We start from the raw sequence: 72089 nt of genomic DNA, 5'->3' as shown, positions 1-72089 counted from the left end.
GAGAAATCATATTTATTTAATTAGTATTAGTCATAAATTAATTAGGAATTAATTTGGTGACTAAAAGAGATTAATTAAATAAAGGGGCATAAACTGTCAAATGTGTGATAGTTGAGTTTTGGGCTGGGAAACCTAATGGACTAAGGGAGGAACGAAATTATGATGAGGGATCATCATATTTTCGTCCAAGGGCCCTGTTCCAGAAGGTTCCTTGGGCTACTTGGTGGCTAAGGTATCCATTAGGGTTTAGACTGAAACCCTAGCAGCCTATAGTATAAATAGAGACCCTTGCATGCAATTTTCGGCCACTTGCTTCCCAAGAGAAACCCTAGGCCGAAAATTAGCATCCTCCTCTCTCTGAAAGTTGCCTTCTTGCTTGTGTGGTGTTTGTGATCCATTAGAGGAATTACAATTGTGATTCTAAGCTCAAGAGAAGAAGATTCAAGCTGCTATTTGAAGAGGTAAACATCTAGATCTGATGTTATATGTTAATTTGGTATTATGTATGCTAGAATAGGGTTGTAAGTCTTGGATTCATTGCATGTACAATAGAGAAACCTAGATCCAAGCATTAGGGTTTGTATGAGCACATAGGATTGTTCTTATGCATAAAACCCATCAGTGGTATCAGAGCCTTGATTGGTTTCTGTTGTATGTGATGCAATTGTCGAATTCTTGCTGAAAAACGATTTTCTTGCCTCTGCCCGAACCAACTCGGCGAGTCAGTATCTGGACTCGGCGAGTTTGCCCTACTCGGCGAGTTCAGATTGCTACTCGGCGAGTTTGGGACTCAGACAGAGGATATCTCGGGATTTCTTGCTTTTTTGGTGAAGAATAATTGCCTTATATGTTATAACTGATAAAATTCGAATTTTATTGTTATTGAAAGATTATCCTTGCCAAAACACAAGATAATTACCAATTGATTAGATAATAAATTCCTTATATGATTAAAATTGATTATTTGTATTAATTGGGTAACTTATCTTGCAAGAAATTGAATTAGGTCAAATATAGATAATCACTAAATTAATTGTTTGATTTATATTATTTGTTATTTGATCCCTTGTGTTTTGAAAAGTTCATAACTTGCCCTCAAGTTTTGAAATTTAATTTTTTTTTTGATTGAAAAGTTTAATTTTGAAAAAAAAAAATTTAAATTTCAACCCTTAGAATTTTACAAGTTTAAAATTCAATCTTATACTTTATCTATTACAAGATTAATATATATATATATATATATATATATATATATATATATATATATATATATATATATATATATATATATATATATATATATATAAGAATAAGCTAGTCTTATCGCTAGTAGGACTCATTCACGAAGCCAGTCTATAAGGTAGGTATAAGGTTGCTGCCTATTGTCACGCCCCCGAAAGCAGACGGCGGAAACGTCCGGGGGCTCGCGTGACTTAAATTGAATATCATCACAATGAATATACATGAATCATAACATAAACATCACCATGCATCAATACATTACAACTGATATTGTTTACATCCAGTACATTGTTTTAAATATTACACACTCATAACATAAAATGTTTGAGAGTTTTCAAAAACATAACGTCCTAACATTACTTGATATTACCCTTCCGCTTACCTGTTACCTGAGAATACAAGTTATTTTGGAAAACGTCAACATATGAAATGTTGGTGAGTTCATAAGCAATGTTGTGATAAAAATGATTTGTGTAGTTTGTAAAATCCAGAAAATCCGATATTTTCTGAAAAGACAATAGTTTATCAAAGTGTGAAGATCCATAAGTTGATGCATGAATGATTTCATAACGTGTATAAAAAGGGAGTTTTGTATTACAATTATTTAGATTACGAGCGAGTGTTGTTGAATTCCCCGAAAAACCCGATGTTTTCCGATGACGAAAGATATACTTGATTACTAATTTCTATACCGCCACAATGAATGATTTTTGATTACTCTTCCTTGATTACTCGGGTGGTGTTAGAGATTATCAATTCTAGTGAGTCGTTATAACTATGCCTGATAATGACTGGTTATAACTACCAACTACAAACGACCCTTAGAGGTGCCGTCCGTTATTACTCACTTAATCCAAACCACCTTGATTATTATTGATTAACGACCTGAGTCTGTTTACTTTGATTACTCACAAGCCTTAGCAACCGAGAGAAGAGGAGTATGAAGTCCTACCACTTTCGTGAGTTACTTTAGGCTGTCGGGGATGTGAAGAAGACGTTGGCCCATCTCGCATTTGATTACTTTGACCTTACTAGCAATACTAATGGACCACTAGGGCCCAATAGCACATAAAAGCCATTGAAGGTCCCTTTATACGGAATTGGGTCATAGGAGGCCCAATAACATATAATTGTTTTCCCTTGGGCCCCAAAGATCATGTTAATGGATTTGCAAGATCCAACAAGCATGATTTGAAACTTTCAAGCCCAAGTGTCGAATGTTTACTTGTCTTAGGTATCGCATAACTACTGGAGGGTTCGATTGAACGATTTGTTATTTTTGTATCGACTCGAGACCGAGCGATTTGTTTATAACGGTATTTGGAGTTATACGTGTATTTGTCTTTTGATTTTGTAAGCCGTAGATTAGTATTTTTGTCTCAATATTCTATAATTCAAATAAGTGGTTTAAAATAGTGGTTTGACCTTTTCAGCCCCTTTCTTTTTATAAATAACAATTTTAGTCCTTTATATAAAAGAAAAGTCATTTTAGGCCCTTAAAACATTTTCTTGACACTTTTGCATCATAGACTTGTTTAAATGATATTTTTAACTCAAGACTTATTCTTTGGCAGTTTCAGCCCTTCCAGAATAGTATTTTTCGGTTAAAACCCAAATTTTTGCAATTTTTACAATTTTAGCCCAAAATCTAAAAACTTTGCATTTTTTATCCTTTTTGGAATAGAAAAGCATTTTTAACCCTTGAAATAGTTTTGTTACACTTGTTATCCCCTGTTTTGAAGAATTTACCATTTCAGCCCCTTTAAATGTCATATTTTCGCAACTTTGGGCTTGTTGGGCCGAAAAGCCCAAAATTTAGCCCATTAAGCTAATATTTACATTTTAAGTCCTTTGGAGGTTATAATGTTCATAAAAACAATTATTGTAACTGTTTTGACTCTTTTGACCTTTAAGAAAACGTGATTTGGCAATTTTTAACCCAACTTTTGTATTTTTGACAATTTAAGCCCAAAAATGGGTTTTATGTTGAAATATGTTTATCACAATCTTGTAAGTTAGTATTCTTGACTTGTTTAGTGTAATATAACTTAGATCATGTTTTTTTTCCTTCTTAGGACATACATCTCGAGATTTCTTCCCTTTTTGTTTACATATTCAACACAAAAACACATAAAATCACATATACATGCATAAAATCATACATAGCATACACATACACATAGATCTACACATTTTACTTGTATTCTCCCCCATAAAGCTTATGAAAACCGAAAAGAGAGGGGTATGAAGCTCACCTTTTCTTGTTGTTTTCGATTTAGAAGGAAGAAGTGAAGAAGTTTCGATCCTAGCAAGCCTTCTTGGAAGATCTCGAACTTAGAGGTTTCTAAGATGGTGATCATGAGTTTGAATAGATTAGGAAGAGATTTTTGATATAAAAAAGAATCTAGATCATGGATCCAAGCATGAACTTACCTCAGATGATGATTTTTGTGGAATAATCTCCTTGAAAAGCTCCTAAATCTCGAAAATTTGATGAAGAATGAAGAGAGTTCTTATGTGTTTGAGAGAGATTTTTGAGAGTGTGTGTGTTTGAGTTGGTTTCGGCCGAGAGAAAAAGAGAGAGGAGAAAGAGAGAGAATTGAAAGGATGTTGCATGAGAACATGAGATGAATGCATGGAAGACCAACATATAATAATGAGGTGGCATGTGGAAGTCAACTCTTCCCTCCTTTGTGTAGTTGGGCCGAGAAGAGGAGAAAGAGAAAGGAAAATTTGGGCTTCTTGTGCTTAAGTCCATCTTATGGCCCAATTAGGTGATTTTTGACCCAAAATAAATCAAGGAATGATTTTTTTTATGATCTATTAGGGCTACATAAATTTGTTGTGGTCCAATAAGGCCCATTAAAGATAACCTAGTTCATTTTAGGCTTATAAGGCCCAAAGTATTATGTTTCATGTATATGGGTCCAATTAGGGTCCATTTGAGAGTTCTATGGTCATGATAGTTAAATTGGAAGCTTATTGGTCCATTAGGCCCAATAAGGAAATCCTAGTCCAAAATGGACTTAAACCGGGATTTCTAGGGCTTCCAATTCTTTGTTGACTATTTATAGTGCTTGTATAAAGTGTTTGATGGAAGTTTTGTTGTTATTGAATAAGCATCATGCATGCTTTCACATTGTTGGTTTACAATTGTTATCATTGTTGTTGTTACAAAGCATCAAAATTCCTAGTTGTGACACCTATAAAATGGCGCTTAATGGGTGTACACTCACACCTACCGCTTGCTTGACTGGTGGAGGGTCGTTAGCCGAACAGATAAGATATGGCACTTAATTCCTCATTATAAGTATGATGGAAATATTAAAGTAACTACATTGTTTTATAAATTCCCAATCTTAGTTACTTTAGGGTAAAATGTGAAAATGATGCTATTCCATGGAATTACACTTTGTACCCTTGTCAAACGTTAGTGGAGCGTGCGTGGCTAACCGGCACACTAATTTGGGATTGACATTGGTGACAAAGGGTGGCTCGATGTTTATCATAGATCCATGGAGCGTGCGTGGCTAACCGGCACATTGATTAGGTGATAGAGACATTGGGTGCACCATTTGGTCTTCACGTTCTTTTGAAAGCTAGATTTGAGAATGCGAGAACAGGTGAGGGTACTTCTGCTTCATTTGGTCTTCACGTTCCCATGTGAATTCCGGTCCGCGTGTCGCGTTCCATCGAACTTTCACAATCGGAATGCGACTCTGCTTAGTACGCTTCACCTCCCTGTCCATGATTTCGACTGGTTCCTCAGTGAACAGGAGATTCTCGTTGATTTCGACTTCTTTTAATGGAATGACGAGAGTCTCGTCGGATAAGCACTTTTTCAAATTGGAAACGTGGAACACGGGGTGTATACTGCTGAGCTCAGCGGGTAGCTGCAGTCTATAAGCCACTGGACCGATTCGGGCAAGAATCTCGAAGGGTCCAATGTATCGAGGGTTCAGTTTCCCTGCTTTCCAAAACGAATCACCCCTTTCCAAGGAGAGACTTTTAATAACACCCTATCCCCGACTCTAAATTCCAAGGGCTTTCGCCGTTTGTCAGCGTAGCTCTTTTATCTGTCCCGTGATGATTGCAGTCGGGCCCTGATCTGAATTATCTTCTCGGTCGTCTCGCGTATGATTTCCGGTCCCGTTAAGGCATTGTTTGACGTTTGTCCTCTTGCTAGCTGGTTGTCTCCTACCTCAGCCCAACACAACGGTGATCTATATTTACGTCCGTACAATGCTTCGAAAGGAGCGACTTTGATGCTCGAGTGATAGCTGTTGTTGTTGGATTAATGTCTAAGTCCATAACTATAATTGGTAAGACTTGACCCGACCCGACATGGTCCATTTGGGTTGCATGGCATCATGCATTTGGATAGACTATAATGAGAGAAATAACACTTAAGGTTGGTTAATATATTATAAGTTCTAATATATTAATAAGGTTATTTAATTAGTATTGATCAAGATTTAATTTGGAATTAATTAAGTGATCAAAAGGAGACTAATTAAATATATGGGTTGATTGTGTAAATAATTCATTCTTATATATGTGGGCTTGTGATCCAAGATTCCTTATGTTGGACTAAGTCCATGGGGTGACCCATGGATACTCCATGGAGGTTAAAATCCATGGAGCATAAGGAATGGGTAAAGTTATGAGTTACATGGTGTAACCCTAATAGCCACCATATAAAAGAATCCCATGGCTCAAGAAATCGAAAACTAATGTGTGAATATGAGGGCTAGACGATTTCAAGGAGTGTTCCATTTCTCTCAAGTCATTCCATGTGCATTTGGTGTTGTGTGAACCATTTGAGGTGTCACACTTGGGGCACTAGGCACTCAAGCTTCATGGAGACAAGCTACATCAAACAAAGGTATGTATTCTATCCATTTGATTACCCAAGTATCAAGTATTGTATGCTAGATAGGGTAATACCTTGGAAAGTTCATAATTGCATGTATAATAGAGAAAACATATATCCAAGGTATTTAGGGTTGCATGTACACTTAGGAGTGTTAGAATGCTCAAAACCCATCAGTTGTTATATGAGAACTCGATCAAAGGCAAGTGGGTATTCCACGATTTTCCAAAATCTATCACACACGCGCGAAGCATATCTTCTAGCGTTTGAATGATTCGCTCGCTTTGACCATCCGTTTGTGGGTGGTAGGCAGTGCTCATGTCAAGTTGTGTTCCCATAGCTTTCTGAAGCGATTGCCAAAAGCGTGACGTAAACCTACTATCTCTATCTGAGATGATAGATACGGGCACTCCGTGTAGTCTCACGATTTCTTTGATGTAGATTCTTGTCAGGCGCTCCATCTTGTATGATTCTTTTATTGGTAGGAAATGAGCGGATTTTGTTAATCTATCAACTATTACCCATATGGTATCCAAACCATCCGTCGACTTGGGTAGTTTGGTCACAAAATCCATGGTAATCCTTTCCCATTTCCACTCGGGAATTACTGGTTGCTGTAGTAATCCGGAGGGCTTCTGATATTCCACCTTTACTTTAGCACATGTGAGGCACTTGCTAACGTAAGTGGCAATCTCCGCCTTCATGTTAGGCCACCAATAATGTTGCTTACCATCCAAGTACATTTTGTCTGAACCCGGATGGATGGAGTATCGCGTCTTGTGGGTTTCGTTCATGACTACTTCTCTGAATCCCCTAAGTTTAGGGACCCAAATGCGGTTCATGAAGTAATTTGTTCCGTCTCCCTTCACTTCAAAGTTCTTCTCCATTCCACGCAACGCTTCGCTTGTTTTGTTTTCTGCCTTCATGGCATCGAGCTGGGCTGCCCTGATTTGAGAGGTTAGGTGGGATCGAATGGTTATGGAGAGAGTCTTCAAATGACGATTCGAGTATTCTTTCCGACTCAAGGCATCAGCTACCACGTTAGCCTTGCATGGGTGGTACTTGATTTCACACTCATAGTCGTTCAGCAGCTCAACCCATCTTCGTTGCCTCATGTTAAACTCCTTTTGGTTCAAAATGTGTTGGAGACTCTTGTGGTCGGTGAAGATGGTGCACTTAGTACCATAAAGGTAGTGCCTCCAAATCTTCAGGGCGAAGACCACTGCTCCCAGTTCCAGATCATGAGTGGTGTAATTTACCTCATGCGTCTTTAGTTGTCGGGACACGTAAGCTATCACATTTCCATGCTGCATGAGTACACAGCCTAAACCCTGATTTGACGCATCACAGTAACTATAAAGTCTTCTGTTCCTTCTGGTAGTGACAGCACCGGCGCACTGCAGAGTGCTTGTTTCAGGGTCCGGAATGCAGCTTCTTGCTTGTCCGTCCATTCTAAGGGTACGCCCTTTTGTGTAAGCGAGGTAAGTGGCTTTGCTGTTTTGGAGAAGTTTTGAATGAATCTCCTGTAGTAGCCTGCGAGGCCTAAAAATTAGAGAATTTCGGTAGGTGTTGTTGGGATCGCCCATCCTTCGATGGCTTAGATTTTAGAAGGATCCACATGAATTCCTTCCTAACTAACAACATGTCCCCAAAAGTTCACACAACGGAGCCAAAACTCGCACTTAGAGAGTTTTGCGTATAACTTTTCGGTTCGCAGGGTTTCCAGGATTTGTCGGAGATGTCGTCCGTGTTCTTCCTCGCTTCGAGAATAGACGAGGATGTCGTCGATGAAGACGATGACAAAGTTATCGAGGAACGGTCGGCAAATTCGATTCATTAGATCCATGAATGCGGCAGGAGCATTCGTTAGACCGAAGGCCATTACGACAAATTCATAATGTCCGTAACGAGTTCAGAAGGCGGTTTTAGGAATATCCTCCTCCCGGACTTTGAGCTGGTGGTATCCAGATAACAGATCTATCTTTGAGAAGTAACTAGCTCCTTGGAGCTGGTCAAATAGATCGTCGATTCGCGGAAGTGGATAACGGTTTTTGATGGTAAGCTTATTAAGTTCCCTGTAGTCGATACACATCCTGAAGGTACCGTCTTTCTTCTTGACAAAGAGAACCGGAGCTCCCCAAGGTGAGAAGCTGGGTCGGATGAATCCTTTGTCCAAAAGCTCGCTGAGTTGACTGGACAACTCTTGCATCTCCGCAGGAGCCAATCTGTAGGGTGATTTGGCGATGGGAGTAGCTCCTGGCACTAGATCAATTCGGAACTCGACTTGTCTTTCTGGGGGTATCCCCGGAAGATCCTCCGGAAAGACATCCGGGAAATCACAAGCCACAGGGATGTTTCGAATATTGATCTCTTCTTTGGACTTATCCACTATATGAGCTAAAAACGTCAAGTCCTTCTTTCGTAGGTACTTTTGTGCCTTAATGTACGAGATGAGACGAAGGTTCGTGTTGGGTTTGTCTCCGTAAATAACTAGGGTTTCGTGATTTGGGAGATGAAGGCGAACGGCCTTCTCGTTACACATAATTTCAGCATGGTGGGGGCTTAACCAATCCATGCCGATAATCACATCAAAACTCCTAATGGAAATAGGCATTAAGTTTATTTGAAAGACGTGATGATTTAAGGTCAGGGTACATCCGATGTAGATTTCCCCAGTGGATTCTGTTTTCCCATTAGCCATTTCCACCGTGAAGGTTTCATTAAGCTTCTGGGGTTGTTGTTTTAATAAGTGTTTGAATTTATTGCTCACAAAACTTCGTTCTGCCCCGGTATCAAATAGGATGCATGCATAAGTGTGGTTTAGGAGAAACGAACCGGTAACAACAGCGGGATCCTGAACCGCTTCTCCCTGACCCATAGCTAGCACCCTTCCTGTTCCTCCATTCCCAGGGTTGTTGGTATTGGGGCAGTTTCGACGGATATGCCCAGTCTTTCCACATCCATAACAGGTGGGGCTTGATCCTGTGTTATTGTCGCTATTGTTGGTGTTGTTGTTGTTGTTGTTGTTGCGGTTGTTGTTGTTCCCTTGTTGTTGGTTCTGTGGAGGATAGGTCCTGCAATACCTTGCTGTGTGACCCTTCCGATTGCAACTGGTGCATTGCATTTCCTTGCATTCGCCATTATGATGGAGACTGCACTTGTTGCATTTTGGGAGATTCCCAGAATACTTCCTAGGAGTGCTTGGATTAGCTGAGGTGGAGCATGTGGTGTGGAGGGTACTTGGGTGGTTGCAGCGTTGACTATCACTGTTTGTTTCTTCTTTGTCGACTCCGAGCCTTGTCGCCCTTTTCTCTTGTTGTTCTTTCCTTTCTTGTTGTCACTCTCCTTCTTGCCTTCACTTTCCGCTGGCTTCTCGCCCTTCTTGTTGTTGTGGTCGTATAGTTTCTTGGCCAACCTCTTGGCATTGTCGAAGGTTTCAGGATTTGCAGCGATTACATTTCCTTGAATTGGGGAGGTCAATCCCCAGATGAATCGTTCGATTTTCTTTCCTTCTGACGTAATCATGCCAGGGCACAACAATGACAGCTCGCTAAACCTTGATATGTATGCATCAATATCAGAGTTTCGGACGGTGATATCCCACACCTCTTGCTCCATTTTCTGAATTTCGCCACGAGGGCAGTACTCAGCCATTAGCATTTCCTTCAACTCCGTCCATGGCATAGCGTTGGCTACGGGGAGAGTCATGGCCTCTAAATGTCCATTCCACCAAGTGAGAGCTTGGTCAACGAATGTGCATGCGGCGAACTTCACTTTCACCTCCTCGGGACATTCACATATCTCGAATACCGATTCCACTTTTTCCATCCACCTCTTTAGGGTTATCATTCCACCCGTGCCATTAAAGGTTTGTGGCTTGGCGTTGGTGAAGTCCTTGTAGGAACATGTTCTGGTAGGTCCGTGATTTGTTCCATTGTTCGAACTCCCAGCCCCTTGTCCATTGACTCCACCATTGTTCCCTTGCTGGATTTGTGCCATGGTTGCAGTACCTGCAGCAGATACAGCTGCTTGGAATACAGCTGAGTTGACTTCAGGTGGGGTTGGTCCAGGGTTTCCACAGGTTGGTCGTTGGGGCATCTTTCTGTCATGGAACGGAAAGATGTTGAGTGCCTATGATTTTTGTGAGATTGTGGTCCTATAAACTAGGTGTATTGCATGAACTTAAGTGGTTTCACAAATTAGCATACAATCATGTATATATAGCACATAGCAGATCACGACATCACAATAGAACACATAAAACTTTTCATTAATATTATCCGAATTTTTGATACATGAAAATTTTGATCAGAAGAGCATACATAAGTGGTGCAAGTTCGGCAGCGTAACGGCTCTATGAGTAGTGTAATCACTTAAACATAGAGTCGATGGTACATAGCATAGATCACCTAAGCATAATACTAAAGATAGATATGACTAACCCTAGTCATGGTGGGATGCGCCAGGGGGTGGTGCTGAAGAAGTGGACGCTCCCTGAAGGTGAGCCACCTGTCGTTCCGCATCTCGGAGGCGAGTCTCCTATCTCACCTGCCTCATGTGGAACTCTCAGATAACCTCTCGCGTCTCCTGTTCTGCACGCTCAACTCTAGTCCGCATCTGGTGCATCTGATCAGCGGTGCTCTGCGCCAGGTCGCCAGTGTTCCGTAGTCGTCTCACCATGACCGGAAGTGCACGATCAGCTGGTCCTCCCTCCCTCAAGTCGTAGAACTCGCGTGACATGCCGAATGGAGGTCGCTGTCCCTGCTGTCTGCTCCATCTCCAAAGATCGATACCCCAGGGGGGTGTAGGGCCGGACGGGCCCATCCGGTGAGCGGACACCCTAGTCGGGTAAGGGGGGTTGATAACTTCATACTCTGTGTCCGAATCATAATCATTGTCAGGCTCTTCCTCGAAGTCCTCTCCGGCTTCTTCTTCTTCCAGGACCTCCACTGGCTCGACAGGTCCGCCCTCGACTTCCTCCTCAGGTTCCTCTTCAGACCCTTCCTCGGGGTCTTCTTCGGGTTCCTCCTCCAGCCATCCGTTATTTCCCTGGTTAGGGAAATACGGATCTCCGGGGTGATGGAAGTCGGCCATACTGTCTGCGAGAGTGTATAAATGTACTAATCATTACTTCTAAGATGTTTTTGTTACTATGTAATTTGAATATATGTTCTCTTCTTGGTAATAAGGGTATGTTTTTGGGTTTACTGACCATCGAGGTTTTTCCCGGAGCATGTGATAGTTGCACTTCGGAGAAATGTAGTTGATCAGGCTACATTCACCCCTTACTACAACCATGAACAGTCCCGACTTAACTGAGATGTCAGTGTTATCTTATTTGATTTGGTATCATATTCTTTCTCCTATATCACACAAGTAAAGATGTTTTATCGTTGTGTTTTATTTGTTTTGTTCAGAGTTGTTTTAGTCCCTCTTTGGTTTATAGTTGCATATCAACGTGTGGTTAGATATGCCAGTTCACTATAAACAGAGCTCTGATACCAACCTGTCACACCCCCGAAACCAGACGGCGGAAACGTCCGGGGGCTCGCGTGACTTAAATTGAATACCATCACAATGATTATACATGAATCATAACATAAACATCACCATGCATCAACACATTACAACTGATATTGTTTACATCCAGTACATTGTTTTAAATATTACACACTCATAACATAAATTGTTTGAGAGTTTTCAAAAACATAACGTCCTAACATTACTTGATATTACCCTTCCGCTTACCTGTTACCTGAGAATACAAGTTATTTTGGAAAACGTCAACATATGAAATGTTGGTGAGTTCATAAGCAATGTTGTGATAAAAATGATTTGTGTAGTTTGTAAAACCCAAAAAATCTGATATTTTCTGAAAAGACAATAGTTTATCAAAGTGTGAAGATCCATAAGTTGATGCATGAATGATTTCATAACGTGTATAAAAAGGGAGTTTTGTATTACAATTATTTAGATTACGAGCGAGTGTTGTTGAATTCCCCGAAAAACCCGATGTTTTCCGATGACGAAAGATATACTTGATTACTAATTTCTATACCGTTCTAATGGAATGACGAGAGTCTCGTCGGATAAGCACTTTTTCGAATTGGAAACGTGGAACACGGGGTGTACAGTGCTGAGCTCAGCGGGTAGCTGCAGTCTATAAGCCACTGGACCAATTCGGGCAAGAATCTCGAAGGGTCCAATGTATCGAGGGTTCAGTTTTCCCTGCTTTCCAAAACGAATCACCCCTTTCCAAGGAGAGACTTTTAATAACACCCTATCCCCGACTCTAAATTCCAAGGGCTTTCGCCGTTTGTCAGCGTAGCTCTTTTGTCTGTCTCGTGATGATTGCAGCCGGGCCCTGATCTGAATTATCTTCTCGGTCGTCTCGCGTATGATTTCCGGTCCCGTTAAGGCATTGTTTGACGTTTGTCCTCTTGCTAGCTGGGTGTCTCCTACCTCAGCCCAACACAACGGTGATCTATATTTACGTCCGTACAATGCTTCGAAAGGAGCGACTTTGATGCTCGAGTGATAGCTGTTGTTGTTGGATTAATGTCTAAGTCCATAACTATAATTGGTAAGACTTGACCCGACCCGGCATGGTCCATTTGGGTTGCATGGCATCATGCATTTGGATAGACTATAATGAGAGAAATAACACTTAAGGTTGGTTAATATATTATAAGTTCTAATATATTAATAAGGTTATTTAATTAGTATTGATCAAGAATTAATTTGGAATTAATTAAGTGATCAAAAGGAGACTAATTAAATATATGGGTTGATTGTGTAAATAATTCATTCTTATATATGTGGGCTTGTGATCCAAGATTCCTTATGTTGGACTAAGTCCATGGGGTGATCCATGGATACTCCATGGAGGTTAAAATCCATGGAGCATAAGGAATGGGTAAAGTTATGAGTTACATGGTGTAACCCTAATAGCCACCATATAAAAGAATCCCATGGCTCAAGAAATCGAAAACTAATGTGTGAATATGAGGGCTAGACGATTTCAAGGAGTGTTCCATTTCTCTCAAGTCATTCCATGTGCATTTGGTGTTGTGTGAACCATTTGAGGTGTCACACTTGGGGCACTAGGCACTCAAGCTTCATGGAGACAAGCTACATCAAACAAAGGTATGTATTCTATCCATTTGATTACCCAAGTATCAAGTATTGTATGCTAGATAGGGTAATACCTTGGAAAGTTCATAATTGCATGTATAATAGAGAAAACATATATCCAAGGTATTTAGGGTTGCATGTACACTTAGGAGTGTTAGAATGCTCAAAACCCATCAGTTGTTGTATGAGAACTCGATCAAAGGCAAGTGGGTATTCCACGATTTTCCAAAATCTATCACACACGCGCGAAGCATATCTTCTAGCGTTTGAATGATTCGCTCGCTTTGACCATCCGTTTGTGGGTGGTAGGCAGTGCTCATGTCAAGTTGTGTTCCCATAGCTTTCTGAAGCGATTTCCAAAAGCGTGATGTAAACCTACTATCTCTATCTGAGATGATAGATACGGGCACTCCGTGGAGTCTCACGATTTCTTTGATGTAGATTCTTGTCAGGCGCTCCATCTTGTATGATTCTTTTATTGGTAGGAAATGAGCGGATTTTGTTAAGCTATCAACTATTACCCATATGGTATCAAAACCATCCGTCGACTTGGGTAGTTTGGTCACAAAATCCATGGTAATCCTTTCCCATTTCCACTCGGGAATTACTGGTTGCTGTAGTAATCGAATTGTATTAGTTTAAAAGTTATGCTAATTACTTGAAAATTTTTTGATGTGAATTATCTTTGTTCATATGAGTTTATTAGATTAATAGAAAAGTTAATTGATTATGTGTTTTCAATCCATTTTAATCTAAGAGTTGATTCTAAAATGTGTTTTTGTAACTTGTCCTCAAGTTATATGAAAAGTCACATTTAAGTTTCATAAAACTCATAAAAAGTTGGCAATGGTTACAAAAATGAAGAGTCTTGTCCTCATTAAATGGTTTTATGACTCCATAACTTGTCCTCAAGTTATGGAGGTTCAAGAGTCACTTCATTAAATGATAAAATGTGTAACCTTAATTAGTTCCATAAGTTACAAAAATAAAGAAAAGTTACATTCTTTTATTAGTTTAAAGTCTTCCATAACTTGTGCTCAAGTTATGGAACTTGAAGAGTTTTTTTTAATTAAAACTACTTTAAACACATAAGTTATGGAATTAATTAGTTTTGAATATTTTCAAAACTTGCCCTCAAGTTTTGGAATTTGTAAAGTTTTCCCCATGAATACTTTAATTCCAAGTTAGCCCTTAGAATTTTAAAAGTTAAAATTCAACCCTTATACTTTATAGTATTATAAGTTAATAATAAATATATGTATAAGAGCAAGTCAGTCTTACCGTTAGTAGGCCTCATTCACGAAGCCGGTCTATAAGGGGGGTATAAGGTTACTGCCTATAAAATGGCAGTTTAATGGGTGTCCACTCTCACCCACCGCTTCCTTGACTGGTGGAGGGTCATTAGCCGAACGGGTAGGACAAGGACTATAATTCTCCCTTCATTAAAAGTATTAATGATAAATACTAAGTAACTAAACACTTATAAATTCCCAATCTTAGTTACTTAGGAAATGTGAATAAGGTGCTAATCCATGAAATTACACTTTGCACTTTGTTTAAACCGTTAGTGGAGCGTGTGTGGTTAACCGGCACACTAACCTGGATTTAACAAAGTAGGCAAAGGGTAACTTAATATTTATCATAGTATCGGTGGAGCTCGTGTGGTTAACCGGCACATCGATTGAGGGGAAAATATTAAGGGTACCAAGTATATTTGCATGGTTACTTCACACCTTGTTTTGTGATCCTCGGCATCCCAGTCACAAAACCTGAAGGGCACACTCGAGATTGAAACATGCCATTGAAAAGTTCAATGAATCTCAAAAGATCTAGGAGTTTCAAATCCAATTAAAAACCTAATTACATTATTTCGTTTTTCATGGTGGAAATTGGTAAATCGTCATTTACCTACCTTCAACTATTTTATAACTCGGATTACGACATCCCTCTTCCAGTTATAAATAGGTTGTTGGATCCTAGCCTTAATATTTCATATTGGGTGTTATATTAAGGACTTTAGATCAACTATCTTGAATATCTCCCAAAAGATGTCTAGTTCAGACATCTATGATCTTCCCAAATCTCTTGGAACTTTACTTCCTCCACCTCCTCCAATTATTCTCCCTAACCCACAAGTTCAAGGTCACTCAAGCCCTAATGGCAAGCAAGGTCTATGTGTGATCACATCTAAGAGATGAAGTCACATATTGACAAGCTGGGAGAGTTGGGTGTCAAAGTCTTGAGAAAGTTGGATGTTCAATCACTTTCTAAGTCGCATAGTGAGTTCCTTTGGGACTACTATGAAACAGACTATGACATGACCCTTAATGATCATATCTATTTGCTTGGTGCTGCTGAATCAGCAATGATTTGGAACGATAGTAAAGCAAATTTGATTAGAAGATCAACTTCCCAAAAACTTTATGGACAGTGACAATGGTGACACTGGAAATCCAGAAAAAGCATTCTCTTCCCAATGGAAAGGGATTGGCCATAGTCAACCCGGTTGACTAAATGGTAAAGAGAAAGGCTAAGTCTGAGATAGTCTCATTACCAAAGGGTTCATATGTTTATTTTGCCAAAGGAAGGGGCGTTGATTGCAAAGCTGCCAAATTTACCTAAGGATGTTAAAGTCAATAAGTTTGACTCTACATCAGGTAGAGCCCATTATCTAACTCTGTTAAGTTCTATTCTGAGATCCTCATTACATGATGTGACTGGGTCACATGTTGATGTTTTAAGAATCAAAGAATAGAGAGAAATATTAAAGGAAGTATATGTTGATTCTGATCGCGAAAGTGGATTTCGATCGCATCAGAATTTTGAGCAAGGAATAGATAACAACAATTTTCCATGTGGATTGTAAGGATAAGTTTTTCCGCAAAGTTTTAAAATAAAAGAAAATTGTTTAATTTTATTTATTTGAAGTGTCCTTACAATGGCATTTGTGGAAAATTGTTGCTTATATGATTCCACTGACAGCAATATTGGAAAATGGATTTGATTCTTTCATTTGTGGTAGTGTCTAAATTTACCAAATCAGGAAAGTTCCTCATCGCCCAAGTTTCAATTGGACCGAAACTTGGAATCATGCAAGTTGAATAGTATGATGAATGAGAACTTTCAAGCATTGGAAAATCAAGACTAATTACTTGTTCACATGGATGTGTGAGTCAAGTGAACGACTAAAGGGATCGAGTACACATTCTTGTGCACTGGTCATGTCCACCACAAAGCTCGTTAAGACTATTTGATTTACTAAAGTTTAGTAAATATGGTTATACTTACAAGTTTAAGTATAATTCTGAAACATTGGAAAAGTCTCAATGTATGGCAGAACGAATGAGAAGAATCAAATTAGGCAGAAAGATAAAAGTTTTCTCAAATCTGAAAGATGGGAGAGTACTTTAGTATCATGTTTTGTGATCATATTAATGATTTAAGAACCACATCACAATTGGTCTTCTAAGGACATCTTAGTGCATTCTTATGACTAAGAAGAGGAGTCATGAATTGTTGAAATGGTTAAATCAAGGAGATGAGTCATACTTCGTTTCAAAACAAGTCTTAGAGTCATACTCAAAGACTATAAGTTGAGTGGCATATCTTAAAGAAAAGTTTATAACACTTGTCAAATGTAAGAGTAAAAGTGTCCTACTCTTGTACATTTGAAGTTGGTAAGTTGTGATGTTTTGGATTAAACAAAGACCAACTAAGGCCAATTGTGTGAAGTGTTTGTCTTGATAAAGAATCTGCACTATCTCTTGAATATTTGGCAAGATAGTCTTATATGTCAAGAGGACAGTGGGCGTCTTAAAGATCCTAAAAAGAATTTCAAGAACTAATCAAGAATAAAACCTGAGGTTCTTCACTAGCACACGACTTGAGGTTTATAACCTATCATGTTGACATATTCTGTGCCCATTCCAGTTAAAGTTGGCTTTGCATAGGAGTTCTGAAAGTTCTCAATTGGTTGCATAACAACTTGGAAGCAATGGCAGGCCCTGTACTGCCAGGTGGCAAGAAGTTAAGATTGCATAAGTTCAGTCCATATAAGTTTGGATTTGTCATTATCCTTGTCTTGTGACTATGGTTTTGACGATTCACATGGATAAGAACACATACACCATAAAATCTAAGGGTCATAAGGTTTCTCTCCGATTCATGAAAATGATGGTGAGGAAACACTTCCACTAAGTAGATTTGAAGCAGATGGCAAAAGGTCTAAACAATTGAGACTATGATTACGACATCCCTTTTCATAGTTCTGAAATTGTTTAGACACACATGCATGCTATCTAAGGAAATGTGTATGATTTTGATAAAGTTTTATCAAAGCATCTCGTATCAGAAATCTGAACTTTGGTAAGAAAGTCAATAAAGTATTGATTTCTAGAAGTCCAGCTGATTTCTGAGTACATGTCAAAGCTAGTGGGAGCATAAGTGTTATGCTAATAATCATTATGTTAGTGGGAGCATGATAATTATTGTTAGTGTTGCAAGTTAGCAATGTTAATTATAGAAAACAAAAGTTTCAATTCGTGAGGCTGCAGGGATTGAAAAAGCTGTTTTGCTATAATTAAGGGAGAGGATATACTTCATTTCAGTTCTAAAGGCTTAGATTGAGACCTTAATCATCTTTAGTCAAGAATATATATATATGAATTTCATGTTGGATTGGTTCAACTTAAGGAAATTCTATATATTGCGTTCTGAAAATTCGATTATGATTACGGCATCCCTCTTCATAGTCAAATTTTGAAAAACATGGCAAATAAAAATATTGTAGCAAAAGACTGGTCTAGAATCATGTCTTTATGTGAGACATCATGAATCGTGTACCATTTGCTTTGGGTATAGGATCGATTGCATGTGCTATAATATTTTTCATTTCTAAATTTTTCCAAATGCCTAGAGGCATTAAGAAGGGAAAAGGTCTAGAATTGGATATGACTAAAATGATTAAGCAATTGTCGAGGACAATCTGAGGTTTACCAAAGATTGGTTGCTCAGGGACAGTTGGAAGTATAGTGCTAATTTTGGAAGGACCATATTGACATATTCTGAAAAGATGCATCTCTTATTCAGAAGTGATAGTCAAAATGAGAATATGGAGTTGTCTCCATAGGTGGAAGTTATCTGTGTAAGATTAGAAAACTTAATGCAAGAAGCATGTCCAAAGCAATGTACTTTGAATATGAGACTTAGTTTCCATGGAGTTGATCTCCATTGGAATACCTTATAATGACTGTTAACAAGTCTTTGTGACTTTGTACATATTCATTACAGGAGGGTCAGTGCATATAAGTTTAAAATCTAAACAGATTTCGATAAATGATAGGAATTTGAAATTCTCACATTTTTCGATAAGGATTTGGGAGTGTGAAATTAGAATCATTGAAATTATGTTCAATTGGTTTATTTCACAAAGTAAGGATCATAGACAAACATAGAGTGCATACTTGGTGTATGGCAAAGCTATTGTTTAAGAAAAACATAGTGTACATGCTTGGAGCATGGGACAACTAGTTTTTTTAATTCAAGTATAAAGTTGATAAAACCGAAACAATGAATAATGAGTAATCAGTATGGTGATAAATAAAAGTGTTTATTTATATTCATAGGGTTTGATACCATATTTGATTCATTTATTCTTGTGTTTCACTTTGCATGTTTTGACTTCCAGAATAACTAAGTCGCTCTTCCTGAATGATTAAGTTATTCAAACCATCCACAGTCGGTCATATGTTGGAAGTAGATATGAATCAAGACTGTCATGGGTTGGTTTGTAGAGGTCCAAGTTGGTGGACAAAGTGGTGCTACAACACTCGTGAGTGCTCATAAGTTCTGAGTATTGGATTCAACCCGCGCTCATTTGAATCACTTCATGGATTTTATCACGAGTGATCATGAGACGATAATATCTTATATTCTTCAAACCTAGAGATATGAGTTGTTACTATGAGTTGGTTGTACATTGATTGCACGAAAACGCATTCGGTAACTCGATGTTATCAAACGTGCCTTTGTGTATGATTCAACAAGTAGTAGAACAAGCCATATGAGTCGAAGTTTATCCATTCCTTTTACCTTCGTGATAAAAGCGATATATGTGGGCCCCTCGATGATTTAAAGATGATACATGTGAGTGCTTGGCCAAGCCAGGACTGATTTGATTTGTTCAATCAGTCAGTCATCATGAATCGGAAATCGGGAAACAACAAATGGACAGAGAAAATGATTGATAATCCATGTCTCAGTCCATATGATATCTAGAATGGAGGAATATATGATCCCTTATCTAATGGACAAGTCATTAACAAAGGTCAGAGTTCATCGACAAGGTCAGAGTTCGACAGAAGCTTTTGAGAGCTACGATTGCTGATCGGTTCCTGAAGTCATACACAATAATAGTTTTAGACTTATCCAAGTGGGAGACTGTTGGATTAATGTCTAAGTCCATAACTATAATTGGTAAGACTTGACCCGACCCGACATGGTCCATTTGGGTTGCATGGCATCATGCATTTGGATAGACTATAATGAGAGAAATAACACTTAAGGTTGGTTAATATATTATAAGTTCTAATATATTAATAAGGTTATTTAATTAGTATTGATCAAGATTTAATTTGGAATTAATTAAGTGATCAAAAGGAGACTAATTAAATATATGGGTTGATTGTGTAAATAATTCATTCTTATATATGTGGGCTTGTGATCCAAGATTCCTTATGTTGGACTAAGTCCATGGGGTGACCCATGGATACTCCATGGAGGTTAAAATCCATGGAGCATAAGGAATGGGTAAAGTTATGAGTTACATGGTGTAACCCTAATAGCCACCATATAAAAGAATCCCATGGCTCAAGAAATCGAAAACTAATGTGTGAATATGAGGGCTAGACGATTTCAAGGAGTGTTCCATTTCTCTCAAGTCATTCCATGTGCATTTGGTGTTGTGTGAACCATTTGAGGTGTCACACTTGGGGCACTAGGCACTCAAGCTTCATGGAGACAAGCTACATCAAACAAAGGTATGTATTCTATCCATTTGATTACCCAAGTATCAAGTATTGTATGCTAGATAGGGTAATACCTTGGAAAGTTCATAATTGCATGTATAATAGAGAAAACATATATCCAAGGTATTTAGGGTTGCATGTACACTTAGGAGTGTTAGAATGCTCAAAACCCATCAGTTGTTATATGAGAACTCGATCAAAGGCAAGTGGGTATTCCACGATTTTCCAAAATCTATCACACACGCGCGAAGCATATCTTCTAGCGTTTGAATGATTCGCTCGCTTTGACCATCCGTTTGTGGGTGGTAGGCAGTGCTCATGTCAAGTTGTGTTCCCATAGCTTTCTGAAGCGATTGCCAAAAGCGTGACGTAAACCTACTATCTCTATCTGAGATGATAGATACGGGCACTCCGTGTAGTCTCACGATTTCTTTGATGTAGATTCTTGTCAGGCGCTCCATCTTGTATGATTCTTTTATTGGTAGGAAATGAGCGGATTTTGTTAATCTATCAACTATTACCCATATGGTATCCAAACCATCCGTCGACTTGGGTAGTTTGGTCACAAAATCCATGGTAATCCTTTCCCATTTCCACTCGGGAATTACTGGTTGCTGTAGTAATCCGGAGGGCTTCTGATATTCCACCTTTACTTTAGCACATGTGAGGCACTTGCTAACGTAAGTGGCAATCTCTGCCTTCATGTTAGGCCACCAATAATGTTGCTTAACATCCAAGTACATTTTGTCTGAACCCGAATGGATGGAGTATCGCGTCTTGTGGGCTTCGTTCATGACTACTTCTCTGAATCCCCCAAGTTTAGGGACCCAAATGCGGTTCATGAAGTAATTTGTTCCGTCTCCCTTCACTTCAAAGTTCTTCTCCATTCCACGCAACGCTTCGCTTGTTTTGTTTTCTGCCTTCATGGCATCGAGCTGGGCTGCCCTGATTTGAGAGGTTAGGTGGGATCGAATGGTTATGGAGAGAGTCTTCAAACGACGATTCGAGTATTCTTTCCGACTCAAGGCATCAGCTACCACGTTAGCCTTGCCTGGGTGGTACTTGATTTCACACTCATAGTCGTTCAGCAGCTCAACCCATCTTCGTTGCCTCAAGTTCAACTCCTTTTGGTTCAAAATGTGCTGGAGACTCTTGTGGTCGGTGAAGATGGTGCACTTAGTACCATAAAGGTAGTGCCTCCAAATCTTCAGGGAGAAGACCACTGCTCCCAGTTCCAGATCATGAGTGGTGTAATTTACCTCATGCGTCTTTAGTTGCCGGGACACGTAAGCTATCACCTTTCCATGCTGCATGAGTACACAGCCTAAACCCTGATTTGACGCATCACAGTAATTATAAAGTCTTATGTTCCTTCTGGTAATGACAGCACCGACGCACTGCAGAGTGCTTGTTTCAGGGTCCGGAATGCAGCTTCTTGCTTGTCCGTCCATTCGAAGGGTACGCCCTTTTGTGTAAGCGAGGTAAGTGGCTTTGCTGTTTTGGAGAAGTTTTGAATGAATCTCCTGTAGTAGCCTGCGAGGCCTAAAAATTGGCGAATTTCGGTAGGTGTTGTTGGGATCGCCCATCCTTCGATGGCTTAGATTTTAGAAGGATCCACATGAATTCCTTCCTAACTAACAACATGTCCCCAAAAGTTCACACAACGGAGCTAAAACTCGCACTTAGAGAGTTTTACGTATAACTTTTCGGTTCGCAGGGTTTCCAGGATTTGTCGGAGATGTCGTCCGTGTTCTTCCTCGCTTCGAGAATAGACGAGGATGTCGTCGATGAAGACGATGACAAAGTTATCGAGGAACGGTCGGCAATTTCGATTCATTAGGTCCATGAATGCGGCAGGAGCATTCGTTAGACCGAAGGGCATTACGGCAAATTCATAATGTCCGTAACGAGTTCAGAAGGCGGTTTTAGGAATATCCTCCTCCCGGACTTTGAGCTGGTGGTATCCAGATCGCAGATCTATCTTTGAGAAGTAACTAGCTCCTTGGAGCTGGTCAAATAGCTCGTCGATTCGCGGAAGTGGATAACGGTTTTTGATGGTAAGCTTATTAAGTTCCCTGTAGTCGATACACATCCTGAAGGTACCGTCTTTCTTCTTGACAAAGAGAACCGGAGCTCCCCAAGGTGAGAAGCTGGGTCGGATGAATCCTTTGTCCAAAAGCTCGATGAGTTGACTGGACAACACTTGCATCTCCGCATGAGCCAATCTGTAGGGTGATTTGGCGATGGGAGTAGCTCCTGGCACTAGATCAATTCGGAACTCGACTTGTCTTTCTGGGGGTATCCCCGGAAGATCCTCCGGAAAGACATCCAGGAAATCACAAGCCATACGGATGTTTCGAATATTGATCTCTTCTTTGTACTTATCCACTATATGAGCTAGAAACGTCAAGTCCTTCTTTCTTAAGTACTTTTGTGCCTTAATGCACGAGATGAGACGAAGGTTCGTGCTGGGTTTGTCTCCGTAAATAACTAGGGTTTCGTGATTTGGGAGATGAAGGCGAACGGCCTTCTCGTGACACATAATTTCAGCATGGTGGGGGCTTAACCAATCCACGCCGATAATCACATCAAAACTCCTAATGGAAATAGGCATTAAGTTTATTTGAAAGACGTGATGATTTAAGGTCAGGGTACATCCGATGTAGATATCCCCAGAGGATTCTGTTTTCCCATTAGCCATTTTCACCGTGAAGGTTTCATTAAGCTTCTGGGGTTGTTGTTTTTAATAAGTGTTTGAATTTATTGCTCACAAAACTTCGTTCTGATACCCTATCAAATAGGATGCATGCATAAGTGTGGTTTAGGAGAAACGTACCGGTAACAACAGCGGGATCCTGAACCGCTTCTCCCTGACCCATAGCTAGCACCCTTCCTGTTCCTCTATTCCCAGGGTTGTTGGTATTGGGGCAGTTTCGACGGATATGCCCAGTCTTTCCACATCCATAACAGGTGGGGCTTGATCCTGTGTTATTGCCGCTAATGTTGGTGTTGTTGTTGTTGCTGTTGTTGTTGTTGTTGTTGCGGTTGTTGTTGTTCCCTTGTTGTTGGTTCTGTGGAGGATAGGTCCTGCAATACCTTGCTGTGTGATCCTTCCGATTGCAACTGGTGCATTGCATTTCCTTGCATTCGCCATTATGATGGAGACTGCACTTGTTGCATTTTGGGAGATTCCCAGAATACTGCCTAGGAGTGCTTGGATTAGCTGAGGTGGAGCATGTGGTGTGGAGGGTACTTGGGTGGTTGCAGCGTTGACTATCACTGTTTGTTGCTTCTTTGTCGACTCCGAGCCTTGTCGCCCTTTTCTCTTGTTGTTCTTTCCTTTCTTGTTGTCACTCTCCTTCTTGCCTTCACTTTCCGCTGGCTTCTCGCCCTTCTTGTTGTTGTGGTCGTATAGTTTCTTGGCCAACCTCTTGGCATTGTCGAAGGTTTCAGGATTTGCAGCGATTACATTTCCTTGAATTGGGGAGGTCAATCCCCAGATGAATCGTTCGATTTTCTTTCCTTCTGACGTAATCATGCCAGGGCACAACAATGACAGCTCGCTAAACCTTGATATGTATGCATCAATATCATAGTTTCGGACGGTGAGATCCCACAGCTCTTGCTCCATTTTCCGAATTTCACCACGAGGGCAGTACTCAGCCATTAGCATTTCCTTCAACTCCGTCCATGGCATAGCGTTGCCTACGGGGAGAGTCATGGCCTCTACATGTCCATTCCACCAAGTGAGAGCTTGGTCAACGAATGTGCATGCGGCGAACTTCACTTTCACCTCCTCGGGACATTCACATATCTCGAATACCGATTCCACTTTTTCCATCCACCTCTTTAGGGTTATCATTCCACCCGTGCCATTAAAGGTTTGTGGCTTGGCGTTGGTGAAGTCCTTGTAGGAACATGTTCTGGTAGGTCCGTGATTTGTTCCATTGTTCGAACTCCCAGCCCCTTGTCCATTGACTCCACCATTGTTCCCTTGCTGGATTTGTGCCATGGTTGCAGTAACTGCAGCAGATACAGCTGCTTGGAATGCAGCTGAGTTGACTTCAGGTGGGGTTGGTCCAGGGTTTCCACGGGTTGGTCGTTGGGGCATCTTTCTGTCATGGAATGGAAAGATGTTGAGTGCCTATGATTTTTGTGAGATTGTGGTCCTATAAACTAGGTGTATTGCATGAACTTAAGTGGTTTCACAAATTAGCATACAATCATGTATATATAGCACATAGCAGATCACGACATCACAATAGAACACATAAAATTTTTCATTAATATTATCCGAATTTTTGATACATGAAAATTTTGCTCAGAAGAGCATACATAAGTGGTGCAAGTTCGGCAGCGTAACGGCTCTATGAGTAGTGTAATCACTTAAACATAGAGTCGATGGTACATAGCATAGATCACCTAAGCATAATACTAAAGATAGATATGACTAACCCTAGTCATGGTGGGATGCGCCAGGGGGTGGTGCTGAAGAAGTGGACGCTCCCTGAAGGTGAGCCACCTGTCGTTCCGCATCTCGGAGGCGAGTCTCCTATCTCACCTGCCTCATGTGGAACTCTCAGATAACCTCTCGCGTCTCCTGTTCTGCACGCTCAACTCTAGTCCGCATCTGGTGCATCTGATCAGCGGTGCTCTGCGCCAGGTCGCCAGTGTTCCGTAGTCGTCTCACCATGACCGGAAGTGCGCGATCAGCTGGTCCTCCCTCCCTCAAGTCGTAGAACTCGCGTGACATGCCGAATGGAGGTCGCTGTCCCTGCTGTCTGCTCCATCTCCAAAGATCGATACCCCAGGGGGGTGTAGGGCCGGACGGGCCCATCCGGTGAGCGGACACCCTAGTCGGGTAAGGGGGGTTGATAACTTCATACTCTGTGTCCGAATCATAATCATTGTCAGGCTCTTCCTCGAAGTCCTCTCCGGCTTCTTCTTCTTCCAGGACCTCCACTGGCTCGACAGGTCCGCCCTCGACTTCCTCCTCAGGTTCCTCTTCAGACCCTTCCTCGGGGTCTTCTTCGGGTTCCTCCTCCAGCCATCCGTTATTTCCCTGGTTAGGGAAATACGGATCTTCGGGGTGATGGAAGTCGGCCATACTGTCTGCGAGAGTGTATAAATGTACTAATCATTACTTCTAAGATGTTTTAGTTACTATGTAATTTGAATATATGTTCTCTTCTTGGTAATAAGGGTATGTTTTTGGGTTTACTGACCATCGAGGTTTTTCCCGGAGCATGTGATAGTTGCACTTCAGAGAAATGTAGTTGATCAGGCTACATTCACCCCTTACTACAACCATGAACAGTCCCGACTTAACTGAGATGTCAGTGTTATCTTATTTGATTTGGTATCATATTCTTTCTCCTATATCACACAAGTAAAGATGTTTTATCGTTGTGTTTTATTTGTTTTGTTCAGAGTTGTTTTAGTCCCTCTTTGGTTTATAGTTGCATATCAATGTGTGGTTAGATATGCCAGTTCACTATAAACAGAGCTCTGATACCAACCTGTCACACCCCCGAAACCAGACGGCGGAAACGTCCGGGGGCTCGCGTGACTTAAATTGAATACCATCACAATGATTATACATGAATCATAACATAAACATCACCATGCATCAACACATTACAACTGATATTGTTTACATCCAGTACATTGTTTTAAATATTACACACTCATAACATAAATTGTTTGAGAGTTTTCAAAAACATAACGTCCTAACATTACTTGATATTACCCTTCCGCTTACCTGTTACCTGAGAATACAAGTTATTTTGGAAAACGTCAACATATGAAATGTTGGTGAGTTCATAAGCAATGTTGTGATAAAAATGATTTGTGTAGTTTGTAAAACCCAAAAAATCCGATATTTTCTGAAAAGACAATAGTTTATCAAAGTGTGAAGATCCATAAGTTGATGCATGAATGATTTCATAACGTGTATAAAAAGGGAGTTTTGTATTACAATTATTTAGATTACGAGCGAGTGTTGTTGAATTCCCCGAAAAACCCGATGTTTTCCGATGACGAAAGATATACTTGATTACTAATTTCTATACCGCCACAATGAATGATTTTTGATTACTCTTCCTTGATTACTCGGGTGGTGTTAGAGATTATCAATTCTAGTGAGTCGTTATAACAATGCCTGATAATGACTGGTTATAACTACCAACTACAAACGACCCTTAGAGGTGCCGTCCGTTATTACTCACTTAATCCAAACCACCTTGATTACTATTGATTAACGACCTGAGTCTGTTTACTTTGATTACTCACAAGCCTTAGCAACCGAGAGAAGAAGAGTATGAAGTCCTACCACTTTCGTGAGTTACTTTAGGCTGTCGGGGATGCGAAGAACACGTTGGCCCATCTCGCATTTGATTACTTTGACCTTACTAGCAATACTAATGGACCACTAGGGCCCAATAGCACATAAAAGCCATTGAAGGTCCGTTTATACGGAATTGGGTCATAGGAGGCCTAATAACATATAATTGTTTTCCCTTGGGCCCCAAAGATCATGTTAATGGATTTGCAAGATCCAACAAGCATGATTTGAAACTTTCAAGCCCAAGTGTCGAATGTTTACTTGTCTTAGGTATCGCATAACTACTGGAGGGTTCGATTGAACGATTTGTTATTTTTGTATCGACTCGAGACCGAGTGATTTGTTTATAACGGTATTTGGAGTTATACGTGTATTTGTCTTTTGATTTTGTAAGCCGTAGATTAGTATTTTTGTCTCAATATTCTATAATTAAAATAAGTGGTTTAAAATAGTGGTTTGACCTTTTCAGCCCCTTTCTTTTTATAAATAACAATTTTAGTCCTTTATATAAAAGAAAAGTCATTTTAGGCCCTTAAAACATTTTCTTGACACTTTTGCATCATAGACTTGTTTAAATGATATTTTTAACTCAAGACTTATTCTTTGGCAGTTTCAGCCCTTCCAGAATAGTATTTTTCGGTTAAAACCCAAATTTTTGCAATTTTTACAATTTTAGCCCAAAATCTAAAAACTTTGCATTTTTTTATCCTTTTTGGAATAGAAAAGCATTTTTAACCCTTGAAATAGTTTTGTTACACTTGTTATCCCCTGTTTTGAAGAATTTACCATTTCAGCCCCTTTAAGTGTCATATTTTCGCAACTTTGGGCTTGTTGGGCCGAAAAGCCCAAAATTTAGCCCATTAAGCTAATATTTACATTTTAAGTCCTTTGGAGGTTATAATGTTCATAAAAACAATTATTGTAACTGTTTTGACTCTTTTGACCTTTAAGAAGCCGTGATTTGGCAATTTTTAACCCAACTTTTGTATTTTTGACAATTTAAGCCCAAAAATGGGTTTTATGTTGAAATATGTTTATCACAATCTTGTAAGTTAATATTCTTGACTTGTTTAGTGTAATATAACTTAGATCATGTTTGTTTTCCTTCTTAGGACATACATCTCGAGATTTCTTCCCTTTTTGTTTCCATATTCAACACAAAAACACATAAAATCACACATACATGCATAAAATCATACATAGCATACACATACACATAGATCTACACATTTTACTTGTATTCTCCCCCATAAAACTTATGAAAACCGAAAAGAGAGGGGTATGAAGCTCACCTTTGCTTGTTGTTTTCGATTTAGAAGGAAGAAGTGAAGAAGTTTCGATCCTAGCAAGCCTTCTTGGAAGATCTCGAACTTAGAGGTTTCTAAGATGGTGATCATGAGTTTGAATAGATTAGGAAGAGATTTTTGATATAACAAAGAATCTAGATCATGGATCCAAGCATGAACTTACCTCAGATGATGATTTTTGTGGAATAATCTCCTTGAAAAGCTCCTAAATCTCGAAAATTTGATGAAGAATGAAGAGAGTTCTTATGTGTTTGAGAGAGATTTTTGAGAGTGTGTGTGTGTTTGAGTTGGTTTCGGCCGAGAGAAAAAGAAAGAGGAGAAAGAGAGAGAATTGAAAGGATGTTGCATGGAAACATGAGATGAATGCATGGAAGACCAACATATAATAATGAGGTGGCATGTGGAAGTCAACTCTTCCCTCCTTTGTGTAGTTGGGCCGAGAAGAGGAGAAAGAGAAAGGAAAATTTAGGCTTCTTGTGCTTAAGTCCATCTTATGGCCCAATTAGGTGATTTTTTACACAAAATAAATCAAGGAATGATTTTTTTTATGATCTATTAGGGCTACATAAATTTGTTGTGGTCCAATAAGGCCCATTAAAGATAACCTAGTTCATTTTAGGCTTATAAGGCCCAAAGTATTATGTTTCATGTATATGGGTCCAATTAGGGTCCATTTGAGAGTTCTATGTTCATGATAGTTAAATTGGAAGCTTATTGGTCCATTAGGCCCAATAAGGAAATCCTAGTCCAAAATGGACTTAAACCGGGATTTCTAGGGCTTCCAATTCTTTGTTGACTATTTGTAGTGCTTGTATAAAGTGTTTGATGGAAGTTTTGTTGTTATTGAATAAGCATCATGCATGCTTTCACATTGTTGGTTTACAATTGTTATCATTGTTGTTGTTACAAAGCATCAAAATTCCTAGTTGTGACACCTATAAAATGGCGCTTAATGGGTGTACACTCACACCCACGGCTTGCTTGACTGGTGGAGGGTCGTTAGCCGAACGGATAGGATATGGCACTTAATTCCTCATTATAAGTATAATGGAAATATTAAAGCAACTACATTGTTTTATAAATTCCCAATCTTAGTTACTTTAGGGTAAAATGTGAAAATGATGCTATTCCATGGAATTACACTTTGTACCCTTGTCAAACGTTAGTGGAGCGTGCGTGGCTAACCGACACACTAATTTGGGATTGAAATTGGTGACAAAGGGTGGCTCGATGTTTATCATAGATCAATAGAGCGTGCGTGGCTAACCAGCACATTGATTAGGTGATAGAGACATTGGGTGCACCACGTTGATTTGCAAGGGTATTCACAACTTGTTTGCGATCCTCGGCATCCCAGTCGCAAATTTGAAGTGCATATCGAGATTTAAACATGCCATTGAAATGTTCAATGAATCTCAAAAAGAAATCTAGGAATTTTCAAACGCATTTAAAACTTAATCTCTATTTCGTTTTTTATGGTGAAAATTAGTGAATCGTCATTCACTTACCTTCAAATTATTTACTTTTAGATTACGGCATCCCTTTTCTAAGTTGTAAATAATGGTGTTGGATCCTAGCCCTAATTTCTCATTTGAGTGTTGAATTGGGGATTCATTTCTAATCAAACTTTGTTTCTTTCTATTTCAGATGTCTAACGCAAACAACAACACTTCTGGGTCATTCTCGTTGATGAACCTATGTCAAAAGGTGACATTTGATGGCTCGAACTTCAACGAGTGGATGAGATACATTCGCATGATAACTCGCTACGAGGACAAAGAATATGTCCTCGACGAGAAACTAGAAAAAATCAACCTAGAAGAAGCTACTCCTGAAGAGATGGCCGCCTTTGAGGCCCACGAGTGTGATGCGACGAAAGTTCATTGCATCATGTTGGCCACCATGAACCTCGAACTCCAAAAGTCCTATGAGGACATGTATCCATATGAGATGTATCAAGATTTGCTGGACAGGTACCACCAGAGCGCGAGGCAAGAGCGCTATGAGATCATTACCAACATGATCACCGCTAGGATGGGGAGTGGAGAATCCCTAACTGCTCATTTGCAAAGAATGCAAAGGTATATTGATCGTCTTCTCAAACTTAATGTTAAGTTTGATGAGGATTTGGCTATCGACATCATCCTCCACTCCTTGCCTTCCTGCTACAACCAGTTCAGAATGACCTACCACATGAATAAGGAAGAGGTCACCCTGAGTAAACTTCAAGGGCTCCTGAGGACAGCTGAGAGCAACCTCAAGGACAAATCTATTGCATCATCCTCTACTGTAGCTGCTCCTGTGTTGGCAATTGGCCAAGGAAAGGGTAAAAAGAGGAAGGGTCCTTCTAAGAGCCACCAAAAGGGTAAGACCCAAGATGGTTCCTCTTCTAGTGGGACCAAAGCAGGTTCTGTCAAACCCTCTCTGACCCTAAGGAAGCAGAGTGCTTCTATTGCCACCAAAAGGGCCACTGGAAACGAAGTTGCCCAAAATATTTGCAGGATATTAAGGATGGGAAGATAAAGCCCACCTTTGCAGGTATGTATTTAATTAAATCTGATAACTCATCACTTGCTACTTCATGGGTCCTTGATACTGGATGTGGTTACCATATTTGTTCTGATTTGCAGGGGCTAAGAGAAAGTAGGGAAGTGGAGCATGGGAGGATAAACTTGATCATGGGAAACAAGAAGTCTTCGCCAGTCACCAAGATCGGAGTTTATTCCTTAGTGTTGAGTAGTGGGTTAGGGCTAGATTTAAATAATTGTTGCTATTCGCCAGATATGGCAAGGAACATCATTTCTTTTCATGGATTGTTTAGACAAGGTTTCAGATATTCGTTTGATAATAGTAATGGTTCTATTAATGATTATTTGAATGGTGTCTTTTATTTCAATGCATTACCTTGTAATGGGATTTATGAATCTGTGTTAATTATAGATAATTTAGGAAATGATGTTTTGAATATTGATTCGTCCACAAGTTTGGACAAAGCATGCTTGTGGCATTGTCGCCTTGGCCATGTTAACAATAAACGCATAGCCCAACTCCAAAAGGATGGAGTCTTGGAGTCATTCGACCTTAGGGACGATGACGTGTGTGAGTCTTGTTTACTTGGGAAGATGACCAAGTCACCCTTTACTGGCACATGTGAAAGGGGTGAGGGTGTATTGGATCTCATACATACTTATGTATGTGGACCCTTTAGATCCACCACAAGGGACGCTTGTCGCTTCTACGTGACTTTTACAGATGATTATAGCAGATATGGATATATCTACTTAATCAAGCAGAAGTCAGAAACCTTTGAAAAGTTCAAAAGAGTTCAAGAATGAAGTGGAGAATCAGTTGGGCAGGAAAATCAAGATGCTTCGATCTGATCGAGGAGGAGAGTGCCTAAGTCTTGAGTTTCACGACTATCTAAAAGAATGTGGAATAGTTTCGCAATTGACGCCCCCTAGAACGCCACAATTGAATGGTGTGGCTGAGAGACGTAATCGAACCTTGTTGGACATGGTTCGTTCTATGATGAGTCGTGCTTCGTTATCGATCTCATTCTGGGGGTATGCCTTAGAGATTCCCGCTCATATCCTTAACTTAGTTCCCACCAAGAAGGTTGCCAAAACACCTCACGAGATGTGGACAGGGAAAGATCCCTCATTAGCACATATCAAGGTTTGGGGTTGTGAAGCTTTTGTAAGACGAGAGACTCACGACAAGCTAGAACCTCGTAGTGAGAAGTGTTATTTCATCGGCTATCCACAGAAGTCTTTTGGCTATCTCTTCTATAGACCAAGTGACAATGTTGTCTTTGTTGCTAGGAGAGGGGTTTTCAGAGAGAGAGAACTCATAAGTCAAGCAGACAGTGGGAGTCAGATTGACCTTGAAGAGCTTCAAGAGTCAGGAGATGAAGGAACCTCTAACACTGGCGCTCAACCTGAGGAGGAAACTCCTGTTGAACCAATTGACCAGTCCTTACCTCTTAGACGTTCATGTAGAGTTAGTGTTCCACCCCAGTTTTATGGTTTCCATATTACTACTGACGGGGATACGTTTATTAGTGATAGTACACTAGTAAATATGGACGAACCTAATAGCTATAAGGAAGCCATGGCAGGCCCAGAGTCTGCTAAATGGAAAGAGGCAATGGACAGCGAGATTCAGTCCATGTATGACAACCAAGTTTGGAATTTGGTTGATAATGTACCAAGTCGTAAGACAGTCGGGTACAAGTGGATCTTCAAGAAGAAGACAGACATGGATGGGAAAGTGCACACTTATAAAGCACGATTGGTCGCGAAGGGCTTTACTCAAACTCCTGGAGTCGACTATGATGAGACCTTCTCGCCAGTTGCTAAAATAAAGTCTATTAGGGTAATGCTCGCAATAGTTGCGTTTCATGATTATGAAATCTGGTAGATGGACGTAAAAACCGCTTTTCTAAATGGGAAGTTGGCTGAGGATGTTTACATGAATCAGCCTGAGGGTTTTGTCGATGCGAAGTATCCAAATAGAGTGTGCAAGCTTGAGAAATCCATTTATGGATTGAAGCAAGCGTCTCGCAGATGAAATCTTTGTTTTGACGAGAAGGTCAAAGAGTTTGGCTTTCTGCGAAACGAAGATGAGTCATGTGTGTATGTCAAGGCCAGTGGGAGTATAGTGAGCTTCCTCGTATTGTATGTCGATGACATACTGCTCATAGGAAACGACATCCCAACCTTGCAGGAGGTCAAGTCCTGGCTTGGGAAGTGTTTCGCTATGAAGGACCTCGGAGAGGATGCGTATATTCTGGGAATAAGGATAGTGAGAGACAGAAGTAAGAGACTGATAGGACTCAGTCAGGATACATACTTGGAAAAGGTACTAAAACATTTTAGTATGGAAAATTCCAAGAAAGGGGAGTTGCCAATTCAATGCAATACCAAACTGAGTAAGACTCAGAGCCCGAGTACAGAGGCAGAGATAGTTGATATGAGCCGAGTACCTTACGCTTTTGCAGTTGGCTCGATTATGTACGCTATGACCTGTACTCGCCCTGATGTGGCCTTCGCTTTGAGCATGGTCAGCAAATATCAAGGGAACCCTGGTAGAGCGCATTGGATTGCTGTCAAGAATATTCTTAAGTACCTACGAAGGACCAAGGAATGGTTTCTAGTCCTCGGTGGGAGTGATGACTTAAGGGTGCGAGGGTACAGTGACGCTAGTTTTCAGACGGATCGGGATAATTACCGATCGCAGTCAGGCTGAGTCTTTACCCTGAATGAAGGAGCAGTGACTTGGAAAAGTTCCAAGCAAGAGACCGTAGCTGATTCAACGTGCGAATCAGAGTACATTGCGGCAAGCGAAGCGTCAAAGGAGGCTATATGGTTGAAGAACTTCATAGGAGACCATGGAGTTATGCCATCCATAAAGGAGCCCATGGAAATTTTCTGTGATAATGAAGGAGCGGTTGCCTTGACCAAGGAACCAAGGGATCATGGCAGATCTCGACATATCGACAGGAAATACCATTTTGTTAGACATCGGGTAGAAGAGGGACTCCTCGTTGTGAAGAGGGTATCGTCAGAAGATAACCCAGCAGATCCCCTTACGAAGGGATTGAGTAGGGTCAAGCATTTGAAGCACGCTAGGAGCGTTGGGCTGAAGGACGATATTAGTTTAGATTAGATAGGTAGGAAATTTGTAATGGATAATTTTGTATTCAACATTTTGATGATTAAATAAAGGTGTGTTATTTATAAGAAAGTTACTATCTTGTGTTGATTATTTATCTGTTATTTCCATTTTGCATGTTTTGACTTCCTGAATAATAAGATTGTTCGAACAGTCCACAATCACTCATATGTTGGAAGTAGATATGAAAGAAGATTGTCATAAATTTGTTTGTAGATTGTCTAAAAGGTTTTAGACATAGAAAAGGTTTGCTACAAAGTTTATGAGTGCTTATGAAATATGTTTTGAGCATTGGAATAAACCCGCACTTGCTAGTATCACTTCATGAAAGTTATCACAAGTGATCGCAAGATGATAATATCATATAATCTTTAAACCTAGAGATATGGTTATTGTTTGCTAGTTGATTATGCGTTGATAATACGAAAATGCATCAGTAACTTGATGTTATAAAACGTATTATTGTGTGTAACTTAGTTAGTAGATAATAAAAGCATATAAGTCGAAGTTTTCTGTTCCTTTTATTCTAAGAGTATAAAAGCGATATCTTGGCCACTTGATGATTTGGTTTGACTTATGTGCTGGGCCCAGTCAGGATGAGGTTGGTGTGTTCAACTGAATTCTATGTCGAACGAATTAGAGATCGAGAAACAAAATGCTAGACAATAAGTATTGTCAGCATGATATCTAGAACAGAGGATTATACGATCCCTTATCTGAAGGACAAGATTTTGATCAGAGTTGACAGAAGCGTATAAGAGCTACGATTGCCAACCGGATCATGAAGTCGTATTTGAGATATAGTTACTAGACTTATCCAAGTGGGAGAATGTTGGATTAGTGTCTAAGCCCGTAACTATATTTGGTATGTACTTGACCCGGTTGTGCATGGTCCTTTTGGGTTGCCTTCACCTTCAGCAACTTGACAAGGTAATTTAAGGAAAGAGAGAGGATATTATGGTTTATTAATATATTATAAGAATAATATATTAAAGGAGAAATCATATTTATTTAATTAGTATTAGTCATAAATTAATTAGGAATTAATTTGGTGACTAAAAGAGATTAATTAAATAAAGGGGCATAAACTGTCAAATGTATGATAGTTGAGTTTTGGGCTGGGAAACCTAATGGACTAAGGGAGGAACGAAATTATGATGAGGGATCATCATATTTTCGTCCAAGGGCCCTGTTCTAGAAGGTTCCTTGGGCTACTTGGTGGCTAAGGTATCCATTAGGGTTTAGACTGAAACCCTAGCAGCCTATAGTATAAATAGAGACCATTGCATGCAATTTTCGGCCACTTGCTTCCCAAGAGAAACCCTAGGCCGAAAATTAGCATCCTCCTCTCTCTCAAAGTTGCCTTCTTGCTTGTGTGGTGTTTGTGATCTATTAGAGGAATTACAATTGTGATTCTAAGCTCAAGAGAAGAAGATTCAAGCTGCTATTTGAAGAGGTAAACATCTAGATCTGATGTTATATGTTAATTTTGTATTATGTATGTTAGAATAGGGTTTGTAAGTCTTGGATTCATTGCATGTACAATAGAGAAACCTAGATCCAAGCATTAGGGTTTGTATGAGCACATAGGATTGTTCTTATGCATAAAACCCATCACACACTTGATGGTCTCTCTTGACTTGGGCTACATATGCCCGTGCTTTCTCTTTTTCTTCCATTTCTTGAGCCATTATAAGGTAGAATGCTCTGTCTTTCACTATATTGGCTTTGCAATCTTTTGCAAAGTGGTTTTCCTTGTTGCACTTGTGACAAATTACAACATCTGCTTTGTCTTCTGCTGAGGTACCAGGGTCAGTTGGCTTGACAGACTGCGGTGCCTCTTTGGATTGAATGTTTTGAGCTTGCGGTGATGGGTGAGGTTTTTTGGGATATCGAGAGTGATTATTCTGAGGATTGAAGTTGCGGTTGAAGGGAGGCTTAGTAAACTGCTGATTTTTGCGGAAAGATGAGGGTGGTAGCCTGTTGAATTGTTGGCTAACTAGAGCAATAGCGTTTTGGAATTCCTCTTCATCATCGTATTCTGAGTCAGCTTCGTATGACTGCGGAGGGTTGTCATACGAGGGAGAGTAAGATTGAGTGTGAGGTGTGTGTGCTACGAGAGTGAGTGGTCCTCCGAAGTCAGCACAGTCTTTGAGTACTGTTGATTCTTGTGCTTGTAGTTCACCATAAAGTTTGTAAAGAGATAAAGAATGAATTTTTCTATCTCCTTGGACTATCATCTTAGCCGTAGTCGAATGTCTACCCAAACCATTGAGAAACTAAAGATTTGTCTCATGGTTACTTCGGATGGTTCCAGCATTTGATAACTTTGTGACAATTAAATTGAACCTCTTGAAGGAGTCTTCCAGACTTTCACCAGCATGAGCTTTGAAGTTGTTGAACTCGTGGAGTGCGGTTGTAAGCTTCGTATCTTGAGCTTGTTCTGAACCTTCATACAAGTTCTTGAGAACATCCCCGATTTCTTTGGATGACTTGCAATTTATGATGATGTTGAAGTTGTCAGGAACAACATCATTTTCCATCTTATCAAGATCATCTTTGGTGGGACAATTCATGGCTGGTTGAACTCCTCCCAATCTGGATTGAGCACCGTCGGTTTGAACTGGAGTAAGAACAGGGACATGAGGTCCTTCTTCTACAGATCTCCATACATTTCTTCCAAGTCTTCTTAGATACCTCTCCATTCTTTGAGACCAGTGATGATATTCATTTTCCACTAGTATTGGAGCTCTATTCGAACCTCCAACACTGTTGGAAACATTGAGAGATAATGCTTGTGCCATATTTCCTTGTTTTGAAAAGATTTTTTTTTTTGTTTTTTTGTAAGAAATGAGCTCCAGTGGTATAGAAAGCCTTTTAAAATCATAGTTCTTGTCTAAAAAGCAACCACTTTGGCTCTGATACCAATTGTTGAGAGAAAAAACTTGAGTAACACACTTGAACAAATGTTAGTACAAGTAATATTGTGGAATGAAGTTTAACTCAGAGGATCATAAAGATCAACAATAATAAGTTATAATTAGATAGTTAACTAGTTAGGTGCGGAAATATAAAGAAATATAAATGACAACAAGTATTATATCAAGTAAACATTTAAGTTGATTCTTAACGAGGATTGCAGACAAACCAAGTTAGTAAGAGAGATCAGACTTAGTGATTAACTCAAGACTGACTTGCTTCGAAGAGAGATTATGATCTTAATATATCAGTTTAAGTTTTTTTAAGGTCTTTGAAGATGAGAGAGTAAGAAGAGAAGAAGTAAGATATGATATTCAAGATAGAGATAATCGATGTATTCAATCAGAAAGAGAGAACTCTATTTATAGAGTCTCGAAGATTACAAAGTCTAATCTGTCTAAGGTGGCCATGCAAGGCACACTGGGTAAAGTAATTTAAAGACATAAGATAACATATAAAAACTAAGACTAAGGATTGATGATGTCCACTGCGGATGTGGTTCTTGATTGCGGTTGAGATACTGACTGCGGATCTGGAGATGACTTCGGATCTGTCAAGTTTAAGAGGGTCACTTTTATGCTTCAACAAATGGTTTTTGTAATACTTCTAATAAAAAAGGAGTCATTTTGAAAAGTTTAAATTTGTTGAATTTTTGGGATGTTACAACGTAGGATGGATTTAAGAGTCTATGTGTGATGAATTTAAGAGTTTGACAAAATAAAATCTGGTCTTTGATGAGGATCGATCTTTAGAGCATCTCCAATGGGGACTTGTTTTAGAGTTTTTTTATTATTGATTGATAACTTATTTTCATTTAATACCATTGGAATGGATTTTTTTTCTGTATTTATACTGTCAATATACTATAAAGCTTTAGACATCTAACCCCTTCTACTTTTATTATATTTTATTTTTACCCCCTTGATTATATCCTAGTTTTAAATATTTTCCATTTATTTAACTATTTAATTATTACTATCATAGTTTTTCATTTATAAAATGTTTCTATATTAAATTGTAATGATAATGTAATTTAAAATACTTTATATTAACTTATTTTATGTGTAAAAAACAACTAATTAAATGTCGAGATTTTATAAAACATTTTAAATAAATGAGGATAAATTAGTTATATTTACGAAAAAGCTATTTAAATAAGCTTAACCATTGGAGTGGTAACTTATTTAGAGGTCAAGATTAATTATATGATGATATGACATTTATTTTAAGTGATAACATAATGCAACCATTGAAGATGCTCTTAGACCTCAATGTTTAGCATAGCCACCCAACCACACTGTTGTTTATGTTTTTCTTTAACATATAATGAATATAATGTGATACACAAGTACACACGTAGGAAAAAACAAAGATTTGCAAATTGATCAATACGGTATGGATTTATATATTTACTTCTTAACATATTAATGATTACATACGTGTTTGATATTAATATCTAATGAATTTATACTCAAAGTTAACATATTAATGGATTTACAAGTTAAGTTATTTAAATAGACAATAGATAAATTAAACACATACGTGTTTGATATTAATATCTAATGAATTTATACTCAAAGTTAACATATTAATGGATTTACAAGTTAAGTTATTTAAATAGATAATAGATAAATTAAACCTTTTGTTATGAATTTTAATCAAATAATGATTCTAAATTATGATTTTTTTATCATATATTGTAACGTCTGGATCCTAGTATGTAATTAATTTATTATTTATTCAAATCATAAGTGCAACTCGACGAGTTGGAAGCCCCAAACTCATCAAGTAGAGATGATAAGGGTCGCGTAAATAAGTGACCTACTCGACGAGTTGAGAGGCCTCAACTCGACGAGTAGACCGGCTGGGATGATGTGACATCCCCTAATTTCTCGGCCAGAAAAGACCGATTTCGTTTATGCTTTTTAAAATAAAATCAGAGAAATCTTTTTAAAAGATGTTGCGGAATTGGTCCCCAAAACAAAACATGATAAAAGTTTGTCAAAACCTTTCTTTAAGAAATATATAATTTCCTTTTATATCAAAACCTCGGGATGCCATGTTCCGATACAGATCAAAAGCATAAACAAGACATTATAAGCCTTACAACAGTTACTTATAACTACTGGCCTATAATCCAAAAATCACTCATCATCATCATCCGACTATTCTCGGGGTCCACTACCTGTAATATAAAAAGCTGAGTTGGTCAGGCTTGGAAGCCTGGTGAGCATATAGGGTTTTCAACCCACAATAAATAATAAACTCTTTAAGTTTATCAATCAACAAATAATTTATTAATTTCATCAACCAAAAACAACCCTAATTACTCATTCCCGTTATCCTCACCTTACATCCCTAGAACAATTATCACAAGGGACCTAGCCTAAGGATTTTCATTAGGGGTGACAACATTGCTTCGGGGTTCCTCAGCAATTTATGTCAAATAAGGCAACCAAAGGGGGTGACAACACTGCTTTCCTCAGCAATTTATGTCAAACAAGACAACCTAACATAAAACAACCAGTAAGGTGACAACATTGCTTTCTTCAACAATTTATGTCAAATAAAACAACCGATAGGGTGACAATATTGCTTTCCTCCGCAATTTATGTCAAATAAGGCAAACACCGGGGTGACAACATTGCTTTTCCCTTAGCAATTTATGTCAAATAAACAACCAATAAGGTGACAACATTGCTTTCTTCAGCAATTTATGTCAAATAAGACCACCTGACATAAAACAATCAAAATGGTGACAACATTGCTTTCCTCAGCAATTTATGTCAAATAAAACAACCAACGTGGTGACAACACTGCTTTCCTTAGCAATTTATGTCAAATAAAATAAACATCGGGGGGACAACATTGCTTTCCCTCAGCAATTTATGTCAAATAGGCACGAAGTCACATCGTCGCCAAGGTTTACACAACAGGCACTAAGTCCATAGCTGCCAACGTACTAAATCCATAGCTACCAACGTATATCTATACTGTACTAAATTCACAGCTACTAACGTACATCTATACTGTAATAAATTCATAGCTACTAACGTACATCTATATTGTACTTTTATCCCTCATACTTTATCTAACCATGTTTTACCCAACATATTCGAAGATAAAATATATATACATTTTAAATCATTTTAAACATGTATAAAATATTCATTCAACACCCATCTTGAATAAACAAACAACATATATACACATAGCACGTATTTTATATAAAATACTTCATATCTATGTGTAAGATGAAAGTGACTACACACTCACCTGATTTAATGAAAATCGGGTAGCAATTCGTTTCCTAAAACGATCGTTTCTAATAAAACCGGGAGTTTTATTGAGAAACCGGGCTCTGCGAAGGGTCGGGCTTCCAAAACCGAAAAGATAAATTTTCCGGGTCTTCGGGCACTTTGGGGCTTGTTCCGGGTGTTGGAAATGATTTCGGGGCTTCGGGGGAGGTCGAAATAGTGAAAATATGAGTTTAGGGGTGAAAAATGCCAAGTTTCTAATTCTAGCCGGGAGATCTCGCAACCCCCCCTTTTATAGGGTGCGAGACCGAAGATCAATGGCTGAGGAAGCTCCACGCGGCAGCAGATGCGAGCCTCGGATCCGGAGGGAAGGCAGCTGGCTGCGAGGTTCGGAACATGTGGCAAAAGGGGCGAGGCTCGGATGCGAGATGGGTGCGTGCCGGCCTCGAATTGGTCCAACACATCGGACACGGGGAGAAGTCAGAAGCGAGGCGCGTCGGAAGGCCATTGGACCGCACCCTCGGTCAAATCAGCAATCAACACGCGTCGGACTCAGCGGGTGACTCACCGAGATTGGCCTTATCCTTGCGAGATTCCTCGGAAATTGTGCCCAATTCTTCTAAAATCCATAACTTTCGCATATGGGCTCCGTTTTTGACGTTCTTTATATGCACGCGTAGGTAAAATTACACTCTACAACTTTCGTTTAGACTTCGTCGGCTAATTTTGACTTTAATTTTTATATTATTATTTTTAACAGACCGGGACAGGAAATCCGTTAAAAATTCATAACTTCTTCATCCGACGTCCGTTTTCGTCAGAAGTTTTACCGTTGTGCTACTATTTATGAGACCTTCAATTCTCGTTTAGGTCATGTCGGCTAAAAATCACTCGATCTAAAATTCGAGTTTTTAGTTGTCTACTGCTAAGTTGAAACTTCGAAAAATCATAACTTCCTCATACGAAGTCAGATTTGGGCGTTCTTTTTATACATACTCTCGGTTTAACGAACACTACGAGTTTCATTTAGATCACTAAGGCTAAAAAGTAGTTTATCAAAAACTCACTTTTTACGACGTTCGGCACCGTGCCGGTTTGTCGCAAAACTTCGACAGGTCATAACTTCTTCGTTATAACTCGGATTTCGGCATTCTTTATATATCCGTAATCCTTGTCACGACCACTACAACTTTCTTAATAAATATCGGCTTTATCTAATATTTATTTTCGACGCTCATTTTTAATCTTAATTAATTAAATCCTAATAATTAAGCATAAAACACATAAAACACATATTCTTCACATAATCCCTTTTCATTTCTCCAAAATGAGTCACAAAGGTTAACCTAGACTATCATGTCAATATTAATGTCTAGCCTAGAAACACGGGCATTACAGATGAAACCTTAATTTCCAGGGTTCTACACCCTATTTAAAGGACTTAATCTTCCCACCAGCCCCTCATCAGCCTCCCTAAACCCTAAATCATATTGTGAGCTCCTCGTTGAGAAACTAGAGGTTTTGAGTGGAATTTTGTGTGTTCTTGTGCTTGGTGAAGGACTTCGAAGAGCTAGAAGGTCATTGAGCTTGAGGAGAAGCACTAGATTTGGGATCTCGTTCGTCTTTGGCAACCTTCTGAGGTAAAAAGTCTCAAACTTGATGCCTAATAGCTTAGATATGTCTTAGTGTTGTTTTATGGATCTCTTTTACCCCATTATTGGAGCATGACAAACCTTCATAGTCCTGATGATAAAAACTTCCATTCTCAGTGTTATTTGGTCCTTAGATTCATAAAAAGGGTCATAAACCCTTTCATGCTCAAGAAAAGACCATATCCATAGAAGTAGGTTGCTATAGCCCGAGATTAGGTCCATTTGAGGCATGCAAAGACATCAAGTTGTCGACTTACAAATGTATACCATGGAAACAATGTAGATCTATATTTTGGAACCTTAGATATGAGGAAAGCGCTTGATAGACTAACAACTATGAGGAACTCGGTGAGTTCATAGAGGAACTCGACGAGTTGGGTCGAACAGTCCTGATTCTGTTGAAAGGAAGAACTCGACTAGTTCAAAGATGGACTCGACGAGTTGAAGTGCAGTGTCACGATTCTGTTGAAAGGAAGAACTCGGCGAGTTCAAGGATGGACTCGACGAGTTGCATCGTGATTTCGCGATTATGTGATTCACGGGAACTCGACGAGTTGAATGGTAAACTCGACGAGTTGAGTCAACTCGGAGCGTTGAATTTGACTTTGACTTGACCTTGACTTTGACCATATTTGACCCTAAAGGGGTTATGAGCATGAAATGGTATCTAAGGGGTGTTTTGATTCAGGAAGTGAGTAGAGCTGATTACCGGGCAAAGATGTTTCAGCTACCATCCGACATTTGAGGTGAGTTTCCTCCTGGGTTGAACGGGTCGAAGGCACCAAGGCCGGCTCGTGTATGTTATGTGTGTTGATTAGTAGCTAAGTGTGGGCAGGGCCCGTATCTTAGCATTATTTAAGTATGGATATGGATTGATAGATTTAATTATACTTGATGTCTGTGTGATACTTTTATGTGTTTCTTAGTAGCTGAGTATGGGTGGGGCTCGTATCTCATAGATAGCTGAGTGTGGGCGAGGCCCGTATCTCATATATAGCTAAGTGTGAGCGAGGCCCGTATCTCTGTAACACCTGTTTCGAGTTTGTAGGGTATTGGTTCATGAACTCGGCGAGTTGGGAGCCCAACTCGTCGAGTAGAGTCGTGATAACATGGAACGCGGGACGGAATTACTCGGAGAGTCGACGGGTCGACTCGGCGAGTCCGAGCTGTTTAAAGAAAACCCTAAATTTTGGGGTTTCCCCCTATATAAACATCATTAGATGCCTCATAACCTTCCTTTTTCACCCTAGCAGCTGCTCACGGCCGCAAACCTCTTGTCTGGGAAGAGAGAGAGAGAGAGAGAGAGAGAGAGAGCATTTGGGAGCTTGTCTTTGGGATTTTGGGGAGGATTTCAAGCTTGAAGAGGAAGTATCAAGGGAGGAGCAGTAGATCGAGTATCTATTTCGTGTTCGACACCTTATTGAGGTATTAATCTGTTACCTTAAAGCTTAAGTCCTTAGATTTCTTTTGGAAGATTATGGTCATCCTTGAGGAAATGGAACCAAGTTTGGATCTGGACCTATCACAAGGATATGGTTCCAGATCAGGAACTTCTTAGGGCCCAAATGTCATAAAGTTGTCTCCTTGGTCCACCCTAATTCTTATTCATGCATTAGAGACTTGTAAGAAGCTTGTTGATGTGGTTTTGGCATTATGAGACTTTGTATGAACGTAAAGTTGGCAACTTTACGTGGTATTATCACTATGAGAATATGGATATGAAGTTTAGGACCTTAAATCCCTCTAGAAAGGACTGAATATGTGGGAACTCGTCGAGTCGCTCTTGTAACTCGGCGAGTCGAGAGGGTTTCCTCGTTCACGGTCAAGGGTTCACGGTCAAGAGTGTACGGTTGGGATTTTATGGCCGTAAACATCAAGGAACTCGACGAGTCTCTCGGGTGACTCGGCGAGTTGACTAGTTAAGCAAGGAATCCGACGAGTGGCTAATTGTACTCGACGAGTCAAGGTCAATATGGACTGTTGACCTTGACTACAAACATAGACTTTGACCAGGGTTGACCTGAGGGTATTTATGGGATTGTGTTAAGCTAATCACCTGGTGATTATGGGCAGTTGAGAAGGAGTAGCGTGTGGGATATGTATGATTTCAGCTTATCAATTCAGCAGTCGAGAGGTGAGTCTTCTCACCATGCCGATAGGTCTAAGGCACCAAGGCCGGCCCATGTATCTAGTTGTGATGATTGTTACCTTTGCGCTATTGATACATTATGTATTTATGTGAAGACCATGCGAGGGTTCCCATGGAAAATAGTTATATATGCAGTATGATAGTTGATTGTGTGGTATTTGGTATGCTAGTTGTCTCTGTGATACTTGCATGGAAGACCCCGATGGGTTCCCGAGGCAGTTGGATATAAGACCATGTGGGGGTTCCCATGGCTTTCCAGGCTAAGACCATGTGGGGGTTCCCATGGTAGTGGGCTAAGACCACATGGGGGTTCCAGTGGCACCCGGTGTAAGACCTTGGAGGGTTTCCAGGGCATCCTTATATGCTTGTATGTTTAGCTCATATGTTGTATGCATAGTTGCATTAGCAGATAAGACCACGTGGGGGTTCTCGTGGCGTTAGGTGTAAGACCCTGGAGGGTTTCCATGGCTTCCTTATATGATTATGTGTAGGGTTTATGTGGTAGAGATAGCTTTTACAGCTGATATGATATGAGTTATGTGGATTGTGTGTTGGGTATGCTCTTGGGGACTCACTAAGTTTTGTGCTTACGGTTTACAGTTTTGGTTTCAGGTGTCATCGATTTGGAAAAGAAGAGCCCGGATTGATCGCAGTGTACACACACCTATGATTTCCGTAATGAATGATTTTGGGATGAACTCTGATAAATGATTTACCTAACGATGATTTGAAATGTTGAAATAAATGGTATCAATGTTTTAGCTAAATTAAAAATGAAATTTTACCCTTGATTTTTGGGTCGTTACAAGTTGGTATCAGAGCCTTGGTGTGAGGGATTCAGACATACTTTCGGGTGATTCTGAACTCAAACTGAGGATCTATAAAGTTTTCAAAAGGAAATGTTTTTAAGTAAAGAATTTCTAAGACAAGAAAGGGTGTGGTGCATGCAATCAGCCGAGCTCAAGTAAGTTTCCCAGAAAACCCACTTATGTTGTCTGTTATGATTTGATTATGAATCTGTGAATCACATGCTAGTTAAGGGTAGGGGAGATGCATGTATATGTTGTATGAGCTGGTAGACTTGCATGCTAGTGCTGAGTAGTCAGCAATAGGTTGGCCTGATATGTGATGCTTGTAGCCGCGAGAGTATTGGATGCCATGCTGGACTGAGAATGATAATTGGTATTTGTAACTGCTATGTGTATGCTTTTAAAATTGTATACGGTTAGGATCTTATAGCCTTAGAATAACTGATTTGGCCTTATTTCCGGTTCCTTGTTTGGTTGTGGTCCTAGGGTAGAGTCTATTATTCGACAATCTATTAGATCCTGTTCTGTGTATAATTTGCATGCATAAGGTAGCCGGCAGCAAGGATGGATGCATGTGGACAGCATGGGTAGCGGTTTACGGGCCTAATGTTCTATGATAGTTCGTGGGTCGGGGATTTCCCTAGGGTAAGCCCAGGATGAGATTAGTGACATGAGCCACCTGATTGCGAATTGTATGCATATGTAGAATTGTTTGTTTGGAATATGTGGTTAGTTTTCCGTTGTCCGAATGCTGCTTGCTTTGTGCTTTGTGGGACTTCTACCAATGCGAGCTAGCTACTAAGTGAATATGCTAGGTCACATGTGGCACATGTTGGATAATCTCAGAGTGATGGATTTGGCCCTATTACGCAGCTCTTGTTTGAGTCTAACTGTTCTAGGATTGAGACTTTTACTTGAAGGATTATCTGATCTCTGCTACATGTGGCTATATTCATAAGGTAGCTAGTTGACATTACTGGGAATCTTTCAGTAGCTGAGGACTGGGTAGGTTGGGAACCTAGGGGAGCCTAGGAGGTGCTTCGGTGGATATTGTGCTGCTGTTTAGCAGACATTTGGTACATCATGGGAGTAGGTGACTTAGAGGATTCAGGATGATTCCGGAGGAAAGTATGGATAGGTGTGGAAGGTAGTATTGGGCCCGTACTACTGAAAGCACAGGATCCATACTCGAATCGGGGAAAGTCTTGGAGAATCTAAAAAGCCTGGGAAAGGGAATTATTGGTTATGCTCTGATAATGGGGATAGCTTCTTTGCCAGATGAGGATGAGCACACATGAAGGAGGACCAGGGTTTGGTCCCGACTCCGGTGGTGAGCCAGGTGGCGGAAGGACTGCCAGGAGTTTGATTTCACTTTGGATCTCTTGTATCAAGCGGAAAGGGTTGATTATGCGATCTATTGCACTTTCGCGATTGGAGACTATGTATTGAGGATAGTTAGTAGCCCGACGTAGAGTAGAGGTTGCTCTAACTATTGCAGTTTAGCCATTGACATTTGAGCTGGTGAGTGTGCCAGGGTGTGAGACCCTAATTGACATGATTTCTAGAGCTCGAGAGCAAGGATTGGTTTGGAGCACGTCGGGAAGAGGGGACCAAATCGGGTGCCTATATTGGAGGGTCTCGGGAAGAGACCCAAGAGTTCAAGTCTGTTGTGAGAGGCCAGCCGGGCCAGATTTAGTGCGGTACTTGCGGGAAACTGCACGAGGTAGTTTTCGTTTTGAGGATTTTAGTAAGTGTATCTTTGGGTGTGTTGCCCTGTTTGTGTTTGGACTATACATTCAAACATTTGTCATATGCCATTTGCATACCGTGAGTTACGGGGTGATTAGTGAAAAGTTGTTTCCCTCTTTGCGGGTTTGGAGCGTTCAATGTTATCTGGGTCTAGGGTTGAGATCAGTTCAGAGACATGATATGGAAGGTCTACAGTCAGAATTGGTGACTCAGCCATTATGCTTGGGTCGGCTTTTGGAAGCGCCAGGGAAAGTGGTTTACTGTTGAGGCTTTGGTCTGGGCATTGGCTATTTGGACTTCAAGATATAAGTGTGACATCATTTCAAGGCGTCTGAGATTATTATTTTCACTGGGGTTCGGGAGGTGTTTGTCTGATCTTTAGGAGTTGTGTGGTCTTTAGGGTTTGGGCTGGTAATAGAGCACTCGCATAGACAAGAAGCAGGTTGTCAGCAGTTGGTTATTAAAGAGTAAGAAGGATCGGGAATCCTTCAAAGCTCATGTATTGTGAAGACTTAGTTGAATCTAAGTGGGGGAGAATCGCGTAGGTATTCAGGACAGGGACAGGTATAAGACCGTGATGGGATTCTCGTCCTCATCGAGGGAAAATGACGGCCCAATTGGCTAATTGGTTTGAGGTTTGTGCGAGTTTGGAGTTCGGAAAAAGTCCCCAGCGTGTGAACCGCGTCTTCTTGGGGGCTTGATAACAGAATTTGGGAAAGCAGGCCGGGACTCCAATTATGAACTAAGTTCAGTTTGGGTGTTCGGTCAAGTGTATGATCGACTCTGTATACGAATCAAATTGATAGATTAGGGGTAAGGCATTGGGTTGTGATTGTGTTAGGGCGGAAGTGTTGTAAGACTACGGGGGTTCCGTAGCATTCACTAGCAACCATATGATGTGGGAAGTGTTATAAGACTACGAGGGTTCTGTAGCATTCACTAGCAGTCAGATGGTGTGGGAAGTGTTGTAAGACTACGGGGGTTCCGTAGCATTCACAAGCGGTCAGATACTGTGAAAAGTGTCGAAAGACTGCAGGGTAGCCGTGGCATTCACGGATTCATTCGGATGACTTAGGCCAGTGTGGGCCAGTTCGCAAGGTTGTGAGAAGGTCACAACATAATTGGGATCAGGGAATGGTAGGTCAAAGGATACCAGATATGACGTAAGACTACAATTATACTGGTAGCATCCACCTTTCGCGTTGGATTCAGTGGTGACAGGTTGTCAGCCTATCATGATTGGATGGATCAAATAGATGGAAGGAGACATGAGTGGCTGTATAGGTATGGCAGTTATTGTCAGACGAGGTATCCTTCGGGGATCATGTGGGACTGTTGTACGTATGTTTCTGGCTCAGTGATCGGGTAGGCGTCCGGTGGTTCAGACAGTTGGCAGACAAGATGGGACCAGGGTGGTCCCGGTTGTTCTTCAGCAAAAGCAGCTATGTAGCAGCAAGAGGAGTAGGAGCGACCTCAGGAATTTGCGGCCTGTGTGCATGGAATTGCTTGTTATTCAGTAGTCACAGTTGATCGGTGACTTTGTTCTTTAGGCAGCCTCAAGGTATTGCGAGTGGGAAGTATTCCATTTAGAATGGTTTTCTTATGGAACCAGTTCGATGATGATTCGATGTGGGCAGTCTGTAAGGGAGACAGACCATCTCAAAACTTCAGATTTCAGATGGAGTAGGTGTGATCAGGTTGCAAGGAATTCATTCATTTTCGGAGTTCGCGTTGCTGAAGGTGTCGCTCTGGAAATGGATTATCAGGATTCGGAAGAGGGGCAAGCTAGGACCTCGGTTTTCAGGCCGTTCAAGATCTCAGCCCGGGTGGGCAATGTGGCATATCGCTTGGATCTGCCAGAGGAGCTTAGCCAGACTCACAACACCTTCCACATGTCTTAGCTTCGGGAGTGTGTCTTGGTCGAGTCTACAGCCGTTTCAATGGATGACATTCAGATGAATGAGAGTCTGAACTACATCGAGAAACCCGTTGCCATCTTGGATAGGAAGACGAAGGTTCTTCGGAATAAAGGAGTAAGACTGGTGAAAGTGCAATGGCAGCATCGGAAGGGTTCCGAGTGGACTTAGGAATCGGAAGAGGATATGCGAGAGCATTACCTCGATTTATTTGGGTCATCAGACTTCGAGGACGAAGTCTAGTTCAAGTGAGGGAGACTTGTAACACATGTTTCGAGTTTGTAGGGTATTGGTGCATGAACTCGGCGAGTTGGGAGCCCAACTCGTCGAGTATAGTCGTGATAACAAGGAACGCGGGACGGACCGACTCGGCGAGTCGACGGTTCGACTCGGCGAGTCCGAGCTATTTAAAGAAAACCCTAAATTTTGGGGTTTGCCCCCTATATAAGCATCATTAGCTGCCTCATAGCCTTCCTTTTTCACCCTAGAAGCTGCTCACGGCCGCAAACCTCTTGTGTGGGAAGAGAGAGAGAGCATTTAGGAGCTTGTTTTTGGGATTTTGGGGAGGATTTCAAGCTTGAAGAGGAAGTATCAAGGGAGGAGCACTAGATCGAGTATCTATTTCGTGTTCGGCGCCTTATTGAGGTATTAATCTGTTACCTTAAAGCTTAAGTCCTTAGATTTCTTTTGGAAGATTATGGCCATCCTTGAGGAAATGGAACCAAGTTTGGATCTGGACCTATCACAAGGATATGGTTCCAGATCTGGAACTTCTTAGGTCCCAAATGTCATAAAGTTGACTCCTTGGTGCACCCTAATTCTTATTCATGCATTAGAGACTTGTAAGAAGCTTGTTGATGTGGTTTTGGCATTATGAGACTTTGTATGAACGTAAAGTTGGCAACTTTACGTGGTATTATCACTAGGAGAATATGGATCTGAAGTTTGGGACCTTAAATCCCTATAGAAAGGACCGAATATGTGGGAACTCGTCGAGTCGCTCTTGTAATTCGGCGAGTCGAGAGGGTTTCCTCGTTCACGGTCAAGAGTGTACGGTTGGGATTTTACGGCCGTAAACATCAAGGAACTCGACGAGTCTCTCGGGTGACTCGGTGAGTTGACGAGTTAAGCAAGGAACCCGACGAGTGGCTAATTGTACTCGATGAGTCAAGGTCAATATGGACTGTTGACCTTGACTACAGACATAGACTTTGACCAGGGTTGACCTGAGGGTATTTATGGGATTGTGTTAAGCTAATCACCTGGTGATTATGGGCAGTTGAGAAGGAGTAGCATGTGGGATATGTATGATTTCAGCTTATCAGTTCAGCAGTCGAGAGGTGAGTCTTCTCACCATACCAATGGGTCTAAGGCACCAAGGCCGACCCATTTATCTAGTTGTGATGATTGTTACATTTGTGCTATTGATACATTATGTATTTATGTGAAGACCATGCGAGGGTTCCCATGGAAAATAGTTATATATGCAGTATGCTAGTTGATTGTGTGGTATTTGGTATGCTAGTTGTCTCTGTGATACTTGCATGGAAGACCCCGAGGGGTTCCCGAGGTAGTTGGATATAAGACCATGTGGGGGTTCCCATGGCTTTCTAGGCTAAGACCATGTGGGGGTTCCCATGGCAGTGGGCTAAGACCACGTGGGGGTTCCAGTGGCACCCGGTGTAAGACCTTGGAGGGTTTCCAGGGCATCCTTATATGTTTGTATGTTTAGCTAATATCTTGTATGTATAGTTGCATTGGCAGATAAGACCACGTGGGGGTTCCCGTGGCGTTAGGTGTAAGACCCTGCAGGGTTTCCATGGCTTCCTTATATGTGGTAGAGATAGCTTTTACAGCTGATATAATATGAGTTATGTGGATTGTGTGTGGGGTATGCTCTGGGGGACTCACTAAGTTTTGTGCTTACGGTTTATAGTTTTGGTTTCAGGTATCATCGATTTAGAAAAGAAGAGCTCGGATTGATCGCAGTGTACACACACCTATGATTTCCGCAATGAATGATTTTGGGATGAACTCTGATAAATGATTTACCTAACGATGATTTGAAATGTTGAAATAAATGGTATCAATGTTTTAGCTAAATTAAAAATAAAATTTTACCCTTGATTTTTGGGTCGTTACAATCTCATAGATAGATGAGTGTGGGCTAGGCTCGTATCTCATAGTAGCGGAGTGTGGGCGAGGCCCGTATCTCCTATTTAGCCGAGTGTAGGCGGGGCCCGTATCTCCTAATAGCATGATTATGTGTATGGTATGTGGTAGTTTGGGGAAAATTCACTAAGCTTCATGCTTACGCTTTTCAGTTTTGGTTTCTGGTACTTCCGGTAGCAAATGGAAGAGCCCAAGATGACTGCAGTGCACACACCATTATGTTTAGTCTGGGATTGTTTACGCTGATGTTTTGATTTGGAAACTATGATAATGATGTTTTGAGATATTTTGACTCATGTTCTGATTAGATGTTTTGATAACTATGGTTTTATTTGGTAATATAAAATTAAATTTTTAGACCGTATTTTTGGGATGTTTCATATATAATGTTTCTAAAAATATTTCTATATGATTTACCGTATACGAGTACTCCCCGAGTAATCTGAATACTCGTTACTCCTCCGTCGGCCGAACAGATACCGAGTAACGAGTTCTGTAACATTGGTTTTTTTTAGAGATGGAGATGGAAATACGGGTAAGGGCGAGAAATATAACATGACTCCGACAAGGTTTTTTTTAGAGATGGCAAACATATTATAAAAATGTATGACGTATTTTTACTACATACAATTTTGTCTCTCGTAAATCATTAATATTTGACAAAAAATTTAGGACATTTTTTTGTCTATCATAAACTCTGTATAGTTCTAATTGATATGTAATATATTCTCATATTTCTAGTAGTGCAACTTGTTGGTGCCTTTTCCTTTGTTGTAGTATAACTAGTTTTTCCAAAAAAAAATGTTACAACACTTCCAAGACACCTCATGTAATAATTGTGCTAATCTAAATTTAAGTAATTGATGTAAAAAAGTCGCTTTAGAAGATAAATTTTGATTTTTATTGTAAAATAATTGCTAATGATGAGAAGACAAGATGTATTAATTTGTTGTATCAACTTTTGAGATTCAAATGGGAGGATATCATTTTGCCAAAGAAGTATAAATATGATATTAGGATGTGAAATAAATATTAAATGGCTTCTAGCTCAACGGTATTAGATGTTGTCTTTATTTATTGAGGTTGCAGGAAACAGTCTTATCAGGAACATAGATGATATAATGAGTAGTTTAAGAGTAGATTAGATTTGGCGTTCCGATGAAAAATAAATGAACAATATCATATTTATTTGATCTGAGATATTTTCACTTCAAGCCCAACCCCATACTCTCTCAAATTGTGATATTAGAAATAAAAAATAGATTGTGTAACACAGAACTATAGTCTAGTAGATTGTATATTAATTGGTATTTGAGATATCATTTTAGTGCATATCATTCTTATGCTTGATTTTTGCTTGGTTGGAATCTTGGTGATTGTGGTATATACTAGGTAAAAAATCAAGTTGATAACTTGCATGATATCTTCGATAAATTAGATGTTATCATGTTGAAATAGTACCCAGAACGTGTAATACATCAAAAGATAATATGTTCTTATTTTTAAAAAAGAAAACTCTACATAGACATTGTTTTAACTAATGATGGCTAATTAACTTAACATTGTTTTATATATTACACAAATGTAATTATTAACTATATAAGTAATTGTGTGTTCTTCTATTGATTAGTTAAACATATCACAATGTTTCTAATGAAGTGATAAACGCATAAACTGGGAGAACGGAAACTAGCATCTCACAGATAACCACCTCATCCATTTTAAGTTTACCTTCCTCTTTCCTTCGCCGATTGTTTTTTTAGCACAATTATCAACTGGGAACTCATTTTCTTCCTGTAAAATAATGTCATAATGTAAATATAAGTATATAAAAAAAGATAAAATTGGAGATGGTAATTTTAGCTCGGTTACATTTACTAATGGTATAATTACATGAGTTGTATCTTATATCTAACAATTCAAATATATATAATAATAAAATAGCTAAAAAGGAAATGGAAGAAAAATTGCTCATATATGAAAGAAGCTCTACCCTTGTGGCATAAGCAGTCGACGAGCTCGATCTTGATGTACTCCTCTCTTCCATATCTAAAATCAACTGCAAAATGAACGGTTACATCAAATTCTTGAATCAGACCATTTTCAAAACAAACAAACAAAATCAAATGTAGCACAAATCATTACAACACTATGAATTCCTATACATAAATGGTCAAATCCAAGTGAGGTAAAACCTTTAGTACACGATTCTCGAGCATGGAAAGTCGATCAATAAGGGTGCCTTTGTGATGAACATCGTCAAGGGCAGACAATAATGTTTTGCAATTCGTCTGGTCCTCAAACTTCTCTTTATGGTTGTCTTCATGATCATAATCATCATCATCGTCATCATCATCATGACTGCCATTGTTGGTTGTAGTAGATCCAAATCTTGTTGATTTGCTATGTTTTTCCTCTAATATTTGTAACTGAGAAAAGAGTTGGGTTTGTAAAACCAAGTTCAATAAACAGAATATGAATCAAAAGAAATGAATAGATTACCAGGCGATCGAGACGATCGATTCTTGGGAGAACAGGCAAAGTTGGTTCCATACTCTGGTTGCATGCAAAGTCCTCAGATTCTGAATTTTGATATAATGTAGAGAGAAGGTGGGGGTTTGCTTTAATGGCGTAATAGGTTAAAATGAATGATCGACTAAAATATGAATAAACTTCTAAGGGTGGATTGAAGGTGGACCCTTCAACATTGTTTTATATATCATCTAATTATATATAAAATAGAATTGAGTTGGAAGTTCTTCCCTATCGTTTTGTATGGATTTAAATTTGTACATCAAGTAAGCGTACAAGCTATGATGCATGATGTCTAACTTATTAAAGCTTAATTATATTGTTCTTATTATTTTAAGAATATTTTATGGGGGAAGAGAAAATCTCGTAGAAAATGGAAAGCTCACGTCTCCATATCCATGCCCATGCCCATGCTCTCATCAATTACACTATTTCCATCCGTTCACATGAATATGATACATGCAGATAAAATCCATCGATCTAAGTCATCTAACATTATTTTTTGTATTTTGATATTAAAAAATAAAACAAGCTAGGTCGGTTGTATGATGATAATTATTTAAAAAATGTGATTTTAATCATTTTATCCCTTCATCTACTTCTGTTACAGCCAACAACGTGAACATGGTCAAACTGATTCATAATTGCCACTGTTCAAAATAGATCTAACGGCTCAAAACTAGCTAGCATGATCTAATTTAGTTTTTGTATATACGTAAATAAATGATGTTTGCAATAAATGATGTGGCTTTTATACATTATCTCTTCTGATACTCAACTAGCAAGTTGTCATCAAATGGCTGCAAATGTGTCCACGTTGCTGCTTGATAATAATATAGAGACGATCAAATCCAATGCATAAAAAGAGTCAACTTGGACCGAAACAATAACTAGAGGGTGTGTGTTTCGCTATACTTATTAACAAACTAACAAACGTTTTTAACTTTTTAACCTGTAGCTTATTAGCTTATAGTGATCAAAACGGAACTTTTAAAAAAGTGTTTGGATTAGTTTATCCGGTGTCAAAACGTTATAAATTGATAATTCATTTTTAGTGTTTTGCAAAATGACAAAAAAAAAAAGGCTTCTTAGAGATGTTGGACATCTATAAGTTATAAGGAGTTTTGATAAGTTAGGGGTTAGTAACTTATCTGACTTATCTTTGGTTTCACACCGCTATGAGTTGTTTTAAAAAAAACAGTCTATCCAAACACTCATTTTAACTTATACCGGTGTGGAACCGGTTATAAGTTTAAAAACTCCTTTTTAAGCTTATCCAAACACCCTCTTAATTCTAGTGTAGTACTGTCTGCATTCTATAAGTTTTTGGTTGATATGAAAACGTTAATCCATGACTTCTAAACTATTAGTTGTTGAGCTCTCCTGCATGTCGGTATCGAGGATGACTAGATTGCATCTGTTATTGGTATCCAACACAGATGGCTATGTTATCTATGTTAAAGATAGTTGAATCATATACATACTGTCATGGTTGATGAAAGTGTTGATATTAAGGCTTAATTTAAGTTCAATTTTGTGCATAAACATGAAGAACCTTAAATCAGTTGAAGAACAAATACTTGAAGGGAATGATAACTTCAATGATGTTGAAGATGATGATGCCACATTATGATCATTTCAGTTTCCATATAATGGTGTTTTAGTGATGGATTTTGATACCAAAGGACTTCCAGCCTAGCGTATCGAGTGTTATCCTCTTTCATTGAGGTTGAGGATTCAAGTACCGTCTGTGACATAAGTGAATTAAGAAGTAGGTTATATATGCTGTTAAAAAAATGATCGATTTTAATGTATGAAATTACGCAGACAGAGAATATTTAGAATATGAAAGGGAAGAACCGTTAATGCCTCATGTATGTCCTCCTCTATGCGTGTTTAATTGATCAATTACTTAGAACCACACATAATTAATTGGTTCATCAAGTTATGGACACGTGGCAACTCCAATCATATATTGTACACATAATTAATCCCCGAGACCTAATATGCCATTATGAAAATGTTATGGTGCATAATATATTATACCTAACACATAAAAAACCTAATATGTCATTATGAAAATGTTATGGTGCATAATATATTATACCTAACACATAAAAATCATTATCAAAATAGTCTGATGGTCATACTAAGAGGGTGTTTGGATAGGAAAAAAAATGTCTGTTTATTGCTTATTGTTTATTCTCACCACAATAAGCTGAGTTGAAGTGTTTGGATAGGTAGCTTAAAAAATCAGCTTATTGTGGTAGGAATAAGCTAAATAAGCTGATTTCAATAAGCAAGGGGGTAATGCTTATTGCTTATTGCTTAATTTTAATGATTTCGAAAATTACGTAATTACCCTTCAAAACAACGATACATAAACCCATAACCCTTTTGGTCGATCAATTGCTGCCGATCGCTATTCCTTCTCCCTGCTGCCATCGCCGATCTTCAAGATACCAGCCATCGACCATCGACGATCAGGTAAGGAATCGGCTGGCTATTTTTTTTCTCACCTGTTAACGCAATCTGTATGCGTTTCTTTTTTTTTTTTTTTGTGTTTGATCATGCAGAAACAAGAGTCGATTTCCACTTTCATTCTTGAATGTTCCTTTTTTCTTCATTCTTTGATTGTTCTTGTTATTAGCTTGTGGTTATTGCCCCTTTTCTCGCCTGATTGTTCTTGTATGATGTAGTTTTTTTTTTTTTGCTCCTACTGCACTGTGAATTGCACCTGTGATGTTTGATCATAAATTTCCCTGACATGCTTCTATTTTTACTTCTTTATTGTTGTGGTTATTTGTTTCTATTGATTGTAGTGATTCTTGTTTGTATTTAAGAATTTTCTTCATTAACTAGTGGTTATTTTTTTCTTGCTGTTTTGATTCACCATTAGCTTGAATTTTAGATTTTTCTTCATTCCTTATGATGATGCAATATAGGTAATGGACCCTGTCAATGTTCATGATGTCGATATTAATACACCCAAAATGAAAGTTACAAATAGGTTTCATTGGGATCCCCATACATTCAAGATATTTCTTGAGGAATGTATGACGGAGCTAAAAAACGGGAATAGACCGACTACTTATTTCAAACTGACCGCGTGCCAAAATATATGTAAGAGACTTTTGGAACGAACGGGTAAAGAATTGGACAGAAATCAAATGAAAAACAAATGGGACATTATGCGGAAAGAGTTCAAATATTATAACCGTTTAACAAGACTAGAAACGGGAATTTCAACTGATCCCATGAAAAATATAATCTCAGCATCAAAGGAATGGTGGGATGAGAAAATAAAGGTAATAATTAAAAAGTGTATCTAACAATATATTATTTGTATTGTGTTTTTCGTGACATTCTCATTTTGTACATATAAGAAGATAAAGAGTATGCTAAGTTTAAGGATAAGAATTTGGATGTATATCAGACATATTATGAGGCTTTATTTCGGGATACTATAGATGTTGGGGAAACAATCCATAGACATTTTCATAAAGTCTTGGATGATGTGGTTAACCTAAGTAAGGACATCATCAAACCCAATGCTAACTACAACGAAACTATACCAGAATATATTTTAAATAACCCTCGGTATTATCCATACTTCAAGGTACTTATTTGTTGCAAAGTTATATTATTTGGTGAATTTGTATAATAGTAAAACTAATTGGTAACTTATTATATTTTTTGAATTTGTAGGATTGTATTGGTGCCATCGATGGAACACACATGAAGGCCTCTGTTCCGCAACATGACCAAATCAAATACATTGGACGAAAGAATTGTGTTACTCAAAATATTATGGCAGCATGTGATTTCAACATGTGCTTTACCTTTGCGTGGGCTGGATGGGAGGGGACTGCACATGACACAAGAATTTTCAATGAAGCGCGAAGGAGACGTGAAGTTAAGTTTCCACTTCCAGCTGATGGTTAGTATCATTACTTATTAATAGAAGTGTTATATTTTCAAACCATATAAATGAATAACAATCTTTTTTTTTTACTTCTATAGGTAAGTTTTACCTTGTAGACGCCGGATATCCTAATACAAAAGGTTATCTTGCTCCCTACAAAGGTTCAAACATCCGTTATCATATTCCTGATTTTCGAGGTGGACAGACTCGTGCCTCGCGGGAACCAAATGGCTTCAAAGAAAAATTTAACTACTATCATTCGTCACTTCGCAATGTAATTGAACGAACTTTTGGAGTTTGGAAGGCTCGATGGGTGTTACTAAGAGATATGCATGTAAATTTCAACTTCGAGACCCAAGTAAAAATTGTGCTAGCTTCAATGGCAATTCACAATTACATTAGAATGAGCGGTAGTTGTGATGCAGCATTTCAAATAGCGCAAGAAGAATCTTATATTCCGCGCAATGATGAAGGGCCCGATGATGGTATTGAGCCACATGACGAAGTATCAAGTACACAACGCAGAAGTGACGATATGTATATGAGTGCAGTACGCGATATGATTACGGGACAAATATTCTCAAAGTCAAACACCCGTGCACGTAACAGCGTATGATTTGTTTTGAAACGATTTTTATGGTTTAATGTAGTAGCATGAAACTATTTTGGTTGGTATGTTGGATATTTTGGATAATATGTTGGATAATATGGATTTGGAATGAAATTTATGGTTTCATATAAATAAGAAAATGTTTTTTAGGTAAAAATAGGTATAAAAATAATGTGGTAAATGTTTTTTTAGTTATTATGAAGAAAAAAAGTATTATTATTATTTAAAAAAAAAACAAAAATGTTTTGTTTGAATAAGAAAATTATGCTAAAATATAAGAGGAAACCCCATTTTGGTTATTTTACTCATATAAGCTGTTTTGTTTGCCAAACACTTAAAAATGCTTATTGCTTATTGTTTATTCCTACCGCAATAAGGTAATCCAAACACTTTTTAAAAAACTGCGTATTCTTACCACAATAAACAAATAAACAATAAGCTAATAAGCTAAAAACTTATTTATCCAAACACCCTCTAAGAGGTTATTTCGATTTTTTTTTTCACTTGGTTGATTGACTATTTATATTTATTTATTAGTTTGCATGGTCAAGTGAATTCATATTGTTTAATATTAACATCAAAACAGAAAAGTAAAGCCTAACACGCCATTTAGAAACCGATCATACTTCCTTTTTTTTTGCTTGCAAGAAGAAAGATTTTTATTACCGAACACCAAGTTAGCGAGGAGCTAGGAAAAAAAAAAGCATGGGAGCAGTTGAAAGCTATGATGATTGATAGATTGGTATAAAGTCAATGGTGGACCTTAGTGGGAGCACATGGTAGCCCATGCTGGCCTTCAAAATTTTAGGTGCAGTTGAAAAAATTTTAATTTTTTTTTCCGTGTAGTGCAGTTTCCGAGTGTGGTACCCTTGACATTTTGTTTTGGGATAATGATTTAAAAGGATAATATATTTTTTGATTTGTACACATTTTGTTACTGAGTTTTTTTTTCGTCCGCATTTACCCCTTCAACTTGTTAAACTGTATACATTCAGTCCTTATGACCGGCTACTCCAGGTTTCCCGGTAAAAATGACTTAATAAGGTAATATATTTCTCACTTTGTACACATTTAGTCCTTTTTTTTTTTGCAAAATAAGTCCTTTTTTTATACTCATTCAGTACTTATGAAAGATTTTTTAGTTTTTTCTCACGAAATCTTACGTGGGACATTCATTAATGAGGTGTATGAGGTTTTTGATGCTTATATCCATCACGATCTCGACTACTTGGTTGCTTAGGTCATGTGTTCTGAACGTCATAACTTCTTCATATGATCTCGGATTTTAACGATCTTTATATCCGTACGTTCGTATTTTAGTCTACTACAACTTTCATTTAGATTACTCCCATTAAAAAATAATATATTTTTACTTACGATTTTTATATCCATACGCGGTGGCAGATTTAGTATGGTCCCGGTGTTGCACCGACAACACCTGTTTTTTCTGTTCGCAGTGGAAAATTTTTCGATTTATTTTTTATGTTTATACCTATTTTCCATGTATCGGCAACACTTATTTCATCTCGGCAACACCTACTATGTATTACTGTGTCTTCCCCTGTCCATACGTTTTTTTATGAATGCATGTATGTATGTTTTTTTTTATAAAATCGTTAGTAAAAATATATTATATTTTAATGAGAGTAATCTTAATGAAAATTGTAGTAGACTCAAAAAATGAACACGTGGATAAAGATCCTTAAAATCTGATATCGTATGAAGAAGTTATGATGTTCAAAATACAAGACCTAAGCCAAACCACAAGACTTACGCAACCAAGCAGTCGAGATTGCATTGGACATAAGCATCAACAACCCCAAACACCTCATCAATGATTGTCTCACGTAAGATGTCGTGAAAAAAACCTAAAAAAATAATTCATAAGTACTGAATGAGTACAAAAAAAGGACTTATTTTGAAACAAAAAAAAAATGTTAAGGACTAAATATGTACAAAATTATTAAGGACTAAATGTGTACAAAATGAAAAATATATTACCCTATCAGGTCATTTTTCCCGGCTAACCTGGAGTAACAGGTCATAAGGACTGAATGTGTACAATTTAACAAGTTTAAGGGGTAAATGTGGACGAAAAAAAAACTCAGTGACCAAATGTTTACAAATCGAATAATATGTTAACCTGTTAAGTCATTATCCCTTTTGTTTTGGGTCTACCATTATAAAGTTATACCAGAATGAAACGGCGGATAACCTTGACCTAAACTCTTTACATATAGTCATGAGGAGATAATTTCAAAGTGTTCAGATCACGAAAATAAATTTTGTAAGATATTAATTTATAGATCTATTGGTTGTCTGTTAGTTATTCAATTCGGGAAGAGCACTGCGATCACCATTTTATCCTTGCAAAATCGTACACATTCATGCATAATATACAAGGTTCTAAAAAGCTCGTCATGGCTCCGCCATGGCGCGCCATGGCTCCAAGGCTTGTATGTGTCGCCAAGTTTTACCAAAACGCCGCTTTGACTCATATATGTGTATAAAGATAAATAATGAATTATATACAAAATTGCCGACTTAAGTCACGCCTTACAAACGACGTGGCTCGCCAAGGCTCGGAAAAGCTTGAGGCTTGATATTGCCGCCAAGTCACGCCTTACGCTATTTAGAACCTTGATAATATATGTATTTATACTTATAAATGGTGATAGATATCATATGAGTGAAAATAATCTCTAATGAAAAGATATACCACGGTAGGTTAATGGATTCGATCAAGCTATTATAATCATATGTTTTAAGGGGTTTTCTATAAGTACCCCTTCATTTTCCAATCCCACCCCCATGATTTGATTTTTTGTCTTTTGTTGTTTTTTTTTTCCTATTTTGTTTTTTTGTTGTTTTTAATTTTTTTTTCATTTATTATTATTATTATTATTATTATTATTATTATTATTATTATTATTTTAATATTATTATTATTATTGTTATAAGTTTCGCACAAAATTTTAACATTCGGGAGACATTATAAATTCGAACGGCTATATAAAATCGGTTTTTAAATATTTTTTATATTTTCATATTAATATTATTATTGTTATTATTATTATAAATTTCGAACAACATTTTATAAATCGGACATTATAAATTCGAACGGCTATATAAAATCGAAACAAAATTTGTCCGATTTTATATAGTCGTTCGAATTTATAATGACTGATTTCTAAAATATTGTTCGAAATTTATAATAATAATAACAATAATAATATTAATATTAAATATAAAAAATATTTAAAAACCGATTTTATATAGTCGTTCGAATTTATAATGTCGTCCGAATTTTAAAATTTTTTGCGAAATTTATACAATAATAATAATCTTAAAATATAATAGTAATAATAATAATAATAATAATGATAATAATAATAATTTAAATGAAAAAATAATTAAAAACAACAAAAAAAACAACATAGGAAAAAAACACAAAAGAAAAAAACAACAAAAGACAAAAAAGAAAAAAAAATGATGTCAAATCACATGTCAAAATTTTGATTTGATTGATTTGAGGAGGGATAAATATAGTTAAGGGGTACTTATAGCATAACTCATGTTTTTATTAGGCTAAAACTGATTCTGAATGAAGTTATGATCTTTCATTCTTTTGAAGCCGTTAAAAGAGTGTATTTGATTTAAGACAAAATTACAAAAATGGTCCCTCTGGTTTGTCAAAAGTCACAAAGTCAGTCTCTATTAGTTTTTTTTGACGAACATGGTCCCTGTGGTTTCCAAAACTTGCATCAATAGCCCTTTTTGCTGACGCTGTTACTGTTCATCCGTTAGTGTAAGGGTATTTTGGTCTTTTCAAGTAGCAGGGATTGGGTTTGTGACTATGGGTAAACCATAGGGACCATTTATGTATTTTTTTTCTATATTTTATGTTTATGAGTTTGTGACTTTTCCACCCATTTACTTTTTAAAATATCACTTTGAACCCTTCACTTTGAACTTTGAAAAATGTTACTTTCACCCCTCTATTTTCTAAATTTTCGTGTTTAACCCCGTATTATATATAATTTGTTTTTTATTAATAACTTTCGTTCGCTAACCTAAAAAAACTATTTTTACGTGTCTATTTTCATATATTTGTCGGTATAATTCAAGGTGATCAACGTTTCGACTATAAGTTAGAATTTTCTTTCGTTATTTTTTTTAAAGTTACATGGTTTTTTTTATAAAATTGTCGGTTTAAATTCGAGCTTATTTTTAGACGTAGTTTTTTTTTTAACTTTATGTACGTTTCCTACGTATGAGACGGGTCATATATAATAACTTTCGTTTGTTAATTTTAAAAAATATATTATATTCGAGATTGTCTATGTTTTGATGTATTTTTTATACATTTTGTGCTTAATTTTATATACATTCCTACGTATCATTCGGGTCATATATAATAACTTTCGTTTGTTAGCTTAAAAAAATGTAGTATATTCGAGTTTGTTTATGTTTCGACCTAACTTTTGTTTCATGTTTTTTACGTATCAATATAGATTCGAGTTCGTCTATATTTCGACGTAATTTTTTTTTGTTTCGTGCTTATTTTTATGTACGTGTTTTTTTTCATTCATGTTTTTTTACGTCGAAATTTTGTAAGTTGAATTTTGGTAATTATAGTCATAAAAGTTGCATTTCGACGTAAAAAAAACATGAATGAAAAAAAACACGTATATAAAAATAAGCACGAAACAAAAAAAAATTACGTTGAAATATAGACGAACTTGAATCTATATTAATACGTAAAAAACATGAAACAAAAGTTAGGTCGAAACATAGACAAACTCGAATATACTACATTTTTTAAGCTAACAAACGAAAGTTATTATATATGACCCGAATGATACGTAGGAATGTATATAAAGTTAAGCACAAAATGTATAAAAAATACATCAAAACATAGACAATCTCGAATATAATATATTTTTTAAAATTAACAAACGAAAGTTATTATATATGACCCGTCTCATATGTAGGAAACGTACATAAAGTTAAAAAAAAAAACTACGTCGAAAAATAAGCTCGAATTTAAACCAACAATTTTATAAAAAAAACCATGTAACTTTAAAAAAAAATAACGAAAGAAAGTTTTAAATTATAGTCGAAACGTTGATCACCTTGAATTATACCGACAAATATATGAAAATAGACACGTAAAAATAGTTTTTTTAGGTTAGCGAACGAAAGTTATTAATAAAAAACAAATTATATATAATACGGGGTTAAACACGAAAATTTAGAAAATAGAGGGGTGAAAGTAACATTTTTCAAAGTTCAAAGTGAAAGGTTCAAAGTGATATTTTAAAAAGTAAATAGGTGGAAAAGTCACAAACTCATAAACATAAAATATAGAAAAAAATACATAAATGGTCCCTATGGTTTTACCCATAGTCACAAACCCAGTCCCTACTACTTGAAAAAACCAAAATACCCTTACACTAACGGATGAACAATAACGACGTCAGCAAAAAGAGCCATTGATGCAAGTTTTGGAAACCACAGGGACCATGTTCGTCAAAAAAAATTAGCAGGGACTGACTTTGTGACTTTTGGCAAACCATAGGGACCATTTTTATAATTTTGTCTTGATTTAATTTACATCCAGTCAACTAATCTAATGGGCCTTAACTTTTGGAATAAGTTATAGATCAAACTGTATAAGTTAATTAGGATTGACCAATTATATAATGGAGATAAGAGCATATGTATTTAGATTTTATTTTTACATTCTAAAACAAAATATAGTTTAGAATGATTAATCTTCAACCTCATTTTATTTGATCATCTATTTTATATACAAAAAATATTCCAAAAATATTCTCTTTCACCAAGGTTTTTATATTTTTATAAATACCCCTTCTAATTATAAGGTTTTATAAAATTGTCTAACATCTTTTTTTACGACACCATTACAATATATATTGAATAAATATAACCAATATATAAAGTTTGTAGGAAAATAATTCAAGTTAATTGTCATATTAATAAAACAAATATTTTATTAAATAAATAATTTTGTTTATTGTATATTAAAAAAAATACACACATCCGTTTATAGAAATATTATACTTATATTTGAAGAAATATTACAATATGTTTAAATAAATATTGCACATACGTTTAAATAAATATCACATATTCATATGTTTGAATATCTTTCCCACAAATGATCAATTATTCGTAGAACGAAGTGAGTTTCCTCATCTTTTATGCATTTATACCGAGCAAGAATTTATTGAAATTGAATATCTTCATCGATTGTATTTGTGTATGTCAATGTGATTTTTTGTGAAATATGTGTGTGCCAATTTGAATTTTTCTAAAATATAGTCATATGTCGATTTTAAGTTTTATTAAAAATGTTATCGCGTTATAAATTATTAAAAAAATATTAAAATTTTAAATATATTTGAATATATAACAATGTAATTAAATATTTCAAAATATATTAAAACAAAATTAAAGTTAAATAAACAAAATACATATATACATACCAAAGTAGAGGAATCAAATGTAACAATAAGAAAGTTACACACTATAAAGGGAATGAATAGTAACACTCCAAATATAGACCTGTCACTATTTATTTCTCTATTTATAGAGAGTAAAATATAGTTGTGGTAGACAATTTATTATATATTACACTCTAAAAGTAGTGGGTAGTGGGAAACAATAAAGTAGAGTTGGAGATACTCTTAGTAATATTTGGTTACCAGGAATATTATAAGAATAATTAAATAATTTAAATAAATAGGGGAAATATACTATTATTATTATATATATATATATATATATTTATTAAATTGAGTCTCGTAGGAAGATTTGATGAACGATGTCTATGACTGGAAATCTCAATGTGAAAACTTATTACGAGGAGTCAACAATAGCGTTGGCTGCTCAAATGTGAGTTCATTATTTATGAGGACATGACACCAATTATAACAATGTACTTTTGAGTTTTCATAGGCTTGACATATATATATATATATATATATATATATATATATATATATATATATATATATATATATATATATATATATATATATATATATATATATACACTAAATGTGCTATTTGTGCATTTATTTCAAGCATAAGTTTTAAAATATAGACGTCCTTAAAATGTTCATTTGTCATTTATATACGTTTATTAAGTTTTTCCTAATCACGAATATGTGCGCCCATTTATTTGGTGGACTATGAGTAGTGTGGTCTGGTCACCTTATGACAATTTAGATGTCCACCAATGAAGAAAAATGTTATCAACTGTCATCCTATGACGCGTTCACTTGTATGGTGGGACTTGTAAACCCTTTGTGTGGTTCATTTGTGATGGGTCACACTTTATATAGCTTTATAAAGTACATAAGTTGAGTCCTCTATGTAGGTAATGTGTTATGTGTTATTTCACACATATACTTCTTTTGGCCATCATCTTCGTAGGGTGTACCTTAGAGTCCAAGATCCAAGGATGAAGGACATTGGATTTGTGAGCTAAATATTACATGGGGTTTTTAGGCATATGTTCTATATCATGTATTATATAGCATTGTCGCTTTTTATGATATTGTATGGTGTTAATGATGTTTTTAACAGTGTACTAATTCTTTTACAATATGTTATCTTGAAAATGAAGTTTTGTCGGTTTCAATAAATTTTTGATAGTTTTAAGAAGTTTTAAGAAGAATGATGGGGTTGTTACATGTATATATAATTTTGTGTTTATTTATATGATTTATAATGATAACTAACCCTAATATGCCTTATTAGGTTTCCAAGCCTAATAAACTATTTTGACATGTGTTCAGGTTGATAACAGTTTTAATAAAGCCTTTTAGATTTTAAAGAGTTAGCTTGGACAGTTTTTAAGACAGATTATAATGTTTGAAACTGTTATACCTTTTGGGTTTTATTCTAAAATAGTCTAATTATAGTGTCAAAAATGACATGATTAGCAACGGAAGCAATTTTAGATTTGAACAAACTAAAACCATTTTACCCACCAATGATCATTTTCCAAGGCTTAAGAAGATTAAAACAACCATAGAATGGAAGATGTTTACAACCTTTGAATACTTTGGTTCCTTTTAAAAATTAAGAAGTTGATGATGATGACATTAAACTCCAAAGAAGAAACTCTCTATAATGTATCCACCATGCAAGGAAATACCACCAAAGATGCTAGTCTTCACTTGTGTATTAGTTGGTCTTAATCCTTAAAAGTATATATCAAATATACCTTCAAAGGAGAACCAACTAAGAGCATTTATTCTAGCACCAAATGCAATAATAAGAGAGGGAGAAATGAGCTCCAAAAACTCAAAATTGGCAGCCCATATTATGAGAGAAAAGAAGTGGAAAAACTAGTGTTTTGGGATCATGAACTTCTTTATATCTTACTGCACATATGTCAAGTACCATACCATAAGGTAGTGTGCAAGTATATCTATGTAAGAGGGTATAGAATGAGAAAAAAGTCAAACAATTAATTCTTACACACACATACTACTTACATATTTGGTAAGGATAAATGAACCAAGAGTGTGATGCACTCAACTGTAACACCCATAAAATTTGAGCCAAATTAAAACATTTTAAATCATTCAAAAACCATTACGTTCATACAACTCGTTTTCAAAATAGTTTAAACATCAGAGTATCCCCCAGAACCATATCATATAAATCATAAAACATGAGGAGCGGTACGATCACGCCTTCGCCTTGCCACGATCTCCTGAAGTACCTGAAACAATACTCTGAAACTGTAAGCCCGAAAGCTTAGTGAGTTACCCCCAAAATACCAACCACACATATCATACTCATAACATATCATAAATAGAACAACCATGCACATCGGGTCTACTGTGTGACCGGTCCGCCCGCACCGGGCCTTCAGTCCACCTGGTCCACCATCCGAGTCTAGCCATGTACGTCGAGTCTACAGTGTGATTGGTCCGCCCGCACCGGGCCTTCAATCCACCTGGTCCACTCTCTGAGTCTACAGTATGACTGGTCCGCCCACACCGGGCCTTCAGTTGGCCTGGTCCACTCTCCGAGCCTCGGCACGTCTGGTTCGCCCTCTTGGGGCCTTCAGCCTATCCGGACCGCTCGCTGGGCCTTCGGAACATCCGGTCCGCCCTGGGTATATTGGCCTACAGCACAAAGCAGGACTCGCCTCAACCCAACCCCCATCAAACAACCATGTGCACATACAACAATTAATCACATAACAATCCTCAACCAGACAAACAGTCTAACAGATCACATAACATATCAACATCCTAACCAGGATTCCGACCTAACCGGTCACTAGCATAACATTACCCTATATCCCGAATACCGACCTTAACCAGGTCACTAACATAACACCATCCTAAATACCAGGATGCAGATCTAGCAAAACAATAACATAACAAACAATACCCGGATTTCCATCCGATAAAGGGCCGGCCTTGGTGCCATAGACCCTGTCGATATAGTGAGGATAACTCACCTTGCAATTGCCGACTGAAAGGATAAGATCAGCTGCTCCGATCACCGACACGAACTCCACCACCGAACACTACCAAAGAACCAATTCCATAAATACCAAAATCACCAAAATACCCTTGGAAGTCAAACTGGTCAACTCTTGGTCAAAGTCAAAGTCCTCAGTCAAAGTCAACCTCCCTGACTGACTCTACTCGCCGAGTCGACTCGTCGACTCGTCGAGTCCCTATACTCAAAAATTCCCATAACACGAGTCTACTCGCCGAGTCACCCCAAGACTCGTCGAGTCCAACGATCTCCGAGTCCCATCCTGTCCAACTCACTGAGTCACCCCTCGACTCACTGATCTGCGTCTTAACCAAAAGAGGTTAGGGGTTCTGCGACCAGACTCGCCGAGTCCAAGAACAGACTCGCCGAGTCCACGACAATCTTCAATAGACTCGCCGAGTTGTTCTTCCAACTCGTCGAGTCCAAGCTCATCATCACAAGACTCGCCGAGTCACCCATGCGACTCGCCGAGTTACTACGCGACTCAAAGTCTGATCTCTAGCCCGACTCGCCGAGTCATCTCCCAGACTCGTCGAGTCCATACGTGCATTCCCAAAATCTCGAGTCACAGAGCTACTCCTTTGCTCCAAACAATAGATCGGGGTCTCTAGAGTCCATTAGCAACATAAAGTTGCTACCTTTACGTGCTTCTTGCCCTATAATACCAAAAACCAAGCTAGAAAGGGACTTAACTCTTGGGGAAAGGCTTTTGCATAGCAACCAAAAGGGATTTCTGCATCTTTGATCCAAATAGAGCTCAGATCTGGAGTTTCAACTCCAGATCTAACTTATACACCAAGATCTCATCATATCATCTCCAAACAAGCCCTAAAACTTTCATGAAAATGGATCTAGAAAGGGGAAAGCCAAGGATAACGATTCATTACCTCCAAAACGACCTCCTGCTGAAGAGTAATCTGAATCTCCACAAATCTCCTTGATCCAAGCTTCTTGATCTTCAAGATCTCTTCACAAAACACTTAACAATGCTCCAATTTGCTTCCAATGGCTCTCACTCACGATTCTAGGGTTTCTGGGTCTCAAAGGGGGCTAAGGGAGCTGAGGGGAGGACATTAAGTCCTTTAAATAGGGTGCAACCCCGAAGATTAGGGTTTTTCCTCGACCAGCACTGACTCGTCGAGTCCAGCCGCCGACTCGCCGAGTCAGGCCACTTAACCCCGTGCCACGCACCCGCTTCGACTCGGCGAGTCAAGAGACCTACTCGCCGAGTCCCTTCCTTTATTTTCACTTAGCACCCTTCAACTTGTTGCTTCCGAACTTGGGATGTTACAATTCCCCCCACTTAAATTAGGCTTCGTCCTCGAAGCCTGCGGCAACACGAACTTCCGGATGATACTCCCACAATGCATCCATTGATCTCAAACCGGCCCAGATTCCTTCAATCACTGCTATCGAATCCCTAAAATCCATCTCTTCCCTTGCAGGGTCCTGATCAACTGCTTCAAGCCGGCCATCGATTTCTTTTCTCTGATGACAACACTCATCAACTAAGTGCCACCTGAAGACACTACCTTACTTCCGTCTTACGCATTCATTCGCAACCTGCGAAAACTGGATACCACAACACCCACTGAGCTCCGCCAAGACACTAATTCATCTTCCTTAGCCCAAGATTGGCGATAACCCTGACAACTAGCAACCTGGAACGAATCCTCATGATGGAATACCCCAAGTTGGAATACATCCACATACATAACCCAAGCCTACAACCATACTCGGAACTAAGGACCTTGTCCTTGCGTCACCCTCGAACCCTTCGGTTCGACACAACGGAGTGCAATCCACCCACACTTCCCTATCGCGATCTCTAGGTCCTTGACCTCCGACTGTAATATCCTTATGCAGTCCTCAGCACCGGTCCAGACTGCTCCCGAGTCTGTTATCCTGCTGAATCACCTTCCTCTGTCCCATTCCCCGATCTGGAACCACTATCCTCCTCCTCTTCCAAGGAGACCGAAAACATGCCTGCGCATCATCCAACATTGCCACAACCTCAACGGGCATCCAACCCGTATGTGCTTCCATATATCTGGTACAATCCTAGTGCTTACTACCAATAACTGAAGCACTTTCGATCATCCATTTACTCCACTGCCTCCCTTTCAGAGGACCCACACTCCTTCCGGAGTTACATACCTTTCCTTTCTAGGAAGTCTACTCCACAACCATAACCGCACTTATAAGTGCCACTCAGCTAAACTCCATTCTACCGATCCACTAACACATACAGAGTCTTCAGCATGACTGGACCGACCTTCCAGGCCTTCAGCCTATCTGGACCACTCTCAGAACCCTCAGCATGTCTGGACCGCCCTCCTGGGCCTTCATCCTGTCTGGACCGTTCCCTGAACCTCCGGCCGACTCCATCATCATGATCAATACTTAGGGCCAGACCATATCGATTACTATTGCATGGTGACTTATTCACTCATTCTCCTCCTATCGATGTAACAACGTAACTTTCCAAAACATTTTTTCATTTTTAAATCATACTTTCAATCACACGATAATCACAAAACATAATGTATCCACTGTGTCATAATAAAACATGTCCCGGAATCTCAATAACATAAACTCTATAAGTGTGTACGGATCATGCCGGCGCCTTCCCGCGATCATCACTAGTACCTGAAACACATAATATAACAACTGTAAGCATAAATGCTTAGTGAGTTCCCCAAGATACCACATACAACACATACGCCTTTCCAGGCCATAACTCTGTAGGATCTTCCGATCCATGTGTCTCAGGGGACTTCCGTCCCGAATCCCGGTAGACCTTCCGATCCTACCCGTATCGACCTTCCAGTCCGTAACCACATGACCTTCCGGTCCATATCATCTTGACCTTCCGGTCCTTATTGTACATAACATACATAACACATACATATCACATAACAACATACAGCTCATACATCTCATAGCATATAAGACCTTCCGGTCACACATAGGTACCCTTCCAGGTACAGTATAGTGAGAAGACTCACCTCAATGAAGTCGGATAAACTTTCGTGCTCAACGTCCCGACTTAGCCTCCTCCTATTATTCAAATAACATCCCCGATCAATATTCTCTCGTGATCTCATCTCTACAGATTGGGTAGAAGGCCATTCTACCCTTCCCTGAACTCTCATGAATCAGTCTTGACCAGAACCCTAAGGTCAACGAAAGTCAACGGTCAAACTTTGACCCGACTCGTCGAGTGCACAAGGGCGACTCGGCGAGTCCATGCGGGTCCTCTGAATCCTTTCAGCCTCTCTTGGCTCGTCGAGTCATCCTTCCACTCGACGGGTTACACCTGTCACGAATCGCGGGGCAACCCCGACTCGACTCGTCGAGTCCACTTATGGACTCGGCGAGTTGCTCCCATAACAACTCTCAAATGACCTTCTGAGGTCAGATCTGCTTCTCTAAACTATAGATCTGGCCTTCAAGTGCTCAAAGGTCACGTAAAGGTGCAACCTTTACGTGCGTGCAACCCACATCAAGTCATAAATGGAGAAATAACTCTAAAAATGGCAACCTAGTATCTAATCCTCCATGAACAAGCATAAAGCAGAATGGGAAAGGTTCTCTGGACCTCTATGGGTCCAAATCTGAGGTCTAACCCAGCAAGGGACCATAACCTCAACCTTTTAAGCCTAAAAAGGTTTATAGAAAACCCTAAATCATAGATCTTAACCCAAAACAGAAGGGAAGTTCGATTTGATACCTCAATAGTGTAGATCTGAACTTGAAAACCCTGGATCCACAGCTCCCTTGACCTCCTCTTGTTGGAAACTACTTCTCTTTTGCTAAAACACACAAGAAATGGTGAATTAGCCTTCCTCTTGCACCACAAATGTTCTCTTTCTCTCTCTAGGGTTTCTCAGGGGTGAAGTGGCCGTAATGGAGGCTATAAAGGCCTTTAAATAGGGCACAGGCCCCGAGAATTAGGGTTTCACTTAACAGCGCAGACTCGCCGAGTCCACGCATCGACTCGTCGAGTCCTTCATTAAATCAGACCAGAAATGCGCGATCCCACTCGGCGAGTCTGAGCGCCTACTCGCCGAGTCCCTCTCTAAAATTCAATATAAATACTTAAAATAAGATACCTGGGAATCCCGATGTTACAATTCTCCCCCACTAGAATTAGACTTCGCCCTCGAAGTCCTGCTCGGCAAACAACTCTGGATGTTGCTCCCGCATCTCCAACTCCGGCTCCCAGGTCAGCTCGGACCCTTTCCGATGTTGCCACTGGACCTGCACCAGGGACACTTCCTTGTTCCTCAGAACCTTGATCTTCCGATCCCGGATCGCGATTCGTCTCTCAGCATAATTCAGGCTCGCATCCACCTGAATATCCTCCAGCGGTACCACCGCCGATTCGTTGGCTATACACTTCCTCAACTGAGACACGTGAAAGGTATCATGAATCTGTCTCAGCTCCTCAGGTAGCTCCAACCGATAAGCTACCCTGCCCACCCTCGCGGTCACCCTAAATGGCCCGATATACCGGGGCCCCAGCTTGCCCCTCTTCCTGAATCGGATCACTCCTTTCCAAGGAGACACTTTCAGGAGTACGAGGTCTCTCACTTGGAACTCAAGCTCGGATCGTCGCCTATCCGCATAACTCTTCTGACGACTCTGAGCCGTCAATAACCTCTGTCTAACCTGCTGTATCTGCTCTGTCGTCTGAAGCACTATCTCAGTGCTACCCATCACACGCTCTCCTACCTCTCCCCACCAAATGGGAGTCCGACACCTCCTACCATACAACAACTCGAAGGGAGGCATACCAATACTCGAATGGTGGCTGTTGTTGTAGGAAAACTCAGCTAACGGTAAGTACGTGTCCCAACTTCCTCCGAAGTCCAACACACATGCTCGAAGCATGTCCTCGAGTGTCTGAATCGTCCGCTCACTCTGTCCGTCCGTCTGGGGGTGGTAGGCGGTACTGAAATGCAACATCGTACCCAACTCCTCGTGGAACTTCTTCCAGAACCTGGAAGTGAAACGTACATCTCGATCTGACACAATCGAGATCGGTACTCCATGACGCGATACCACCTCCCTCACATACAACTCTGCCAACCTCTCAGCAGAAGAGCTCTCACTGATAGCAAGAAAATGCGCGCTCTTCGTCAGCCGGTCGACGATCACCCAAATTGCATCGACACCCCT

General features: G+C 38.8%; 2 protein-coding genes across 2 annotated transcripts; one reads left to right on the top strand and one right to left on the bottom strand.

The window, feature by feature from the left end:
* Nucleotides 1-51727: 51727 nt before the first annotated feature.
* On the bottom strand, nt 51728-52965 carry LOC145162664 (uncharacterized). The gene is made up of 4 exons (XM_079081742.1): nt 52783-52965; nt 52476-52709; nt 52274-52339; nt 51728-52074 (listed from the first exon to the last, which is right to left on the bottom strand). Exons 1-4 carry the CDS (start codon nt 52831-52833, stop codon nt 51970-51972), a joined length of 456 nt encoding a protein of 151 aa, XP_078937868.1. The 5' UTR covers nt 52834-52965; the 3' UTR covers nt 51728-51969.
* Nucleotides 52966-54358: 1393 nt separating this feature from the next.
* LOC145164157 (uncharacterized) lies at nt 54359-57353 on the top strand. Its single transcript, XM_079082882.1, has 7 exons — nt 54359-54418; nt 55389-55500; nt 55635-55642; nt 55758-56120; nt 56249-56431; nt 56521-56752; nt 56836-57353. The coding sequence occupies exons 1-7, from the start codon at nt 54359-54361 to the stop codon at nt 57351-57353; spliced, it is 1476 nt and encodes a 491-aa protein (XP_078939008.1).
* The last annotated feature ends 14736 nt before the right edge of the window (nt 57354-72089 follow it).

The sequence above is a fragment of the Lactuca virosa genome, chromosome 3 (assembly GCF_052849685.1).
Source record: "Lactuca virosa cultivar CGN04683 chromosome 3, Lactuca_virosa_CGN04683_v6, whole genome shotgun sequence".
NCBI classification, from domain to species: Eukaryota; Viridiplantae; Streptophyta; class Magnoliopsida; order Asterales; family Asteraceae; genus Lactuca; species Lactuca virosa.
Note: the sequence above shows the minus strand (reverse complement) of the source record. Positions and strands in the feature narration are given on the sequence as shown.

Bases quoted from the DNA above. Each gene is read 5' to 3' on its own strand.
- LOC145162664 (XM_079081742.1), bottom strand. From the start codon at position 52,833: ATGGAACCAACTTTGCCTGTTCTCCCAAGAATCGATCGTCTCGATCGC. The intron at 52,710-52,782 runs GTAATCTATTCA...CTCTTTTCTCAG, and splicing joins TCGATCGTCTCGATCGCCTG to TTACAAATATTAGAGGAAAA. The intron at 52,075-52,273 runs GTAGAGCTTCTT...ATTATTTTACAG, and splicing joins CGACTGCTTATGCCACAAGG to GAAGAAAATGAGTTCCCAGT.
- LOC145164157 (XM_079082882.1), top strand. From the start codon at position 54,359: ATGAAGAACCTTAAATCAGTTGAAGAACAAATACTTGAAGGGAATGAT. The intron at 54,419-55,388 runs GTTGAAGATGAT...TTGATCATGCAG, and splicing joins GGAATGATAACTTCAATGAT to AAACAAGAGTCGATTTCCAC. The intron at 56,432-56,520 runs GTACTTATTTGT...TTGAATTTGTAG, and splicing joins GGTATTATCCATACTTCAAG to GATTGTATTGGTGCCATCGA.